This window comes from Aotus nancymaae, unplaced genomic scaffold (assembly GCF_030222135.1).
Source record: "Aotus nancymaae isolate 86718 unplaced genomic scaffold, 86718_ANA_hifiasm-v0.15.2.pri h1tg000155l, whole genome shotgun sequence".
Classification (NCBI taxonomy): Eukaryota; Metazoa; Chordata; class Mammalia; order Primates; family Aotidae; genus Aotus; species Aotus nancymaae.
In genome coordinates, this window is record NW_026988570.1 from 233,718 (window position 1) to 305,806 (window position 72,089).

Genomic DNA, 72,089 nt, shown 5'->3' on the forward strand with positions numbered 1-72,089 from the left:
CAGCCTCCCAAAGTGCTGGGATTATAGGCATGAGCCACCACACCCGGCCTCAGTTCAAACTATTTTCTAATTTACTTCATGAATTCTTCTTTAACCTTTGGATTTTTAAGAGGTATGTTGTTTAATTTCCAAGTATTTGGAGGTGGTTTTTTTTTCGTTATCTATTATTGATTTCTTGTTCAATTCCATTATGGTTGGAGAATATACTTTGTATTATTTCAATACTGTTACATTTGTTAAAGTTTATTTTATAACCCAGTATATGGGTTATCTTGGGTGTATTTTCCATGTGCTTTGTATATTTGTGCATATGTATCTAGGATTATTATGACTTTGAGGTGAATTTACCTTTTTGTAATTATGTAACATCTGTATTTGTCTCTGCTAGTTTTTACTCTAAGGTCCACTTTGTTTGATATTAATACAGTTGGTTCAACTTTCTTTGGTTTAGTGTTTCTTAGTATGTATTTTACCAACCTTTACTTTTAACATACTTATATCATGTTTAAAGTGAGTTTCTTGCTAGGGGCGGTGGCCCACACCTGTAAACTCAGCACTTTGGGAGGCAGAGGTGGGAGGATCACTTGAGCTCAGGCATTCAAGACCAGCCTGGCTAACATGGTGAAACCCTGTCTCTACTAAAATTAAAAAAATTAGCCAGGCATGGTGGAGTGTGCCTGTAGTCCCAGCTACTCAAAAGGCTGAAAAAGGAGAATTCCTTGAACTTGAGAGGTGGAGGTGGCAGCGAGCCGAGATCATGCCACTGCACTCTAGCCTGAGCGACAAGAGCGAAACTCTGTCTCAAAAAATAAATAAAATAAAATGAGTTTCTTGTGGAGAGCATATAGCTGGACCATATTTATCCATTCCGAAAATCTCTTTGTTTTATTTGGTAAATTTATCCCACTTACATTCAATGTACCTATTAATATGTTTGATTTTAACTTTGTCTTTAAAATTTTTTTTATTCATTCTCTTTTTTGCTCTCTTATTTTTTCTTTTCTGCTTTAATATTTTGGGATATTCCATATTTAATTTATTTATTGTGTCTTTGAATATTCATTGAGTTTTTTAGTTTTTATATTTTGCAGTTCTAAAAATTCCATTTGATTCTTCTTTGTGTCTTTTTTTTTTTACTGAGATGCTCTACTTTTTTCATTTGTTTCAAGGGCGTTTAGTGTAACATTTTTATAAAAGCTGTTTCAAAGTCTGTTAGATAATTCCAACATATAAGTCATCACAGCTTTGGCATCTGTTGTCTTTTCCCAGGCAATTTGAGATTTTCTTGGTTCTTTGTATGCCAAATAAGTTTGAATTGTATTCTGGAGATTCTGAATAATCATATACTATAAAGCCTCTGGATCTTATTTAAGTCTTATGCAGAATCTTTATGTTTTTGTTTTTACAGGTATAGACCTGGTTAGGTTCAGGCCTCGATTTCTAACCGACTGTGATTCCAGTGCCTGTTCAACTGAATGCCTTTGCAATGCTATTTAGAATCTTAGATGTTTTTGTGGTTTGTGAGGATTTGGCCAGGCAGGACATGGATGAATCATGTCTATTCAGCTCCCAAAAGTCTTTAGCATGCCAATTAGGATCAGATCCATGCATGTACAACTCAATGGTAAGCCCAGGGGTTCAGAAATATATGCTGTCATTTTTCGTTTTTTCTTTTTCTTTCTTTTTTTTTTTTTGAGACAGAGTCTCGCTCTGTTGCCAGGCTGGAGTGCAGTGGCATGATCTCAGCTCACTGCAACCTCTGCCTTCTGGGTTCAAGTGATTCTCCTGCCTCAGCTGCCCAAGTAGCTGGGACTACAGGCGTGCGCCACCACGCCCAGCTAATTTTTGTATTTTTAGTAGACAGGGTTTCACCATGTTGGCCAGGATGGTCTCAATCTCTTGACCTCATGATCCACCTGTTTGGGCCTCCCAAAATGCTGGGATTACAGGCATGAACCACAGCGCCCACCTATGATGTCACTTTTCTAAGCCCCTTCTTCATTACGGTCTCCTAGAAATTTTCCACATACCTGGAGCTTCTGTTTTTTGGTAGTCCAACCAGAAAGCTTGAGCTTCAGTTACCCCAACTTCTGCACACATTTGCAGTTGTACTTATGTCTGGGCTAAGTGGCAGAAGGACCACGGAAAAAAGAAAATTAAAAATGTAATACTATTTCAGTGACACTTTGAATTCTCATCATCGCCAATCTGCCTGCTTCAGTTACTTTCTAGAAGGCCAGGCACGATGGCTCATGCCTGTAATGCCAACACTTTGGGAGGCCAAGACGGGTGGATCTCTTGAGGTCAGGAGTTCAAGACCAGCCTGGCCAACATGGCGAAATCCTGTCTCTACTAAAAATACAAAAAATAGGCATGGTGCCAGGTGCCTGTAATCGCAGCTACTTGGGAGGCTGAGGCAGGAGAATCATTTGAACCCAGGAGGCAGAGGTTGCAGTGAGCTGAGATCGCACCATTGCACTCCAGCCTGGGTGACAGGGTGAGATTCCATCTCAAAAATAATAATAATAATAAAATAATAAAATAATTACTTTCTAAAATCTTCAAACAATTTCACGAATTCTATCTAGGTATGCCTATATTCAGGGGACATAATGTGCTTTTACTATGTTACCCAAAACGAGAAATCCTATCATACATATATATATATATATTTAAACCACCAAAAACATTACTAATATTGTTTTATTCACTAAATATTTACTTAGAATGACTACTTTCTTCTTTCTCCATTTTTTTCTTAGAATTCAAACCTTTCACCTGAGATTTTCTGTTATCAAATTAATTGTAATTTCTAAACTTATTCTTTAGAATCTCCTAAATAATTTGCTCATAGTGACCGCTCTGTTTTTGTTTTCCTAAAAATATCTTATAGTTCACCTCTATTTTTGAGTAATATTGTTTCAAGATATAGAATTCTAGTTCAGAAGTTTTATTTTCTTTCAATTTATTGAAGATATAATTTTATTATCTTCTGGATTCCCTTGTTGTTGCTGTGAAGACAACTGGCAGTCTAATTGTCATTATTCTCAAGGTAAACTTTTAAAACTTTTCTATGGCTATTTTACATATTTTCTTTGCTTTTCTGTAGTTTTAGTATGGTGTGTCTTAGTGTGGATTTCTTTTAATTATCCTGCCTAGTATTTGTTTAATGTCTTGATCTGTAAATTGATGTGTTTCAACAATTTGGAAAAGTTTCAACCTTTTCTTTTCTTTTTTGAGACAGAGCCTCACTCTGTCACCCAGGCTGGAGAGCAATGACGTGATCTCAGCTCACTGAAACCTCTGCCTCCTGGGTTCAAGTGATTCTCCTGCCCCAGCCTCCCAAGTAGCTGGGATTACACACACGTGCCACCACATTCAGCTAATTTTTGTATTTTAAGTACAGATGGGGTTTCACCATGTGGGCCAGGCTGGTCTTAAACTCCCGACCTTGTGATCCACCCGCCTCAGCCTCCCAAAGTACTGGGATTAAAGACATGAGCCACCATGTCTGGCTTCTTTGCTTTTTTTTAAGACAGAGTCTTGCTCTGTCACCCAGGCTGGAGTGCAGTGGTGCAATCTTGGCTCACTGAAACCTCCACGTCTGTCTCCTAGGTTCAAGTGATTCTCCTTCCTCACTCAGCCTCCCAAGTAGCTGGATTACAGGTGCATTTTGTACTTTTAGTAGAGACGGGGTTTCACCATGTTGGTCAGGCTGGTCTTGAACTCCTGACCTCAAGACATCCACCCGCCTTGGCCTCCCAAAGTGCTGGGATTACAGGTGTAAGCTACCACACCTGGTGAGCCTTTTCTTTTCAAACATGTCCTCTTCCTTATTTTTTCTTCTCTTCTTATGGTTATTATTAGTTATATGTTAGACATTTAAATCTATTATTCATGTTTTTATAATAATCTCTTTTGTAACTTCCCTTTTTTGGGGTGACAGTCTCTCTATGGTGTACTTTAGATAATTTCTTCTGACTTATCTTCCAGTTCACTAATTTTCTTTTCAACTGTGTCTACTCTATTAAAGCCATCTTATTACTCGAAGTCTAATCAGATAATCAGAATCACTAGAAGATAAATAGATAGATGACAGATAATACGTAGCTAAGTTTACAGGGATTTGACCTTCTGCAATTGTGGGAACTGTTTAAAACAGTCTGTAAAGCTTTTGTCTGATACTGGAGCTTCAGATCTGCAAGGTGGGACCAGGCACAGTGGCCAATGCCTGTAATCCCAGTACTTTGGGAGGATGAGGTAGGAGGATTGCTGAGGCCAGGAGTTTGAAACCAGTCTGGGCAACACAGTGAGACCCAATGGGAGTGCAGTGAGCTGTAATTGTGCCACTGATAGAGCAAGACCTTGTCTAAAAAATTTAAAAATTGGCAAGGCACATATTCAGGAAGGGAAGTTGGATGTAAAGTGGAGGAGAATGAGGACAAACTAGAATCCCTGAGCATAAACCAGAATCTGCATGAGTCTCTTAGTCTGCTCTAATGATGTAGGTGTTGTACAGTAGAATCTTGGGCCCTTTATCATGGAACTAAACACATGCTTGGCCCAGAATTTAGAAAATCTGAAGGAGGATCTGGGGTGAGGTATATCAGGTCTTATTGCTGTCCCATATCAACAAGGTAAACCAGTAAACAACAATGTGCATGAATTGCAATAGCATCTGCTGCCCCTTCACTAACCTCCTGAATGTAAAAAGCAATATGGCTGCTATTTTACTTCCACCTTCCAAATTTTATACAAAATCTATCTTATGGTCCGCCCTAACTAGAAATATGCAGGATAAGAATCCCGGAAAACATGGTTCAGCCTAGCTAAGATGACATGTTACAAAATCACCAAGTATACGACTTTTTTTTTTTTGAGACAGACTCTTGCTCTGTTGCAGGCTAGAGTGTAGTGGCACCATCTTGGCTCACTGCAACCTCTGCCTCCTGGGTTCAAGCATTCCCATGCCTCAGCCTCCTGAGTAGCTGGGACTACAGGCTTGTACCACCATGCCTGGCTACTTTTTTGTGTGTTAGTAGAGATGGGGTTTCACCATGTTGGCCAGGATGGTCTCAATCTCCTGACCCTGTGATCCACCCACCTTAGTCTCCCAAAGTGCTGGGATTACCGGCGTGAGCCACCGCACCTGGCTCAAGTATACACTTTTTAACTAGGTGCCTGTAAGTATCTCTTTAACCCATACTTAGTTTTCAGAGAAAAGCAATAGCAATGTCATGCCTCTGCCTAACATGATGCAACTATCCCCCATTCAACCAAAAACATGCTACCCATTTTCCCAAAAAAGGATAAAAAGTCCCTTTTCCACTTTTGGGTGATGTTCAGTCTTCTTCAAATTCTTCTTTTAGCTCAGTCACATGACTCCTTTTATATCCTATAACTTTAATAGAGGTATAAAGATAACTACTATTAACTTATTTCGTGTTAGATGGTAGGGGAATAGTAGAAGGGAAAATTTTAAATATATATGTATGTGTGTGTGTGCCTGTGTATATTTCCACACACATATTTCCACAAATTTGTGTCAAGAATGATATATTCATAACTATTGCAATCATTTTTGCTATGGTCTTGTAGTAACGAAGCAGCATCATTTGTCTGGGGTAATTCCTGAGGTTCATCATCGCATGCCAAGGAAATTAAGGATGCAGACACACAACAGGTGAGTTTAAGAGCAGAAGTTTAATAGGTGAAAGGAAAATAAAAGCTCCTTCATGCAAAGGAAGGGGTCCCAAATAGGTTTCCAGGTTCAGGGTGAGATGTAGTTGATTTTATAGATGAGCTTGAGGAGGCAGTGTCTCCTTTACTTAGGGTGTAAGGGATTGGTTGGACCAGGTGTTCCATTTACACAGTGCAGGAAGAAGCTAGCAACCCCACCCTAATTGTTTTCTTTTTCTGTTTCTTTTTTTGAGATGGAGTTTTGCTCTTGTTGCCCAGGTTGGAGTGTAATGGTGCAATCTTGGCTCACTGCAACCTCCGCCTCCTGGGTTCAAGTGATTCTCCTGCCTCAGCATCCCGAGTAGCTGGGATAACAGGCATGCACCATGATGCTCAGGTAAATTTGTATCTTTAGTAGAGATGGGGTTTCTCCATGTTGGTCAGGCTGTTCTCGAACTCCCGATCTCAGGTGATCTGCCTGCCTTGGCCTCCCAAAGTGCTGGGATTACAGTGAGCCACTACACCTGACCACCTTACCCTAATATTTTATTAGGCAGTTGGGTTCTTTACCTGGCTAGTGCCATGTTGCCTGTTCCCTGACTGTACACATTGTGACAAAGAAAAGGAAGATGGAGTCTCCATGTTGGATATGCCTGGCTCATAGGTAGTCCTTTTCTATTGACACAGCTCCCGGCATTTGCCTGCGCAAGCTTCTACCTTGCTTTTCTACGTCTGCAGCTTGATTTTTCAGGCTGTTCTTTGTTAGAAATGATTTTAGGGCTGCTTTTTTTATTAAAAGGGAAACCTTACCGAGGACTCTCTTACCCTCACTAACAGCCTAAATAATTTCTTTTTAGCTTCTGTATCAGCTGCAGCTGATATGTGTACAACTGCCTTCTGCTCCTACCTTTGCCATGTTCTCTTTGCTCTCCCAAGCTGGTCTTGACTCCTTGCTGGGTGTGAAGCAGGAGAATAGGGTCTGGAGGCAGGGAACTTAAGGCCAATTCGTGCTGGTAACAAGGAAAAACACCAACGTCTGGGGCTGGGAATCTGAAGCCAATTCACGCTGACTTTCCAAAGCTGGATCAAAAGGAAAACACCTGGGTCTGGGGGAAGAGACCCTAAGACCAATTAATGCAAATATCCTGAAGCTGAGCCAAAAGGAAAATCCCATCTCCTCACACCAGAGTAGCAAAAGATCAAAGGCTGTTCTCCCTACAACTCTCCTGCTTCCGCCGTATCTCACATGGAAAGGGGAAGTGCCCTGGATTGGCCGAGGGCCAAGCAGGGACCATCGCTTCATCTGCATAGGGCACCAATTCACCTCAGCCTTTAATTAGCCACAGACCAAATCCTTCATCTAGAAAAGGGGTACCCAATAGGAACCTCAAAAGGAGTACTTAAAACCCAGAAAACTTTGCAACTGGGCCCTTGGAGCTGCTTGCTCGGGCCCATTCCCACCCTGTGGAGTGCTTTCTTGCTTTAATACATTCCTGCTTTTGCTGTTTCGTTCCTGTGTTTCATTCCTCTGTTATTTTGTTTGTACGTTTTGTCCAATTCTTTGTTGAAAAATGCCAGGGACCAGGACAACTTACACTCAAGTGCCTCTTTCCGATAACAGGTGAATAACCCAAACCTTCATTCCTGAAGGGCTTGGGGCACTTTTAGTGCTGCCTGTGGTGGTGGTGTTTTCTATTAACTTTAATCATAGAACATAGGATTACCTAGTCCCCTGCCCAGGAAATCACCTGGATTCTAGACATACTTTTCCTTAACCTCATTGTGCAGTCAGAGTAACTTGATAGTTAGGATTAATCACCCCTGCCAATACAGAAAGCCCCTTCTTCACCTGTTAATTCACCGGCATGAGGAGCCTAAGGTGGCCAAATGGCAGTCTCAGCCTCAAGTTTAATGGACTCATTGGCATGCCTCTTCTTGGAAACATTCCTGCTTTTGGGATCGACTCTATACCGGTGGTTCTCAATTGAGGAAGATTTTGCTCCCCCTGGAGGACATTTGGCAATGTCTGGAGACATTTTGGGTTGCCACAACTGGGGAACAGCTGCTACTGACATCTAGCGGTAGAAGCCAGAGATGCTACCAAGCTTCCTACAATGCGAAAGACTATCCCTCATAAAAGAGAATTATCCAGGCCAAAAAGACAATAATGTTGAGGTTGAAAAAGTCTGCTCTAAACCAGCAGAGCCCAGAGTTGTGGAGATAGGAAGCAAACATTTTTCTAGGGCATCACTAGGAATAATACAGAGAGGATCTACTCCCATTTGCAAGCCTTGATTCCCAGACTCCATGAATCTTGGCTGTGGGAGAAACAGCACCACGTATTGGTGATTGATGATTTATAGCACATACCCACAAGGTATTGTACCTAGCTCATACTGGAACTGAGTTATCACAGGCCATTTCACCATTTTAACATGGCAGCTGCTTTATTTTATTTTGGTAAAAGAAATTCGCCCAGGCTGGAGTGCAATGGGGCCATCTCGGCTCACTGCAACCTCCGCCTCTTGGGTTTAAGTGATTCTCCTGCCTCAGCCTCCCTAGTAGCTGGGATTACAGGCGCCTGGCACCATGCCTGGCTAATTTTTGTATTTTTAGTAGAGATGGGGGTTTCACCATGTTGGTCAGGCCGGTCTTGAACTCCTGACTTCAGATGATCCACCCACCTCGGCCTCCCAAAGTGCTGGGATTACAGGAATGAGCAACTGCGTCCAGGCAGCCACTTTAAAGTATATAATTCAGCGGCATTAGTTATATTCACACTGTTGTGCAACCATCACCATTATGTGTTTCCAAACTTTTCCATCACCTCAAACAGAAATTCTGTAACTTTTAAGCAACAATTCCCTGTCTCACCCTCTCTCAGTCCCTGGTAACCTCTAATCTACTGTCAGTCTCTATAAAATTACCTATTCTAGCTATTTCATATAACTGAAATCATACAATATTTGTCCTTCTGTGCCTGGCATATTTAACTTAGCATACTGTTTTCAAAGTTCAGCCAGGATACAAAATTCAGTTCTGATAGCAAGTATCAGAGCATCATTCCTTTTTATGGATATATAATATCCCATGTGTATATCACATTTTATTTATCCATTTATCAGTGGATGGACACTTGGTTTGTTTCTATCTTTTGGCTATTGTAAATAATGCTGCAACGAACATGAATGTACACATATATATTTCAGTCCCTGTTTTTGACTCTTTTGGGTATATACCTAGGAGTGAAATTGCTGGGTTGTATGATAATTTTATGTTTAGGCCATCTACTTTATGATAATGGGGAATATCACTTATCTATTGCTATACAGGATAGGAAATTTTCCTAAAACTTTGTGGTTAAAACAATAAACATTGATCCTTCCTTCCTCCTTTCCCTTTATTTCTTTCTTTTTCTTTCTTTCTTTTGAGTTTCGCTCTTGTTGCCCAGGTGCAATGGCAGGATCTTGGCTCAGTGCAAACTCTGCCTCCCAGGTTCAAGTGATTCTCATGCCTCAGCGTCTCAAGTAGCTGGGACTACAGGTGCATGCCACCATGCCTGGCTAATTTTGTATTTTTAGTAGAGATGGGGTTTCACCATGTTGGCCAGGCTGGTTTTGAACTCCTGACCTCAGGTGATCCATCTGCCTCAGCCTCCCAAAGTGCTGGGATTACAGGTGTGAGCCTGACCCAACACTGATCTTCTTATATCCTCTATGAGTCATGAATCTGTGAGCAGCTTAGCTGGCTGGTTCTGTCCCACGGTTTCTCATGGGGTTACTGTCAAGATGTCTTCCAGCTTGCTTAGTGCTGGAAGATCTGCTTCCAAGGTACCTCACTCACATGGCTGGCTCTCCACAGGTTGCCTGAGTGATTCATGAAATGGTGACTGACTTCTTTCCAGGCAGATGATTCAAGAGAGTAAGGCAGAAACTACAATGTCTTCTTATGACCTTATGACTTCAGAAATCATGCATCATCACTTTTGCCACATTATATTTGTTAGAAATAAATCAGCAAATCCTATCCACATTAATGAAGAGGGGCCTAAGCCTCCACATTTTTCAAGGAGCAGTGTTAAGGAATTTTTGAACACATTTCAATATGACCACACCATCCACTGATTTTTTAAAATTTCAGTATTTTTTATTTCTAGAAGTTCTACTCAGTTACTTCTCCCCAATTCCTCTACAGCACTTTTCATAGTTTATTTTTTATTAGTTAGATGTTACTATATAGTAAACTACCTAAAAATGTACTGGCTTAAAACAAGAACCATCTATTCAGCTCACAATTATGTAGGTTAGTAATTTGGACTGGGATCATCTGAGAGTCTTCAGTTCTCTGCAGGACTCCATCATATGTGTGCTCAGCTGTATGTTGCCTAGGAGGCTTTGCTTTTAGGGTTTTACTGGCTGTTTTTATTCTCCTCCATTATCCTTATCCTCCACATTTCTGTCCCTTATCATCAGCAGCATAGGCTGAGCTTATTGTCCTGAAGAAGGGAGGCATATAAGAGAGAGAGGAGACACATACAAAGCCTCTTGGGGCCTTGGTTTGGTATTGGCAGGCCACGTCTGCATACTACTAGCTAAAAGGTCATTCTACCAGGCAAAGTCAACTCAGATTAAAGAGGAGGTGAAATAGGTCCTACCTTTTTGTAGGAGGAGCTGCAAAGTCACATTGCAAAGGACATGGACACATGGAAGGTTGGAGAATTTGGGGCCATTTTGGCATCAATCTAACACAAACATATGTAGCCTTTTATATAGTCTTTGTCTGAAAATGCTAGTGTCGGATGCCTTTACAGGTCAGACATTTTAGCTGCTTTTTACCTACCAATCTAATTTTCATTTGTGTCTGGTTATTTTTTGCTGTATGCTGGACATTTTATATAAAAAAGTGTGTGTGGTAACAATTTGAGTTCCACAATAATGCTTCCCGATAGAGGGAGTAATTCTAGTTTTTATCTCCTTAATTCATTTTTTCCTGTCAATTTTTAACAACGATTCATGTTCCATAGGTGATTGCCTATACTATAAACAACAGGAGAAAGTAGAATTTCCCTGGGGAAGATGTCTGGCTTCAAATAGTTCCCTTCACTAGTCTGTAGAGGGACCCTGATTCATGCCAAGAATCAAACAGTCCCTTCACTTACAGAAGCAAGTCAGGTTCCCTATCACTGGCCCAACCTAGGGTTTGAGCCTTCATTTCTACTATTCCCTTAAATGGCATTATATTGAGCAAAACTGAGCAATTCCCTGTTCTGCAACAGTGTGCTCTATTTACCTGCCTTCATACAATTCTCTCTACTTGGAATGCCCATTTACCCCTAACTTCATCTTTTCCTACAGAAATTTTCTCAAGACCTAGCTCAAATATTCCCTTGTCAATAAGCCTTCCCAACTGGATGCATTTTTTCCTTCTCTTCTGAATCCTCTTAGTATTTCATACTTTTTATTTATTTTTATTTTTTCCTGTCAAAGTTATAGAAAGTATTTGGTACTTTTTAATGGACTTTTCTGCCTTGAGGTTACTTGTGTATTCATTTTAATCCCCTTCAACTGTAGAGACCCTACAAATTACATTTTCTGATTACACATCTGTTTATTCGTTTTAAAAATGTGGAGGGCAGTAGAACATCTCTTACGAGGACGTTGTGAGGATTAAGTTGGCTAACATTTGAAACTCTATTTCCAAGGAATAGTAGTGGAGTGCTCAAATAAATGTTAGCTGTTACTACCATCCCTTAGAAATATTGTGATTTCGCTAGAAGAGTTTTCACCAAGGTGAAAGCAGAATCCTAAGAATTCATTTTAAAAATTCTGGGCTGGGCACGGTGGCTCACGCTGGTAATCCCAGCACTTTGGGAGGCCGAGGCGGTCAGATCACTTGAGTTCACGAATTCAAGACCAGCCTGGCCAACATGGTGAAACCTCGTCTCTAACAAAAATACAAAATTAGCCGGGCATGGTGGCGGGCACCTGTAATCCCAGCTACCCAGGAGGCAGAGAGAGGAGACTTGTTTGAACCCGGGAGGCGGAGGTTGCAGTGAGCCGAGATCGCGCCACTGCACTCCAGCATGGGCGACAAGGGCTAGACTCCGTCTAAAAAGAAAAAAAAGAATAAAGTAAATAAAATTTTAGCATCAGAGGTAAAGGACGAAAAACTCACTGAAAGGCAACCACGGAGGCGCCTGTGCAGAGCCGGGGGGCGGGGCGGGGAGAGAACGGGCGTTCCCAGAGTCGCGGAGGGCGGTGCGGCGCATGCGCGGGGCGGAGGGCGCTGCGCGGGGCGGAGCCTGTGGCCCTGGCGCGGCTATGGGTACATATCTTCGCATTCGGGTTATTGCTCTGTAGTTTCCTGGCTCGCGAAAGGGAGGACCCTGTTTGAGTCATGGATTTTGAGAATCTTTTCTCAAAACCCCCCAACCCGGCCCTCGGCAAAACGGCCACGGATTCTGACGAAAGGTGATCCCACATCTTTTTTCATCCTTTGAATGCAGGGGCCCAGCCGGACTCCGCCTCTTAGTTCCTTCTGGAATGGAGCCCGTCCGGGGCTACATCCGGGCCGCATCGCGAGGGCCCGTGGGGAGCACGTGGGCCGGCCGGGCGCCACCGCCGGACCTGTAGAGGTCGTGCGGGGTTCCGGGGGTCAGAAGCTGGACACGGGGCTCAGGCGTAGGCCGGCACGCCGGGGCTGCCGAGAGCCTGGGCGGGGGGAGCGGGGTGGGGGCGAGGAGGCTCCAGGATGCGCCCCTTTCTCTGCACTGCTGCGGGTTAGGAGCCCACTTCTGCGTTCCCATAGTGTCTGTCTTTACCATTGTTGCCTGTTTCCACGAGACCGTAGACTCTCAAAGGATGCTGATTTGACCTTTTTCACTGACAAATGCTAGGCTTTTTTTCTGTAGGAAGGACGAAACCACAAGTTTATTAAAAGGTAAAGAGTAAGTAGTGAATACTCAGCCGTTAGTCCACTGATTTGCATGGAAAGACCCTAAAGTCCACAATAAAGCAACAAACACCATTTGGACTTAATATTTTCATTAGGTTGGAAAATTAAGCGAGACTCTTGGTCAAATGGCTCTAATTTGTAGATTTCATTTTTGGAGCAGTGTATAGTATTACATCCAGATATTCACTTTTTATTCTTTGAATTTGAAATGCTAAAAACCATCTTCTCTCTTAAATCTGCTTCTTTTGATTTCCCTCGACTGAGATCTGTTTGCAATTGTGGTTGATTTTGCCTCTCGATATTGGTCAGCTGTTCACTGTATCTCAAATTTTACCTTAATTGATCATCCAGAGCTTTACCTCATGCTTTACATGAAATAATTCAGTCCTCAAAACAAACTTAAAGAGAAGATGATGCTCTCCTCATTTTACAGATAGGAAAGCTGGGGCACGGAGAGGCTAAATAACCTGCCGAGATTGCACAGTGTAAGTGGAAAAGCTATGTCCAGGACCCATGATTTTATCACCAAGCTTCAAAATGACTGAAATAAGGCCTATAAATGTTGGAAAGAGACAAAGACACTAATTACTTGCAGATGATATAATTTACTAAGAAAAATAACAGGAACTAATTGATACATTATAAAATACATTAGAATTTATTACAAAAAAAAGATAATAGTCACATGTAAAAATCCCAACGGCAGCTATCTGTTTGAAAGTATATTGGAAGTCCATTCTCCAAAACTTGACTGCAATACATAAAAGACACTTGGAATTTTGCCAAAATGATGGGTGAAGGATGGTATGGAAGTATGGTGAGTTGTCCATATTATTTGCCCATTTTTCTCTCTGTTAGTCTTTTTGAAATTCTAGGATCTCTTATCTGCAAATACTTTACTCTCAATTGTCATCTCTCTTGGCCTATGGCATTTTTCATTGTATAAAGGAATGGGGATATCGTGGTTTTGTTTTATACAGTCAAATGAATCAGTCTTTTCTCATATGGTTTCTGGTTTTTTTCCAAGTAATTTGTGATGGGACTACTTCTGATTCACTCAGAAAATCGTTGGAGCACCTGCTACGGCCTTGGGGATGTAGCAGTAAATGAACAAGATATGAAAATTCCTGTACTAATGAATTTACATTATTGGGGGAAGGGGAGACAAACTACATAAATATAACATATTTTAGGTAGTATTAAATGCCCTGAGAAAATGAATGAAGGTAAGGGAAAGTACTGGTGGGATGGTAGGGAGGATGTAGATATTTTAAGAAGGTAGATAAGGAAAACCTCACTGATAACATTGGTAAGTTTAAAAAAATCTGCGCAGGGACCTGAAGGAGGTGAGGGGGTTTCATGTCTAGAGGGGTGGAGAGGATTCTGTGTAAAGGTCTTCACGGGGAATGAGCTTTGTGTGATTGGGTTAGGGGAGCAAAGTGAACAGAATGACAGCTGGGGTGGAGTAAGAGGGACTTGGAAGTCTGCGAGGTATTGGGGTAGGGTTGGGGGAGGCCAATCATGGAGGAACTGGTAGGTGCCAAAATAAGGACTTTGGCTTTTACTCTGAATGAGACAAGATACCGTTGGAGAGTTTTTCAGCAGAGTGACATTTGACATATTTTAGCAGAGTCATTCTGGTTGTGTTGAGAGTAGAATGTAGGGGTGCCAGAGCAGCTTGTTGTATTAGTGGAAGAAGTGGTCAAACGTGGGTATGTTGAAGATAGAACAAACTGGATTTCCTCAGAGATTGGATGGGGGATGTGAGAGAGGAGTCAAGAATGACTTTAAGGTTTTGGAAGGGATGTTGAGAGAGGCGTTGCTGTTTTAGACAGCAAGAGGATTAGGCTTCAGATGGAAGAGCAAGAGTTCAGTATTGGATATATTAAGATTACATATGTCTAGAAGATGTTCAGGTGGTTATGTTGAGTAGGAAGTTAGCTCTGTTCTGTTTTAAGAGGAGGATTTGGATTGGAGACTTAGATATTGAAATGAACTATGTATAGATGATACTCAAAATGATGATACAGACAAAGAAGAGAAGTGTGAGAACTGACTTTTAAAGTTGTGAAGACAAGGAACCAACAAAGGTGACTGAGAAGTAGCAGCTGTGAGGACAGAAGAAACTAGGAGAGCTCACTATCTCTGAAGCTAAGTAAAGAACATGTTTTACAGAGAACCGAGGTGTCAACTCTGTCCTATCCCACTCATAGGTCTAATATGGGCGCTGAGTATTGTAGACCTTAGTAGTGAAAGTAGACGTCCATTTAGAATGGGCAGTGTAGAATAATAGTGTGGTTTTAGGGCACATACTTGGAAGCCCTGCCTGCCTGCCTGCTGGGGCTCAGATCTCAGCTCCAGCACTATTAGCTCTGTGACAGTTACATAACCTTTCTGTGATTGTTTTCTCATCTGTAAAATGGGTTTTTAGTATGTATGTCATAACGTTGTGATAAGTCTTACACGTATGGAGCAGCCTCTGACACAGAGTAAGCATCATTCAAGTGTTGGCTGCTGCTATTATTGATATTAAGGTCATTATTGTCATTATTACTCTGCCTAAGGAGAGGTTGCCTCCTACTCCTTGAGATGGTTCATTACTGGATACTATAGCAATAAAGGTTCACAAGTATTTGGGGTTTTTGGCCCTTGTAATGGTGGCTTCTGTAGGAGGCTCACAAGTTGGTACCTCGTCTGATGGATGTAACTCAGGAGCTGTGAGTCAGTGTAAACTGTTGAATTGGACAAAGCTGTGAAGCCTGAGCTCCTGTAACTTTGAAAGAAGAGCCGTAGATCTCAGCACTGTTCACATTCTCCTTGTGCTATCAGTGCTTTCCCTTTGTAACATGTTCTCTTAAGATGGGACACATTGCCCAATTCCTTACCTTTATCTGGCGTATAACTCATATTTTAATTCACAGCTTTTCCCAATCTTGTGTTCAGCAGTAACCACTTACTAAGACACTATTTTCTTCAGCTCCCTGTATCTCAAGCATCAGCCATTATTCAAATACACCTATACATTTTATTGGTTCACCAGTTTCTTATATTTCCCATCATTCTTGGGTTCATTTTTAGTTTTGCTGGAATATCCTCAAGTAATTATCTCAGACTATTATATATATGCATGATCAACTTCTCAGTCCTGTAAGTCTGAAAACAGGTTTTCCTTTTGATTTTTACACTTAAATATGTTTGTCTCGCTCCTAATCTCAAAAGGTACTCTGCATTCTGCCTAAAATACCCTTTTCCTTCACATTCCTCTTTCTTCTTTGTTGGCTAACTCATAAGTTTTTGTTTGTTTGTTTGTTTGTTTTTTGAGATAGAGCTTTGCTCTTGTTGCCCAGGCTGGAGTGCAGTGGCATGATCTTGGCTTACCGTAACCTGCACCTTCTGGGTCAAGCAGTTCTCCTGCCCCAGCTTCCCAAGTAGCTGGGATTACAGGCATGCACCACCACGTCCGGCTGATTTTGTATTTTTAGTAGAAATGGGGTTTTTCCGTGTTGGCCAGGCTGGTTTCAAACTCCCAACCTCAGGTGATCCGCCCACCTCAGCCTCCCAAAGTGTTGAGATTACAGGCGTGAGCCACCACACCTGGCCTAACTCATAAGTATCTTTTAGGCTTCACATGCCTCTGGTCCACAAGTCTAGGTTGTGTTCTGTGTATATGCCCCTATACTTACCATACCATATTGAAATAGCTTTATTTTTTTCTTCCAAGCATATAGAAAGCTCTCAGAAGATAATGATAGGGTCTGTATTTTTCATTATTGTAGTCCAGGGCCTAAGGCCCAGAGCCTTGTATATAGTGGGTACTCAGTAGTTGTGGAATTAATGGAATGATAGATGAATGATTTATATAGCTGCTAATACTTGAATATTAAGATTGTATAATCTAAAATTTAGTTTTACAGATTATTCATAAACATATGTTGACATTTATTGCTCATCATAATTTTGTACATTATCTGGAGTATTTGGAGTAGAATTTGAATTTGTAATTTCTTTGAGGGTAAGTTGAAGACAAGCCAAAGCAGTGAATTGTAATGCTGTGGTATGAACTCTTCAGGTTGAAAAAACCCTTTTGTATTATTTGATATTTTTGCTACAGAATCGTTGATGAAATAGATGTTGCAAGAGTTGAAGAAACACAAGAAGAGAAATCTAAACAGGAGTGCAAGCAAATTTCCAAAAAAGTAAGATTAATTTGACAACTGTTTAAGTTGAAAATACAGATTTTTTTCTCAGTTTCACATGGAACAACAAAAAACATAGGAATGGCTATGAGAAATTAATGAAGGATCCTACTTGTCTCATTTTAACCAGCATTTGGGGCCCAGTTACTTATATCAAAGAAACCTAGTTATACTTTTTAAAGAAATTATTATTCAATAACTTTATTGTCATTTAACATGAACTATTTTTAATAATTGCCTTTATTTTGTTTTTGTTATTTCTGAAGTGGATTGTAAACAGTTTCAAAAACCTCTTTCGCCAAGTGCAGTGGTTCATGCCTATAATCCCAGCACTTTGGGAGGCCAAGGCAGGCAGATCACCTGAGGTTGGGAGTTCGAGACCAGCCTGACCAACATGGAGAAACCCCATCTCTGTGAAAAATAGAAAATTAGCTGCGCGTGGTGGCATGCCTGTAATCCCAGCTACTTGGGAGGCTGAGGCAGGAGAATTGCTTGAACCCGGGAAACGGAGGTTGTGGTGAGCTTAGATTATGCCATTGCACTCAAGCCTGGGCAACAAGAGCAAAACTCACTCACTCACTCACACACTCTCTCTCTCTCTCTGTCTCAACACACACACACACACACACACACACACACACACACAGAGCTTTTTTCAACTTAACATATTTGAGGGTTCTGATTTGCTAACTTAACTAATCTTAGTGATTTATAGCTTAAAGCCTGTATTGGTTCATTAGGGCTTCCATAACAAAGTACCACAGACTAGGTTGCTTAAACAACAGAACTTTATTGTCTAAGGTTCTGGAGGCTGGAAGTCCCGGCACAAGCTGTTGGCAGGGTTGGTTCCTTCTGAGGGCTGTGGGGAAGAGTCTATTCATTCCTCTCCCCTAGTTCCTGATGGAGTGCTGGCAATCTTTGGTGATGTTGGCTTGCAAAAATATCATCTTGATCTCTGCCTTCATATTCACATGGTGTTCTCCCTGTGTGCCTGTGTCCGAATTTCCCTTTTTTTTTTTTTTTTTTGAGACAGAGTCTTCCTCTGCCACCCAGGCTGGAGTGTAGTGGCACAATCTTGGCTCACTACAACCTTCATCTTTTGGGCTCAAGCAATTCTTAGCCCCCCAAGTAGCTGGGATTACAGGTGTGCGCCATCACACCTGGCTAATTTTTGTATTTTTTTTTTGTAGAGACAAAAAATACATGGATTTCGCCATGTTGCCCAGGCCGGTCTTGAACTCCTGGGGTCAAATGATCTGCCTGCTTCAGTCTCCCTAAGTGCTGGGATTACAGGCATGAGCCACCACGCCCAGCCTCCTTAGCCTTATAAAAGAGTACAGGACAGAAGATAAAGCAGGTACAGTATCTTCTTCTTCTTGGAAGCCTCTCAGCTACATGAGTAAGCAACTTATTTTGCCTTTTGGGGCCTGTGTAGCTTCCAAAGATGAGAGCCAAGGTTGACAACAGGAAATTACAACTTGAACTTCCTGCAAGTTTTTTATGCTACTTTAGTCACATAGGCCTCACTCTTTTATGCCCACTTTTAGCTCCCCCAGTCTTTGTATTACATATTATAGCCTTCTACAGCAGACAGGCAAAAACAACATTCTATAGTTGTCTTATGTAGTTTCCACAAAACGGTACTGTGAGAAGATGGACTCCTAGGTTATTCCCAACCAGGCTTGGCTTCAGCGCAGGCTCTTCACTCACAAGTCCGTAAAAGGTGAATAAGTTATCAAGTAAATATCACAGCTAATTAATTAATTGATTAATTTATTTTTGAGACAGAGTCTCACTTTCTCGCCCAGGCTGCAGTAAAGTGGTAAAATCTTGGCTCGCTGCAACCTCCACCTCCCAGGTTCAAGCAATTCTTCTGCCTCAGCCTCCCAAGTAGCTGGGATTACAGGTGCCTGCCACCCACCTTGCCTGGCTACTTTGTGTATTTTTATTAGAGATGGGGTTTTGCCATGTTGGCTAGGCTGGTCTCAAACTCCTGATTTCTTTTTCTTTTTTCTTTTTTTTTCTTTTCTTTTTTTTTTAAAGACGGGGTTTCACCATGTTGGTCAGGCTGGTCTTGAACTCCCGACCTCAGGTGATCCGCCCGCCTTGGCCTCCCAGAGTGCTGGGATTACAGGCAGGAGCCACCGCGCCTGGCCCTCAAACTCCTGATTTCAAGTCATCAGCCTGCTTTGGCCTCCCAAGGTGCTGGGATTACAGGTGTGAGCCACAATGCCTGGCCACAGCTTATTTAAAAGAGAATACCCAGATAAACACTTTGCAAGTTAAGAAAGAGCATTACCTCAGAGATATTGATGGTTTGATTTCAGACCACCACAATAAAGCAAATATTGCAGTAAAGCTAGGCACATAATTTTTTTGGTTTCCCAGTGCATATAAAAGTTACATTTATACTATATCATAGTCTGTTAGGTGTGCAATACCACTTTATCTTAGAAAACAGTATATATCTTAATTAAAAATTCTTTGTTGCTAAAAAATGTTAATGATCAGCAAGTCATCGTCTTTTTGCTGGTAGAGGGTCTTGCCTCAATGTTGTTGGCTGCTGAGGGTGGTGATTGGTAAACATTAAGGTGGCTCTGGCAATTTCTTAAAATAGGCCAGCAGAGATCTAAGATGGCTGATCACTAGCAGCTCGGGCTCGTAGTTCCCAGTGAAAGCGCAGAGAACGAGAGGACGCCACACTTTCAGATGAATATTTGTTGCTCACGGACCAGGAGATTCCCAGCAGAGGAGCCCCACATGTCACCAGGGCGACTCTTGTGGCCGGTGCGACGGTTTTTGGTGCAGAGTCCGGAGATTCCCAGGCAGAAAAGCAACATCAATGTTAACACCGCTGTTTTGGCTGGCGCAGTGGATTGCTCAGATTTCGGCGCTGGGAATCAACAAGTTGGACGTCTGCTCAGAGACCTAGTTAGAAAGTCGGTAATTACAGAGACAACAGACGGATAAATATATAATGAGGGAAGAAATCAGCGTAAAAAGGCAGAGAATACTCAAAATCAGAATGCCTCTCCCTCTACCGGGGATCGCAATTCCTCATCAGTAACGGAACAAAGCTTAATAGATTACGAGTGTGTTCCAATAACAGAAGCAGGTTTCAAAACGTGGGTGATAAGAAACTTCTGTGAATTAAAAGAACTTGTTCTAACCCAATGCAAAGAAACTAAGAACCTTGAAAAAAGGTTTGACGAAATGTTAACGAGAATGGACAATTTAGAGAGGAATATAAGTGAATTGATGGAGCTGAAAAACACAACACGAGAACTTCGCGAAGCATGCACAAGTTTAAACAGTCGAATTGATCAAGTAGAAGAAAATATATCAGAAGTCGAGGACCAGCTCAGTGAAATGAGACGAGAAAACAAGATTGGAGAAAAAAGGATGAAAAGGAATGAGCAAAGTCTTCAGGAAATATGGGACTATGTGAAAAGACCTAATTTACATTTGATAGGTGTACCTGAATGTGATGAAGAGAATGAATCCAAGTTGGAAAATACTCTTCAGGATACCATTCAGGAAAACTTTCCCAACCTGGCAAGGCAGGGTAATATTCAACTCCAGGTAATACAGAGAACACCACAAAGATATTCTTCAAGAAGACCAACCCCAAGGCACATAATCGCCAGATTTATTAGGGTTGAAATGAAGGAGAAAATACTAAGGACAGCCAGAGAGAAAGGTCAGGTTACCCATAAAGGGAAACCTATCAGACTTACAGCAGATCTCTCAGCAGAAACCCTACAAGCCAGAAAAGAGTGGGGACCAATATTTAACATCCTTAAAGAAAAGAACTTTCAACCCAGAATTTCCTATCCAGCCAAACTAAGCTTTATAATTGAAGGAAAAATTAAATACAAACAAGTACTTAGAGAGTTCACCACCACCAGGCCTGCTTTACAAGAGCTTCTGAAAGAAGCACTATACATATAAAGGAACAACCAATATCAGCCTTTCCAAAAATATATCAAAAAGCAAAGAGCATTAACGCAATGAAAAATTTACACTAACTAATGGGCAAAACAGCCAGCTAGCATCAAATGCCAGTATTAAAGTTATATATATTCTAATCAGATAAAAAGCCAAAACCCATTGGTATGCTGCATCCAGACCCATCTCACATGCAACGATACACAAAGACTCAAAACAAAGAGAAGGAGGAAGATTTATCAACCAACCAGAGAGTAAAAATAAACAAATAAATAAAAAGCAGGAGATGCAATTCTCGCCTCTGATAAAGTAGACTTTAAAACAACAAAGAGCAAAAGAGGCAAAGAAGGACATTACATAATGGCAAAAGGATCAATGTAACAAGAAGAGCTAACGATGTTATAGATCAACGAGACAGAAAATTAACAAGGACATCCAGGACTTGAACTCAGACCCGGAACAAGTAAACTTAATAAACATTTATAGAACTCTCCACGTCAAATACATAAAACATACATTACCACCTCACACCTATTCCATAAGTGACTACATAATTGGAAGTAAATCACTCCTCAGTAATCGCATAGCATTTCATAGGTTTAAATGAAATATTGGTTGGCTGCTCATTTGTTATTTTCTTCCCTTATTCCTTCCTGTTTACATCAAGTATAATTATTGGTATAAAAGAGGTTTTTAATACCCATTACTAAACTGCATTCTAGCCTGGGCAAGAAAGCAATACTCCCATTCTCTCTCTCTCTTTCTCTTCCTTTTTCCTCCTCTTCTTTATTTTTCTTTCTTTCTTTAAAAAAAAAAAAAAAGGCCAGTAGTAAAGTTTGTCACCTCAATTGACTTCTCCTTTTAGAAAAGATTTCTCTGTAGCATGTGATGCAGTTTGATAGCATTTTACCCACAGGAGAACTTCTTTCAAAATTGGAGTCAATTCTCTCAACCTCTACCACTGCTTTATCAATTAGGTTTATATAATATTCTAAATCTGTTGTCATTTCAACAATATTCATAGCATCTTCACTAGAAATAGATTGCATCTTAAGAAACCACTTTGCTCACTCATAGGAAGCAACACCTCATCTCTTTGAGTTTGATCATGAAGTTGCAACAATTCAGTCATGTCTTCAGTCTCTACTTCTAATTCTAGGTCTTGTGCAGTTTCCACCACACCTGCAACTGCTTCCTCTAGTAGTCTTGAACACCTCAGAGTCATCCCTGATGACTGAAATTAACTTCTTTCAAACTCCTGTTAATGTTGACATTTGACCTTCTGCCATGAATCATGAGTGTTCTTGATGGCATCTAAAATAGTGAATCATTTCTAGAAGGTTTTCAATTTACTCTGCCCCGATCCATCAGAGAAATAACTTTCTATGGCGACTATAACCTTAAAAAGTGTATTTCTTTCTGAAATAAAACTTGAAAGTCAATTATTCCTTGATCCGTGAGCTGCAGAATGGATGTTGTATTTGTGGACATGAAAATCATTAATCTCCATCTGAGCTCCCGGGTGCATTGTCAGTGAAAGTATTATTTCAAAAGATATTTTTTCTGAGCAATAGGTCTCAACAGTGGGCTTAAAATATTCAGTAAACCATGCTGTAAACAGATATACTGCCATCTAGGCTTTGTTGTTCCATGTATAGAACACAGGCAGAGTATATTTAGTGTAATTTTTAAGGGCCCTAAAATTTTTAGATTGGCAAATAAGCATTGGTTTCAACTTAAAGTCACCAGCTGCATTAGCTCCTAACTAGAGTTAACCTTTTTGAAGCCTTTTAAAGTATTTTTTTGTTTGTATAAATTTAGGGGTGCAAGTACAATTTCGTTACATGCATAGATTGTAGTGGTGAAGTCAGGGTATTCTTTGAAGCTTTGAAGTGAGGTATTGACTTCTCCTCTCTAGTTATGAAAGTCTTAGGTGGCATCTTCCAATATAAAGCTGTTTCATTTACACTGAAAATCTGTTTAGTGTAGCCACCTTCATCAGTGATCTTAGCTAGATCTGGATAATTTGCAGCATTTACATCAGCACTTGTTGCTTCATGCACTTTTTTTGTTTGTTTGTTTGAGACGGAGTCTTGCTCTGTCACCCAGGCTGGAGTGCAGGCGTTGGTGCCATCTTGGTTCACTGCGTCCTCTGCCTCTTGGGTTCAAGCGGTTCTGCCTCAGCCTCCTGAGTAGCTAGGACTACAGGTGTGCAACATCACTCCTGGCTAATTTTTGCATTTTTAATAGAGACAAGGTTTCACCATGGTGGCCAGGCTGGTCTTGAACTTCTGGCCTCAAGTGATCTGCCTCCCTCGGCCTCCCAAAGTGCTGGGATTACAAGCTTGAGCCACCACACCCAGCCCATCACATACTTTTATGTGATGGAGACATTGTCTATCCTTAAACCTCAAGAACCAACCTTTGCTAACGCCAGAGTTTTCTTCTGCTGCTTCCTCACGTTTTTCCACCTTTATAGAATTGAAGAGAGTTAGGGCCTTGCCCTGGATTAGGCTTTGGCTTAAGGGAATGTTGTGACTGGTTTGATCTTCTATCCAGACCAATACAACTTCTTGTGTATCAGCAATAAGGCTGTTTTGTGTTCATAGTGTGTTCACTGGAGTAGCACTTTTAATTTCCTTCAAGAACCTTCCCTTTGCATTCACAAGTTGGCTATTTGGCTTATGAGGCCTAGCTTTCAGCCTGTCTCAGCTTTTGACATGCCTTTCTCACTAAGCTTAATCATTTCTAGCTTTTGATTTCAAGAGAGAGCGATGACTCTTCCTTTCACTTGAACACTTAGAAGCTACTGTAGGGTTATTAATTAGTCTAATTTCAGTATCTTAGTGTCTCAGGGAATAGGGAAGCCTGAGGAGAGAGGGAGGGAGGGAGGAGAATGGCTAGTTGGTGGAGTAGTCAGAATACATGCAACATTTATCGATTAAGTTTGCCATCTTATGTGAGCATGGTCATGGCACCCCTCAAAAATTGGAATAGTAACTTCAAAGACCACTGATCACAGATCACTATAACAGATATTATAAAAAAGTTTGAAATATTGTGAGAATTACCAAAATGAGATGCAGAGTGAGCACATGCTTTTTGAAAAATGGTGCCAATAGACTTGTTTGATGCAGGGTTGCCACAAACCTTCAGTTTGTAAAGGAAATGCATTATTTGTGATGTGCAATAAAATAGACATTAAAGTAAGGTATACCTATAAGTTTCTTTGTAAGTAAGTCATATCTTATATACGTTTTGTTCTATTTATTGCTAAGTGTTTAAATTAAACTTGTGAATAATTTTTTCTTAAGTATCATATTCTAGCTGTTGTTTCTCATTTGGTTGGCATACGCTCATATGTAGGGATGCATGGAAGACAGAGTTTTGAGTTCTTGTTAACATTTCTGAAAATATCTTGAATTTATCCTCATTGTTGATAGATTGGCTGAAATAGAATTAAGTTTGAGGTTACTGCTCCAGTGTCTTCTATCCAGCATTACAAAGGTCAAGGCTTACTAATTTCATTCTAGTATCTTTGTAAGTATCCTGTTTTCTCTGGAAGCTTTAAGGTTCTTCTCTTCATTCTTGGTGTTCTTAATTCTATGAGATTGAGAATCTTTTTTTCATTCATTCTGCTTAGTGCTGTTATGGTGAGATTATTTACTCACATCCTTTGTAAGTGAGACATAATCATCTCTTCTTTTTTATCTCTTTTTTCTTTATATCCCAGTGTATTTCCTCTGTTTCTATTTATCATTATTTCGTAAATTACAATTGAACTAAGATCTTATTCTTGTTTTGATAGCTTTCTAACATTGTTTTTGAATATATTTTGCATATCTATGTCTTTTTAAATTTTTGAGTTCTTCTCAAATGATAGTTGCTTCTTCTGGATCTGTTTTTCAGTGATTTTCTTGCTTCTTTGTTATGTTCTGTAGATCAGGGATCAAATAAGCATTTTCTATAAAGGACAAGGCAATCAATATTTTAGGTTTTTAAGCCAAGAAGCAAAACTGAGGGTGTTATGTAGGTACTTATATAATGAAGGAGAGAAAACAAGTTTCTACAACCTTTGACTGATAGAATTCAGTACATAATAATAATTGTTTTTTAATACAAGTCTACTAATGAGAAAAATGGGATTCTTCTTTGTGAGGTAATTATTTGCTTAATTGGGATTCAAAGTTGTTCCTTATCAATATTGATTGCTAAGATTCATCTGTTTAAGCTGATATATAATAATAATTCATCTCTGAAAATGACTTTTTACTACATATAGATACTACCAAATACTGATAACAGTTCACCAGAATATGATTTTAATTGAGCATATTCATTGCCTGGAAGGCATTTATGGAACTTTATTGATTCTTCTCTTAGATTTGTCTTTTAGTATGTTGTTACATTGCAGATGAATTATTGCCAATTGAAGATTAGGTGGAAGCTCCTCAGTTGCATAGTTAAATGAATTTTGAAGCACTTGCACTAGTCTGAAAAAACACTTCTGGAACTGTTTGTGCAAAATATATCTGCTGCAAATTAATGTGCATATGGAGATCTTGTTCCTGTTTTAACTTTGAACAGCACAGTGATACCAAGCAGTATCATTAACACCTGTGAATTCATTAAACGCCAAGGAAAACCACTGGAAATTATTTGCCTGATTTTAAATTGTCTGATAACGCTCCAGTTTCCTCATGTCTTTGAGCAGCTGTTTTTGCCAAAAGGCCGCTTATCTTAAGAACTTTATTTTCTCTGGACAGATTTCTTTAACTGCTGTAATCAACCTCAGCTTTCTTTGATTGGCTACAAATGAAACTTACTTTGATTATAGCTTTGTTTTTGTTTTATTTTTGGAAAGAAAGAAATTTGTGGATATAATGTATTTTAAATTTTCTAATTAAAAATAATTTTAATCAGAAGAGAGCTGGATTAAAATTTTCTAATTTTTCTCTTACTCTCGTGAGTTGGGAATATTGTGATGAATGCTTAATACTGTAATGTCAACATACATTGTGTTCTTTTAGCTCTACTGTAGTATTGTCACATAATAACCACAGTGCTTTGCCATCTGACTTGACAGTAAAATAATCCACAGTTCACTGTGCCTCTAAATACTTGATATTTGAATGCTTTTCATGTTTTGATGTGGTAGGTATGCACTGGTAATAAAAAAAAAAACATAAAATGGCATGAGGTACTCAATGAGGCACTCAAAATGTTGTCAATTTATAACTGTCAGGGCAATTTGTAGTGCACTGAGCATCTCTATGAAGTGATGAGAATGCCATGAAGTTCTCTTGCAGCTACTCAACTCTGCTGTTGTAGCAAGGAAGCACTCCACATAATATGTAAGTGAATGAGTATGCCTGTGTTCCAATAAAACTGTATTTATGGACTCTGAAGTTTGAATTTTATATAATTTTCAAGTGTCATAAAATGCTCTTTTGATTTTGTTTGTTTGTTTCAACCATGAAAACATAGGTAAAGTTCATTCTTAGCTTGTGGGTGGTTACAAACACAGGTGGCAGTGTGGATTTTGCCTTTGGGTTGTAGTTCGCTGACTCCAGCTCTAGATTTTTGTCACATGCCTTTGTATTCTTTTGTTGTCCATTCATTTAAGAAAGGCCCGGAGAGTTAATAGATGTCCTCTGCTGATGTGTTGGTAAATTTGTGTCTCTAAAGGCCTTTCCTCTAAATGGGAAGCCTGACTGGGTGGTAAGTGAGTGGGCTCTGTGGATAGGAGGTTTCCCAGCAGTGTAACAGTTCTCAGTCCACTTTGTGCCATGTACCCCCTTTAGCAGTCTGATGAAGCCTATGGACCTCTTTTCAGAGTTTTTTAAGTGTATAAAATAAAATATGTTTGATTACAGAGGAAATTGATTTGATTGAAATATAGTTTATCAAAATATTAAAAACAAGTGCTATAGAGTAATATGTTCTTTATTAATATACTGAATAATAAGACCTAGCAGAGGAGCAAGTCTGATTATTCTAATTTTGCAGTGGCCATGAACATAAAGATATTTTGAGATCTGCAACAACTATAATATGATATCTGAAAATATCTGTGATTTGTATTAGTGACACTCACAGATACGGCTGATACTGCTATGTTTTCTTCTCCTATGTTCAAAACAGAAGAACATATTTGAACATACTTCCTTTGTTCAAATACCAAATGTTAGTTTGGAGGTTGATGAAAATACGTGGTTTTCTTCTCATTCAAGTTCACTGAATTTTCTGAATTCAATCCATAGGCCCTTGAGGGGGGTCTCTGGACAGCAGGGTGAGAATTCATTCGTGTTTTATTGTGAGTAGGATGGAGTATTTTTCTGGTAGGGGTTGCTCCCAAATGCCAGCATGTAGAAGATTTAGTACCTCCATGTGGGTGGTCTTAGTACCCACATATGAAGACTTAGCTTTTACCTGACATTCTCTTCTGTTTCTTCGGATGACAGCCTTCTCTTTTTTCCTAGGGAAAAGTACCTGAGTAATTGTGTTCTGGAGAGGGATAGGGCAGAGAGAATTTGTTGTAACAGCTTTGTCTGTTTTATGTAGAATTTGAATTCTCATTTATAGCCCCATTTCTCACACTGTACCTAAGCCCAAACTTTAGAGCATAACTTCCTTTTTGTCTGCCAGAAATTTGTTGACTTTCAGTTCCTGATGAATGCACTTCATGCCCCCCATACACACACACATACACACAAACGTAACACACACACGCAGAGCAAGAGACATTGTTACCTGTACTTTTATATTTGGGGGGGTTTCTGGAGGCCATACTAGTTCAGTAAACCATCTTGAATCAAAAAAAGTTATTTAGACTCTGTTACAAAAGGAGAATGGGGTTATAATCATGTTTGTATACTTTGTAAATTATACAATAAACAAACTGAAGCAATGAGTTTATAGCTAAGTGAAGAAAAGTATTTCAGTAATTTGTATTTTATGTATTTCAATGCCGTCTGAAAATAATCATTAGTAATATTGATCCCTACTGTATAATAAAACAGCACAATTGATGATTGTCCTGGCTTTATTAATGTTGCCAGATTGTTTCATGTCTTCATTTAATACAAGTCAGACGTATTACTTGTCATAAAAGGAATCTGCTTCAATACTGTCGGCCTATGTGTTTTGTGCAGGCAGAGGGAACTTAATCACTCATTTGGATCATTTTAATATTTTGATTGAGATGCACTGAAGAAAATCTCATGTCTATGTATTTGATTAAGCCAAACTTCATAGGAGCTGCTGCATACTAAATAATTGTTTTGGTTCCTCCATGCCAACTAAACAAAATTAAAGGCTAAAACCAAAGTAAACATAATCCATCACAGATTCTGTGTATATCTATCGTCTATCACAGCCAGCCAACTTTTTCATAAAGGATCAGATAGTGAATCTTTTCAGCTTTATGGGCCATGTTGTCTCTATCACAACTAAGACAATATGTAAATGAATAAATGTGACTGGTGTTCCAGTAAAACTGTATTTACAAAAACAGGTGGTGAAGCTGAAAGTTTGCCAACCCCTTATCTATCAGTCTAGAGTTATATTTACAAGTTTATTCTATGGTGTTAGTGGGAAAAAGGTACTCTTTCTTAAGACTTGGAGACAAGAAGCTTGGTGGCCTGAAGATAATAGATTGGTTGGTAGTCTTGTCTGTGTAGTGTAGATATGGTACAATTGAGGCCAATGTCAGATCAAGAAACTTCCTCAGCTCGTTTGGATTCTTTAAGCAGGGAGCACGTTCATTTTCTAGGCTTATAATCAGTTCTCTGGTGGAGCAACTCCTAACTTTGAAGTTAACCATCAAAAGTAAACCATTGCTGGGCCTGGTGGCTCACACTTGTAATCCCAGCACTTTGGGAGGTTGAGGTGGGCAGATCACTTGAGGTCAGGAGTTCGAGACCAGCCTGGCCAAAATAGTGAAACCGCATCTCTACCAAAAATACAAAAATTAGCTGGGTGTGGTGGCACACACCTGGAGTCCCAGCTACTCGAGAGGCTGAGACAAGGGAATTGCTTGAACCTGAGAAGCAGAGGTTGCAGTGAGCTGAGATTGTGCCACTACACTCTAGCCTGGGCAATAGAGACCGTCAAAAAAAAAAAAAAGTAAACTGTTAAAAGCAAACTGTTAATATATTAATATATTAGGTGGCCCAATTTAACAGTTTACTTTTTTTTTTTTTGGTTGATTCTTCTGTTTGTTGTATTTTTTGTTTGTTTTGAGTTTGCTTCTTAGTTACGTGAAAGCAAATAAGGGACCAGGCCCCAAAGTATGCTGTGAAACAATCATTTGCCCACTGTAATGATAGGCATGCCATTTCTTCCTGACATCAGAATAGGAGCCCTGATCATTTTTTTTAAAATAAACTTTTTGATTAAAATGTGTCCTACATACTAATTATAATTATACAGTTCGATATACCTGTGTCACCAAGTGTAGACACATGCGTAACCAATACTTGAAAATTTTTATGCAGAAATTGCTTTAAGTCATCTGCTATGATCAGTTTGGGCTCCTCTAGGATTAGCTCCCATACCTGGGTTCCTGTTCCTGTGGGTGCCAGAATTCTTCACCATTGCCTTGGGCACTTGCAATAACGGAATTAGGAAACTGTTTCCAAAAGTAAAGTTAACTCGATTACAGAGAACAGGGTAGTTCTTTATTTCTTGTCATCATTGCTGCTACCACTGCTGTGAGTTATAGAAGAAAGACTAGGCTTTGGTAGCTGAAATATATCTTAAGTGTAAGTGAGTTTTCATATGGGCCATTACAGTTTACTTGATGTTTTACAAAATAATAAATTATCAAAGACATTTAAAAGTACTGTCAATGCAAAGGCAGAAATGTAATGTGTGAACTAAATAATCCTCTCATATCAAATAATTAAGATTTAGGGGTTTAGACTTTTAATTCAGTCAAAGGCATACAGTGTACAAATTTAGAATCTTCCCTCAAATCATCTTTAATGATAGATATGTCATAGTGGTTGGTTAGTTTGTTTTTAATTCCAGAAGTTTTCAAATATGAGTGGAGAGAATAGTTTATGAACTCCATGTACCTATTACCCAACTTCAGCAACGATCAGTTTGTAGCCAATCTTGTTTCTTCTGTATAGCCAGATTGTTTTGAATCATGCTAGGTTTTTTAAATTGAAGTTTTAATTTTTACTTAGTTCAGACACTTTGGAAACTCTACAATATCACCAAAAAGTTCACTGCATAGAAAATCAAGAAGTAAGGACTATGATGTATATAGTGATAAGGATATCTGCAATCAGGAACCAGAAGACAATTTTGCCAAAGAGCTTCAGCAATACATACAAGCCAGAGAAATGGCAAATGCTGCTCAACCTGAAGAACCTATGAAGAAAGAAGGAGTAAAAGATACCCCACAGGGTAAGAGTCGAACTATTTTATCATTTAAAGTTTATCTGGAGAAGCAGTCACAGTTGTCCGTATGTGGACAGAGGATTTTTCCTTGCACTTTATCTCATGATAAGAATATGGTTTTCATGGATATTTACACCAGACATGAGCTTACATGGTCTGAGACCCCACGTGAGACCTGGCCCCTTAGTGCATTAAATGCTCGGTTTGTAGAAGGAGCTGGAAGATGGAGGTGAGTTATCAAAGGCCATGTCTATTTCTAAAGGGAGAATGCTGAAGTCCTTTCCTCCGCATGTATGAAGGATAGGATATGCCTGTTTTTATTGCTGTCATTTAAAGAGGCATTGACTGGAATGGTTGTTTGTCAGACTGTGACTCAGAAATATATTCTTTTAGATTACTAAAATGAGATTTAGCCATAAATATGAGGGCAAATGGCAATTATAAATGAAATTTTTGGCCAGGTGCGGTGGCTTACGCTTGTAATCCCAGTACTTTGGGATGCCAAGGCGGGTGGATCACTTGAGGTTAGGAGTTTGAGGCCAGCATGGCCAACATGGTAAAACCTTGAAAATTAACAGGGCATGGTGGCACACCTCTGTGATCCCAGCTACTCAAGAGGCTGAGGCATGAGAATCACTTGAGCCTGGGAGGTGGAGGTTACAGTGAGCCGAGATCGTACACTGCACTCCAACCTGGGCAACAGAGCGAGACTCTGTCACAAAAAAAAAAAAAAAAAAAATTAAATTTTTAATGCTGTCATTTTTTTTTTTGTTTTCTCTTTTTAAAATGGATATCTATTGCTTGAACCCAGGAGTTCGAGGCTCTAGTAAACTATGATCATGCCGTTGGTGGATGGATGGATAAATGCATGGATGGATAGATAGATAGAGAAATAAAAACTTAATCTATTTAAAATGTTTTCAGTGAAAAATCTGACAGTAATATATGAGGTCATTTTAAACACTTAAAGCTTTTACTGTTCCAGTTCCTAATTAGATCTACCATACTCTAAACACTTCACAATGATCTACCTTAGAGCTTGTAAGACTGATTTTATTATCTTGCTTTTTTCTTGACAATACCTTATATATTTTTAAAAAGAATGAATAGAGAATCCAGATTGTATTAACATAATTCTCTTTTTGGTCCCTTAGTCCCAGAGCTTCTAGAAAGACCGGTCAGTATCATGCCAGTTTTCACTTATTGAGCCTTAGATAACTTTCCTAAATTATTGTAAATCATACTTCTTTTTGCTGTTTGAGTCTCACTCTGTTGCCCAGGCTGGAGTGCAGCAGTGCAGTCATAGCTCATGGTAACCTTGAACTTCTCGGTTCAAGCAATCCTCCTGCCTTAACCTGTAGTCCCAGAGTAGCTGGACTACAGGCACGCACCACCACACCCAGCTAAGTTTTTGTAGAGACAAGAGCTCGCTAAGTTGCCTAGACTGGCCTTGAACTACTAGCCTTGAGCAGTCCGCCTGCCTCAGCTTCCCAAAGAGCTGGGATTACAGACGTGAGCCACTGCACCTGGCCCTGTACTTCTTAAAAGTAAACTACTATTATAACTTTATGTCATTTTTTAAATTAACTTTTTATTTTTAGCTGCTAAACAAAAAAATAAAAATCATAAAGCTGGTCACAAAAATGGCAAACAGAAGAAAATGAAGCGAAAATGGCCTGGCACTGGAAACAAAGGATCAAATTCACAGGAAGAGGTATAAGAACATGTGCTTCTAGGAATACCTGACCCCTGCATGCTTTTGGACTTTATCTTATACTTCAGTGACAAGAAGTGCTGTGTGATATGGAGAGGTGGAAACATCCCACAGAATAAGGATTTTTGGATGAAGGTGTCCTTTTACTATCACTGGGTCCTCCATGTTCTTCCTTTTTATTGCAGCTTTGTTTTTCTCACTAATTAGCTGCCAGCAGCACTTTTAAGCCTTAGTGTTCTCACTGTTGTTCGTGAATATATGCACACAAACTCTGATTTTTTTGAGGCAGAGTCTGGCTCTGTCACCCAGGCTGGAGTGCAGTGGCACTATCTCAGGTCACTACAACCTCTACCTCCCAGGTTCAAGCGATTCTCCTGCCTCAGCCTCCTGAGTAGCTGGGACTACAGGTGCATGCCACCACGCCTGGCTAATTTTTGTATTTTTAGTAGAGATGGGGTTTCACCATGGCAGGCTGGTCTCGAACTCCTGACCTCAGATGATTCACCCATCTGGGCCTCCCAAAGTGCTGAGATTACAGGTGTGAGCCACCGTACCCGGCTGTTCCTTGATTTTTTTTGTGTGTTGTACTGTCAATGACTAGAAAAATGGGAAGCCCAGAGAAGATCAAATAGTCAAGAGGCATTTCAAAGGCCATTGAGTCTTAACAAATTTTTTACTACCAAAGTCCCTCATCCTGACTCCTTCTGCAAATTAAAAATGAATATTTCTGAGCATTGGCCTTACCAAATCTCCCCACTCCTACCTTTTTGTATTTTGATTTTGGTTTTTAGAAGTTCCTTTTCCTTGTTCTGTAGATGTAATCAGGGTAGAATAATAAGTACCTCTTCTGGATTCCACTTTTCTGAGGGCTTTTAACTGGATGGCAACTTTTTTGTATTAGGCTTGGTCACAGGGGACAAGGGTAAGGGAGGTAAAATATTAGAAATACCAAATATTCTAGATTGAAAAACATTTGTATATGATGTAACCCTGCCTCCATATTTTATGAATGAGGAATCTGAAGCCCTGTGGTTAAAGTAATTACCCATAGTCACACAGGGCCAAGCCAGGACTAGGATTTTTTTTCCCAACCCCCTGTCAGTATTCTCTTTGATTTGATTTACATGACTCAAATGATTATTTAGCCAAAGCTGGTAGCCCTCCTACACAAGGAACAAATTCTAAACATATATAGTAGAATTTAATAACATTATAAAATAAAACAAAAGATTTAAACTGGCAGATATTTATAAGACATAAATTTGATGGTGCTAAGTGCAAATTTGACATTATTGTAAATGACTATACAGTCAGTTTCTTTGTTTGTACATACTGTACTCCTAAAATATATTCAAAAATTTTGTATACAGAAAGCTGTAAGCACAAGTTAACATGTAAAAAGTACCTGTGTTCCTGAAGAGCTTAAATGTATTATAAAATTTCCTTTCTTTTTTTACATAAAAATCTTTTATACTTTTATCACCATCTTTGAGGGTATATTTCTAGTTGTGTAGTGACTGTTAATTTGAGCTTGTAAGTGTACTCAACTCACCCAGTGAGCATCTCATTGAAACTATAGATTCCACTGCTTTTTTGGTTCACTCTCTGATTTCCAGCTTTGTCTCTATTGCTCTAAAGATCTTTGTTCTTAGACTTTGCTTTTTAATTATAATACTACCACTTTCATTTAAAAAAAAAGTTTTTTTTTTTTTTGAGATGGAGTCTTGTTCTGTCGCCCAGGCTGGAGTGCAGTGGCATGATCTCAGCTCACTGCAGTCTACACTGGGTTCAAGCAGTTCTTCTGCCTTAGCCTCCTGATGCCCAGCTAATTTTTATATTTTAGTAGAGACGGGATTTCACCATGTTGGCCAGGCTGGTCTTGAACTACTGACCTCAAGTGATCCGCCCACCTCAGCCTCCCAAAGTGCTAGGATTACAGGCATGAGCCACCCCGTCTAGCCCATTTAAAAATGTTTTTCAATCATTTTTACAAAATAAGGGCTATCTATGATAAAATATTCAAATCATACAAACACGAATATTCAATGATGGAATGCTGTTGAAATTGAACAAAACATTTATTTTTAACCTGGTGTACAGAAATCCAAATTTTACATATGAAGGCCAGTTTAGAAGAGTCACCCTTTAAGGCTTTGAAGTTGGTTTAAATAATTTTGTGCATCAGAATAAAATATTTAATTTTCTTTTTCTTACATTTATTTTTTTGTTTTTGTTTTTAAAGGATGGTAAACCTAAAGAGAAGCAGCAGCATTTGAGTCAGGCATTCATCAACCAACATACAGTGGAACGCAAGGGAAAACAAATTTGTAAATATTTTCTTGAAAGAAAATGTATTAAGGTATAAAAATGTGTAAGCAAAAATCTAAAATGTAAAACTGCTCTTTCTGTTTTATACCCTTTTAATTCGTACCTTTAGGTTTTTAAAACTGTTTTCTTCTGGAAAAAAATTCAGTTAGAAAATTTCAGTTAAGTATTCTTTTATGTTTAAAAAATAGCTGGACGCAGTGGCTCACACCTGTAATCCAGCACTTTGGAAGGCTGAGGTGGGCGGATCACCTGAGCTCAGGAGTTCAAGACCAGCCTGGCCAACATGGTGAAACTCCATCTCTACAAAAATACAAAAGTTAGCCGGGCATGGTGGTGCATGCCTGTAGTCCCAGCTACTTGGGAGGCTGAGGCAGGAGAATTGCTTGAACCTGGGAAGTGAAGGCTGCAGTGAGCTGTGATTGTGCCACTGCACTCCAGCCTGGGCTATAGAGCAAGACTGTGTCTCAAAAAAAAAAAAAAAAAAAAAAAAAAAAAAAAGGTAGATAATTTAAAAAAATGCTTTGTGTTTAAAAATGTTTGGGACTTAAAATTTTAAGCAGATACATGTGATGTAGTTAATTTATTGAGAATTAGAATGTGCTACCTCTAAGACTTTGGTTCTTTCTGGAATCATTTGCTTAAAGTTTAGTAGGAATTAAATTGTAATGAGTTGACTATTAGAAATAATGGCTTTTCCTTGCTCCTTCTTTTGGCCTAGGGAGACCAGTGTAAATTTGATCATGATGCAGAGATAGAGAAGAAAAAGGAAATGTGTAAGTTTTATGTACAAGGATATTGTACCAGAGGTGAAAACTGTCTGTATTTGCATAATATCCTTTATCACAAGATATAGTGACTTTACTCTTTATAAATATTTACAGGAACATTTTAAATGTGCAAAATTTTTAATGAAACCAGTGTTTTAGCTATACTAAAAGGATACTATCCAAGCCCAACTTAGTATCAAAGTGATTAAATTGTACATGGATTTTTCATAAGCAAGAAAAGAGGAATTCTTTAAAATGATGATTCTTTCTGCTCAACCTGGGTAGTATAGAGGGTCCATGAGACCTCTTAAAGTCTTCAAGTCTTTCCCAGAAAGCGTGTCACAATTTCTACTGTGATATTGACTAATTGAATCCATATTCAAATAAGCTACTTCATAAAAAGGCAGGGATTACATAATTTGGGAGTACCTGTTTTCTGTGTATTCTGTACTATATAGAAATTAATTGTCTCTTAATTTGCAGAATAACCTTAGTTCTTCAGTGCAAATGGCACAGACAAGTTGAAAATACATGGAACATAAACATTTTAGGTTAATAGCGCCTTTAGTCATCACAGATTTTTTTTTCTTCAGGCATTGAATATAAGGAATATCAAATTGTAAGTTGAGGATTTTTTTCCTAGAAAACAATATTCAAGTTATATAAATTTATTCTGTTGTAAACAAGTCTAATGTACAAAGGATCCAGATTTGTAAGACATGTCATTGTTGACTTTGATTCCTCCACCCCCAAAGGAATGCTTTAAAAATAATCACATTTATCAAGGTATTTAAAATATTTATCTCTTTCATATATGAAACATGCCTGTACTCCATTAGAAGAATGGACATGAAGGAAAAAAGTGACCTGTGATAGCCAATACACTTGATTTATTTATGTAGGCTTTCTAAAATTAGACTTTTTTTTTTTTTTTTAAGACAGAGTCTAGCTCTGTCGCCCAGGCTGGAGTACAGTGGCGTGATCTTGGCTCACTGCAACCTCTACCTCCCTGGCTCAAGCAATTTCCCTGCCTCAGCCTCCCGTGTAGCTGGGATTACAGGTGCATGTCACCACACCCAGCCAATGTGTTTGTATTTTTAGTAGAGATGGGATTTCACCACGTTGGCCAGACTGGTCTTGAATTCCTGACCTCACACAATCCACCCACCTCAGCCTCCCACAGTGCTGGGATTACAGGTGTGAGCCACCACGCCAGGCCTAAAATTAGATTTTTAAATGTAATTCAGTTAATAATTTATCATCTTGTGCTTTAAATAGAGAAATCCAGTTTCTACTAGTAGGAAAGGTCTTTTTTTTTTTTTTTTTTTTTTTTTTTTTGAGACATTGTCTCACGCTGTATCCCAGGCTGGAGTGCAGTGGCACAATCTCGGTTCACTGCAGCATCTGCCTCCCAGGTTCAAATGATTCTGGTGCCTCAACCTCCTGAGTAGCTGGGATTACAGGTGTGCCTGTGCCACCATGCCTGGCTAATTCTTTTGTATTTTTAGTAGAGGCGCGGTTTCACCGTGTCGGGTGGGTTGGTCTCTAACTCCCGGCTTCAAGTGATCCACCCACCTCAGCCTCCTAAAGTGCTGCAATTACAGGTGTGAGCCACCGTGCCCGGCCACAGAGGCTTTTATTTAGGAAAAATAAAGTCTCATTAAATTAGTAACATTATTTCAGTTGGATTAAAATTGTTCTCTTCCTTAACACTTGTGTTACATGAATATCCTTGTAAGTTTTACCATACAGGAACAAAATGTTATCAGGGAGACTATTGCAAGTTTTCTCATGCTCCATTGACTCCTGAAACACAAGAATTGTTGGCTAAAGTGAGTATAATTTTTAATCTTTTTTTTTCTTTTTTAAGGAATATATTTGAACTAAGGATGAGCATTTGAAGATAATTAAGGAGAGTACTTCATAGATTAGCATATGGGATATATTAGGACTGATAATTTAAGGATTCAGTTTAAATATTTTTCATTTGTATATGTTTCCTTGCAGCTGAAAGGAAGATGTATATTCATTGCTGATTTAAGTTGGAATGTTCGTAAAATCTTCAGTGTGATTAGCCATTTTAATAGCTAAGCTAAGCTAAATAAAACAAATCAAATAAGAGAAATAGTATTCCTGTTATGAAGAGTCTTGGAAGGAAAGTTACAAGTTATGGGTTTATAAACATTCTAGAATTACGTCAAAGAATAGTTAAGTAATTTCAAAATGTTTTCTTCAGATATTCTTTCAGTCTGTGAGAAAAGGTTATTGAAAAATTACAGTCATTTGTATTCTTTTATTTCTCATGTTAGTTGGAGCTAGTCTCTTAAAAATTCAATCTGAGTATACATGAAAATAAAAGTCTTTTGAAAGCAACCATACGATCTTGTGGCAAAATGTTCCATTGAGCATATGTAAATATTATGAAGCCAAAAGTTCTTGTTTATAGATATTTTTAGGTTGAAAATATGAATGAAGTTTAATGTGGAATTAGAAGTTGTACCAAATATTTAGTTGTTTATTTGTATGAAATAGATATGGAAAAGTGATATATATAAAATAAGTTTTACAGTTCCTGTAGTAGTAAGAATAATTTGAAAATTATAATAGTATGACAGTATACGTGAATTAGACATGAATGCATAAAAATTATTATGTGATTTTCTTTTCATATTAGGTTTTGGATACTGAAAAGACGTCATGTAAATAAAATAGACATAAAAGGTAAAATTAGAATTTACCACATTTTTTTCCTTTGAACATCTCCAGAAGTTGGCATGTCAGCCTCAATAGGGCTTTTTCCATTTTCTCAAATAGAAGTATTTTTCTTCTTTCTCTGGCACTAAAAAATAATTATAAAATATTTGATATATTTATATACCTATATGGATCTACATCAGCCTGCTTCCTTGTGTGGGCTTGTCTGTCATGTATATTTTTATTCTCCTCTTGTGTCTCTTTGTAGATTTACCAAATATGTACAATTCACAAAACAATATATTTAGTTTTGCTTATGTTTGGATTTTATTTAGACTGTATCATACTCTCTGTATTAATTGATGCCATGGCTGTTTTCACTCAACATTATTCATTCGTGTAGATGCATGCAGCTGTCATTCATTTTTACTCCTATATAACATTTCATTCTATGTTTCTGTTATTTAGTCATTCTACTATTAATATTTAGGTTATTTTCAATTTTTAAAAATACAAAGTCTTGTTGTAAATATCCATGTACATACCTCTTGGTATGAATGTGCACAGGTTATCCACAGTATGTGACAAGGAGTAGAATTATATCATCATAAAATTTAATATAATATCAGTTTTTTCAAGTAGTTGTATCAGTTTATACTCCTGCAAACTGTGTAGAACTCCTATTATTCTACATTTGCCCATACTTCATGCTATCAATACTCGAATTTTTTTTAACCAGTTTAGTGGATTTAAAATACAATTTCTTAACTTAATTTGCATGAAGTACAGCATCTTTTCTTATGCTTACTGGCTTTTGAGTTTCATCTTTGGTGAAATGCCTGTTAATGTCTTTTGCTCATGTTTTTATTGGTCTAACTGTCCTTTATAGATTGATTTCTTATGTATTTATATAATTCTTTATGAGTTATGTGTGGCAGGCCTTCTCCCATTTTGTTGGAAGTCTACAATTTTTTTTTTTTTGAGGCATCTCAGTGAGTAGAATGACTTATTTTGGTAATCTGTTTGTTTCTGGTTAGTTTTATGTTTTGTGTCTCATTTAAGAAATTCTTTATCATGAGGCTGTAAAGTAATTTAATTTTTTTTTTTAAGTTTTGGAGCTTTGTGTTATACATTTATATTTTCATCCTTTGGGAATTGTGTTAATAGTTGGTACAGTAATGGTGCATAGCAAAAACAACCACAAGGCTCTCAGTAGTGAATAACACACAAAAAAACTTACTTTTTATGCATATATAGATTGACTGGGAGTTGGCTGATCTTGTCTGTTCTTGGTTGGGTTGGCTCTGTTTCATATGGCAGATTTGCTGGGACAGTTCTGCCCCATTCTTGTCTAATTCTCCTGGGACCAGTGGGCTAGCTGGGGCCCGTTCTTCTCATGATGTTGGCAGAAACTCAAGAGGGCAAAGCCATGTTTACAGCACATTTACTTATAACCCATTGGCTAAAGTAAGTCATGTGGCCAAGCCCAAAGTCAAGGAGAAGGAAACTATACTCTACCTTTTGTACTTTATGTGTGGGAGGAACTGCTAGAATGAATGAAAAAAGAGTATAGCTATAACTCCAGGGAGAAAGGAAAAAATAATACTAATTGACTTTTTAAAAATGGTATCAGATGGAGGCCTTATATTATTATTATTATTTTTTTCTTCCCATTTTCCTATACGGATAACCAATCTCCCAAGCATTATTTAATTAAAAAGACTGCCCTTTCCCCACTAACCTGTAATGTCCCCGTTGGTATATATCAAGTTTCCATCAAGTGAAGAACTGAAGGTCTGTCTCCGGGGATGTCAGTTCTTCTCCATTTGTCTTTTTCTCCAGTATGTATTAATTGCCAGAGCAACACTTGTTACTATCAGTCATCTTGATTATAGCTTTTCCAGTAGTAATTTTCTTTTCTCTAATGACTATGAACATCTTTTCATGTGCTTATTGGCCATTAGTCAGTTTAGATATCTGCCCATTTTAAAATTAGATTGTTTTCTTATTACTGAGGTTTAGGAGTTTTTTATATATATTGGATACAGATCCTTTATTAGATATATGATTTGCAAATACCTTGTCCCAATCTGTAACTTGTCTTTTTATTTTATTAATGGTATCTTTTGAAGCATGAAAATTTTCATTTCGATATAGTATGGTTTATCAGTTTTGTCTTTTATGGATCATGCTTTCCGTGTTGTGTCTAAGAATTCATTGCCTGACACAAAGTCACAAGATTTGCTCTTAAGTTTTCTTCTAAAAATTTCTAGTTTTAGCTCTTGTGTTTATGTCTATGATTCATTTTGAGTTAGTTTTTAGGAATTGTGTGAGTTAAGGGTGAAACTTTTTTTGCATGTAGGTACCCAATTGTCTCAGTACCTTTTTTTTTTTGAGACAGAGTCTGTTTCCAGGCTGGAGTGCAGTGACACAGTCTTGGCTCACTGCCAACCTCTGCCTCCCAGAGGTTCAAGTGATTCTCATGACTCAGCATCCCTAGTAGCTGGGACTACAGTCGTGCACCACCATGCCTGACTAATTTTTGTATTTTTAGTAGAGACGGAATTTCACCATGTTAGCCGGGCTCGTCTTGAACTCCTGACCTCAGGTGATCTGCCCACGTTGGCCTCCCAAAGTGCTGGGATTACAGAGGTGAGCCACCATGCCTGGTCACCAGCACCATTTTTTTAAAAAACTCCCATTTTCCTGACTTGCCTTCACGCCTTTGTCAAAAATCAACTGACTATAAATGTATGGATTTATTTCTGCACTAAGTTGTGTTCCTTTGATGTCTATATGTGTGTCCTTATATACTATCACAGTGTCTTGATAGCTTTGTACTAAGTTTTGAAATAAGGAAGTGTAAGCTATCTAGCTTTCTTCTACTTTTCAAAGATTGTTTTGGCTACTCTGGATCTTTTGCTTTTCCATATAAGTTTTAGGATCAGCTTGTAAATTTCTGCAAAAAACCTGTGCTGACATTTTGATAGGGATTGCATAGAATCTGTGGAGAATTGCACATAGAATTCTGATCTATGAGTATGAAATGTCTCTCCATTTATTTAGATCTTCATTTTCTCTCAGTTTTATAATTTTCATTGTACAAATGTATAGTGTACACTTTTTTGTTAATTTATTCCTACATATTGTGCTTGATGCTGTTGAATGGAATTGTCACTTAAACTTTATTTTTAGATTGATCGCTGGTAGTATGTAGAAATAGAATTTATTTTTGGTTTTGATCTTGTTTCCCAAGACTTTGAATTCATTTATTAGCTCTAGTAGGTTTTATTTTGTGTGTGTGCGTGTGTGTGTATTCCTTAGGAATTTGTATGTATAGGATTATGTTATCTGAGAATAAAGACAGTTTTACCTCTTCTTTTCTAACCTAGATGCTTTTTATGTCTTTTTGTGCCTAATTTCACTGACTGGAACCTCCTATACAAGGTTAAATAGAAGCGAGAGCAGATAATGTTGCCTTTGTCCTGGTATTTGGCAGAAACATTCAGTCTTTTACCATTACATATGATTTTAGCTGTAGGTTTTTATCGATACTCTAGTTCAAGGAAGTTCTCACATTTCTAGTTTTTTGATCACTTTTATCATGGATGAATCTTGGGTTTTATCAGATGATTTCTCTGCATCTGTTGAGATGACCATATAATTTTTCCCCTTATTCTATTCACATAATATATTAGTTGTAAAACAAATCTTGCATTCTTGAGATAAACCCCACTTGGTAATTTATTATTAGATTTCATTTGCTAATATTTTATTAAGGAATTTTGCATCTTTTTCATTATGAGGGGTATTCACGTGTAGCTTTCTTTTCTTGTGCGGTCTTTTTCTGGCTTTCGTATTACGGTAGTACTGGCGTCCTAAAATGAGTTGAAAGGTGTTCCCGCTTCCTCTATTTTCTGGAAGAATTCATGCAAAATTGTTGTTATTTCTCCTTTAATTCACCAGTCAGACAACTGGACCTAAGCTTTTTTTTTTTTTTTTTTTTTTTTTTTTTTTTTTTAAATTAGAAGATTTTACAAAACAGATTCAATTTCTGTCCTTGTTATAAGTTTATTCAGATTTTTTTTTTAAATCATCTTTGGTAATTTGTATCTTTCTATTAATTTTGCTGTTTCATCTAAGTTGTCTATTTTGTTGGCCTAAATTTGTTTATAGTATCGTCTTATAATCCTTTTGAATTCTGTATTATAAAAAGATTTTCTTTTTTTTTTTTTTTGAGATGGAGTCTCGCTCTTTTATCTAGGCTGGGGTGCAGTGGCACAGTCTCAGCTCACTGCAACCAGCATCTCCTGGGTTCAAGCGATTCTCCTGCCTCAGCTTCCTGAGTAGCTGGGATGACAGGTGCATGCCACCACACTCGGCTAATTTTTGTATTTTTAGTAGAGATGGGGTTTCACCATGTTGGCCAGGTTGTTCTTGAACTCCTGACCTCAGGTGATCCATGTACCTCAGCCTCCCAAAGTGCTGGGACTATAGGCATGAGTCACCATGCTCTCTGTTGCCTAGGTTGGAGTGCAGTGGCACAATCTTGGCTGTATTCCAATCTCAGACAAAACAGACTTTAACAAAGATTTTTAAAGACCTATAAAGTGACTTAAATAACCACACAATAATAGTGGGAGACAACACTCCACCCACAGTATTAGATCATTGAGGCAGAAAAGTAACCAGGATGTTTGGGACCTGAACTCTATACTTAACCAAATGGACCTAATAGACGTCTACAGAACTTTCCACCCAAAAACAGCAGAATATACATTCTGCTCGTATGCACATGACATATACTCTAAAAATGACCATACAACCAGGCATGAAATAATCCTCAGCAAATTTTTTTAAAAAACCCAAATCATCCCACTCACACTCTCAGATCATTATGCAAGAAAAATAAAAATCAATACTGAGAAAATCACTCAAAACAATTAACATGTTCCTGAATTTCTGGGTAAATAATGAAATTAAGGTAGAAATCAACAAATTCTTTAATGAGAAAAAAGATATAAAATGTCAGAATCTCTGGGACACAGCCAGAGCGGTGTTAAGAGGAAAGTTTATAGCACTAAATGCCCGCATCAAAAAGTTAGAACTCAAATTAACAACATAACATCACACTTAGAGGAACCAGAGAAACAAGAGCAAACCAGCCCAAGGCTAGGAGAAGACAAGACATGCGAAGTGACTTAGATAGCCACCGAAATCAGTGCTGAACTGAAGGAAATTGAGGTGTGTCAGAACCCTGGATGGGAAAGAAAAAAAAAGGGAAATTGAGGTGTGAAAAACCATTAAGTAAGAAATGAATCTAGGAGCTGGTTCTTTGAAAGAATTAATAAGATAGATAGAGTGCTACCTAGATGAATAAAGGAAAAAAGAGAAGATCCAAATAAACACAATCAGAAATGACAAAGGGGACGTCACCACTGATCCCACAAAAATCCAAAAACCCCCAGCGACTATCATGAACACCTCTATACATACAAGCTAGAAAATCTAGAAGAAATTGATAAATTCCTGGAAACATACAACTTCCCAAGATTGAATCAGGAACAGATTGAATCCCTGAACAGACCAATAATGAGTTCCAAAATTGAATGAGTAGTAAAAAGCCTATCAACTAGAGAAAGACCAGGACCAGACACTTTCACAGCTGAATTCTACCAGATGTAAAAGGAAAAGCTGGTACATTCATACTGAAACTTTTCCAAAAATTGAGGAGGAAGGGCTCCTCCCAAACTCATTTTATGAGGCCAGCATCATCCCTATACCAAAATTTGGCAGAGACAAACACACATACTTACACACACACACACACACACACACACAAACAAATTCAGGCTGATATCCTTGATGAACATAGATGCAAAAATCCTCCACAAAAAATTAGCAAACAAAATCCAGCAGCACATCAAAAAGCTAATTCACCATGATCAAGAAGACTATTCTTGGGATGCAAATTTGGTTCAACATAAACAAATCAATAATTGTGATTCACCACATAAAACTGAAAAACCACCTATCAATAGATGCAGAAAGGGCTTTTGATAAAATTCAACATTCCTTCATGTTAAAAACCCTCAACCAATTAATCATTGAAGGAGCATACCTCAAAATAGAGCCATTTATGAACAACTCACAGCCACCATCATACTGAATGGGCAGAAGCTGTAATCATTCCCCTTTAAAACTGTATTAAGACAAGGATACCCTCTCTCACCACTCCTGTTCAATGTAATACTGGAAGTCCTAGTCAGAGCAATCAGGTAAGAGAAGTAAAAGGCATCCAAATAGGAAGAGAGAAAGTCAAACTATTTGTTCACAGATGATATGGTTCTATACCTAAAAAACCCTGTTGTCTCCACCTAGAGGTTCCTGGATCTAATAAATAGCTTCAGCAAAGTTTCAGGATATAAAATCAATGTACAAAGATTGCTGATTTTTATAGGTGTAGCATTTTGATTTTGTAGGTGTACCATTCCTATATACCAACAACAGCCAAGCAGAGAGCCAAATCAAAAATGCAGTCCCATTCACAATAACCACAACAAAAATATAGCTAACCAAAGAGGACTCTACAACAAGAATTACAAAACACAGCTCAAAGAAATCAGAGATGACAAACAAATGGAAAAACATTCCATGGTCATGGATGAGAAGCATCAGTATTATTAAAATGGCCATACTACCAAAAGCAATTTATAGATTCAATGCTATTCCTATCAAACTCCCAATAACATTCTTTATAGAACTAGAAAAATATATTTTAAAATTCATATGGAACAAAAAAAGAGCCCAAATAGCTAAGGCAGTCTGAGCAAAAAGAACAAAGCTTGAGTCAAGTATGGTGGCTCACACCTGTAAACCCAATAATTTTGGTGTCTGAGGCAGGCAAATCACTTGAGCCCAGCAGTTCGAGACCAGCCTGAGCAACATGGTGAAACCCTACCTCTACAAAAAATAGAAAAATTGACTGGGTATGGTGGTGCATGCCTGTAGTCCCAGCTACTTGGGAAGCTGAGGTCAGAGGATTTTTTTGTGCCTGTTTTCTGCAGTGGCTGTATCATTTTACATCCCCACCAATAATGCACAAAGCCTCCTTCAATTTCTCCACATCCTTGTCAACACTTACTCTGTTTGTTGTATATGTGTTTTGTTTTGAGACAGAGTTGTTCTCTCACCCAGGCTTGAGTGCAGTGGCTTGATCTCAGCTCACTGCAACCTCTGCCTCCTGGGTTCAAGTGATTTTCCTGCCTCACTCTCCTGAGTAGCTGGGATTACAGGTGTACCACCACACCCAGCTAATTTTTGTATTTTAGTAGAGATGGGGTTTCACCATGTTGACCAGACTGGTCTCGAGCTCCTGATCTCAAGTGATCGACCCATCTTGGCTTCCCAAAGTGCTGGGATTACAGGGATGAGCCACCACGCCTGGCCTGTTGTGTGTGTGTTTTTAAAGAATAGTCATCTTAATGGATGTGAGGTAGCATCTCATGGTTTTGATATACAGTTAGTGATATTGAGCGTCTATGTGTTTATTGGCCATTCATATAATCGTTGGAGAAATATCTATTCAAGTCTTTGCCCATTTTTGAATTGGGTTACTTCCTTTTTTGTTGTTGAGTTTTAAGAGTTCTCTGTAGATTCTGGGTGTTAATCACTAATGAGATACATGATTTGCAAGTATTTTCTCCCATTCTGTAGGTTGTCTTTTTATTCTGTTGATAGTGTTCTTTGATGTCCCAATAATTTTTAATTTTCATGAAGTCCAATTTTAATCTATTTTTTCATTTATTATCTGTGCCTTTGATGTCATATCCAAGAAATTATGTTCAAATCCAGTGTTGTGAAGACTTTCCCTTATGTTTTCCTCTAGGAGCTTTATAGGTTTAGCTCTTACATTTAGGTTTTTGATTTATTTTGTGTATGTTGTCTAAGACAGTGGTCCAACTTCATTATTCTTCATGAGGAGATCCAGTTTTCCTAGCATCATTTGTTGAAAGACTGTCCTTCCTTCATTGAATGGTCTTGGTACTTTTGTCAGCAGTTATTTACCATAGATGTGAGGGTTTATTTCTAGCCTCTCTATTTTGTTCCATTGCTCTATATGTCTATGTTTTAAGCTTTTAGCATTCCGTTTTGATTACTATCACTTCGTATTAACTTGAACTCAGGAAATGTGAGTCCCTCAAATTGGTTCTTTTTCAAAAAATGTCTAGGCTATTTGTCCCTTGATATTCCATATGAATTTTAAGACAGATTATTCTATTTCTGGAAAGAAACATCAATTTGAAGTTAATAGAGATTGCATTGAATATGTAGCTTGCTTTGAGTGTAATAAATCTTAACAATATTATCTTCCAGTCCATTAACTTGGGGTGTCTTTTCTTTTTTTTTTTTTTTTGAGACGGAGTTTTGCTCTTGTTACTCAGGCTGGAGTGCAATGGCACAATCTCAGCTCACGCAACCTCCACCTCCTGGGTTCAGGTGGTTCTCCTGCCTCAGCCTCCTGAGTAGCTGGGATTACAGCCACGTGCCACCGTGCCCAGCTAATTTTTTTGTATTTTTAGTAGAGACGGGGTTTCACCATGTTGACTGACCTCGTGATCCACCCGCCTTGGCCTCCCAAAGTGCTGGGATTACAGGCGTGAGCCACCGCACCCGGCTGGGGTGTCTTTTCATTTATTTATGTGCCTTTGATTTTTTTTCAGCAATGTTTTATAGTTTTTATTATACAAGTTTCACTTCCTTGGTTAAATTAATTCCTAAGTACATTTGGCCCTTGAACAACAGAGAAATTAGAGTTACTGGCCCTTTGTGCAGTCAAAAATCTGCATATAACTTTTCACTCCTCAAAATCATAACTACTAATAGCCTGCTATTGACGGGAAGCCTTACCACTAACATAAACAGATGATTAACACATAAATAGATTCTTATCTCTACATATATTTTTCCAAATTGTAGCAAATCTTCAAAAAATGTTTCATTGTATGTATTAAAAAACATCTATATGTAAGTGGATTTGTACAGTTCAAACTTGTGTTGTTCAAGAGTCAACTGCATTTTACTCTTTTTGACTATTGTAAATTGAATTGTTTTAATTTCCTTTTTAGATTGTTCATTGTTAGTGTGTAGAAATACACCTGATTTTTGTGTGTTGAGGTTTTCTGCATAGAAGATCATTGGGGGAGATACTTTTTTAAACATGATAAAATACACCTTAATAAGAAAGCACCATACTCAATAGGGCAAACAGTAGAGGCATTTCCACTGGAAGAGTTTATGTTCCATTGAGATTGCCTGGTTTCTAAACCTTGAGTAGAGTTCCCCTCTGAAAACATCTGTCTTTGGGGAAAGGTTCATTTAAGAATGTCCTTGATGAAGCAGTAACAATTATTAATGTTATTAAACCTCAATTCATACAGTCTTTTCAGCATTATGCCTAGCAGAATGGGAAGATATATAAAGTACTTCTGCAACTGTACTCCTAAGGAAAAGTGTGTGTGCTGTTACCTGAGTTGCAAGCTGAATGAGTTGTTTTTCATGACTGCTATTTTTACTTGAAAGAACAACTGAGAGCTGAGTGTGCTGGTATGAGCCTATAATCCCAGCTGCTTGGGAGGTAGAGGCAGGAGTTTGAATTCAGGTCCAGCCTGGGTAACACAATAAGACCCTGTCTCTACCAAAAATGAAACAAAACACAAGAAACCAGACACACATACAAACCCAAACTCAAACAAACAATCAAAACTGAGGGACAATTTTTTTTCAGATATAGATGTTTGACAGCAACTTTTTCACAAATGAACAGAGTGACCCTGAACTTTGAGGACAACTGAAAATATTTGTTGTTAATGATAAAATTCAAGCTTTTAAGCAAAAATTATAATTTTAGAACATTCGACCTGTCCCTGTGACCTTGAAAGCTTTCCTGTACCTAAAGACTTTTTTGGCAAGATTCATTAAAGAATGTGATTTTTTAAAACACTGTACTATGTAATGAAACGTGGAAGATCTCCATAGATTAGTGAACTGATACTTTCCAAATAAAACAATTATACATGCATAAAGCATCTATCCAACATACAAAGACCAATGGATTTTAACCTAACAGTATAAAAAGTTCATTGATGTGGTTTCAGATTCTGTACTGCAACTTGAAAATTTGTTTCCATTTGCTTTTAATATTCATTCACTCATCACTTTATTTTTGGCTTTTATTTTCTCTTCTTTTTTTTTTTGAGACGGAGTCTCGCTTTGTTGTCTAGGCTTGAGTGAAGTGGCATGATCTCTGCTCACTGCTACCTCTGCCTCCTGGGTTCAAGTGAGTCTCGTGTCTCAGCCTCCTGAATAGCTGGAATTACAGGCATGTGCCACCACGTCCAGCTATTTTTTTTTTTTTTTTTTGAGACAGAGTCTCACTCTGTTGCCAGGCACCAGGCTGGAGTGCAGTGGCACAATCTCGGCTCACTGCAACCTCCACCTCCCAGGTTCAGGCAATTCTCCTGCCTCAGCCTCCTCAGTAGCTGGGACTACAGGCGCACGCCACCATGCCCAGCTAATTTTTTTGTATTTTTATAGAGATGGGGTTTCACTATGTTGGTCAGGCTGGTCTCCAACTCCTGACCTCAAGTGATCTGGCTGCCTTGGCCTCCCAAAGTGCTGGGATTACAGGTGTGAGCCACCATGCCTGGCCTATTTTTAGCTTTTCTGAATAATTTTTAGGTTTGTTTCTTGTTTCTTGTAGTTTTGGAACTACAAGAAACGAACCTAATAATTTTTAGATTTGTTTCTTGTAGTTGGGTTTTGCTCTACAGGCTAAACCAAAAATCTTTTTCTTTTGATAAGTGGATTAAGACCATTCACATTTATTGAAATGACCAAATATTTGGATTAGTTTATGTCTTTTATTGTTACTGTTTCTTTCTCTATAATGTGTTTTCTTTATTTTCTATTAAATTTTTCTTTTTTCATCTCATTTTTTGTTCTTTTTCTGCTTTTGCCCGATAATATTTATCATGTTTCCATTCAAATTTATTCTTTCTTGTAGTCTTCATTTGTAATATAATTTTTTTCTTGTTTATCATTTCTGAGGTAGTCAACTCTTGTCTCATTATTTATTTTTTTTTGTTCAGTTCTAATCTTAGTTTTTGAATTTCAATTCAGAATGTTACTTAATTTTCCCAAAGAGGGGTATTTAATTCAGTGTGGATTTTTGCTTAATTGTTTTCTTCAGCTGTATGTTTTTGTTTTTGTTTTGGAAGAGGGGAGCAGGGAGTAGGGAATAAGGGCGGATAAGTTGGTAATTTCCATGAGCTGATGTGCTTTTGTTTTCTGTTTTCTTCTGTAGGTAGCATTGTACAGATGACGAGTATTTACGCCCATGCCTGTTCAAGACTGTTCAAGACTGGTGATTTGGAATAGTTTACAACATTCCTCAGTCAGAGTGCCCTCTTGTGTGATTGGGATGATATGCAGCTTCCATAATGGATGGGACAGAGAGCTGGGATTTAATGTACAAGTGAAGCGCTTGGTCTTCACTGAGACATTCCAGCCATTGGAATAGGAGAGGAGCATGTATGGCAGAGATGCTGGCTGGTGGGTAAATGTCATAGTAAATTGTAGAAACCTCTTCTGATTGATTGAATTTCCTTAGTAAAATAGGAAGCAAGGTTAGGCTGAGTGAGGGTGGGTGAAGAGGTAGAGGAGTTTGAGGAGAGATTGGTAGATGGACCGTAAAAACAGTTAGTTCTCTTTATGTCATTAAATACTTTCACAACATAGTTTCAATGGTTGTTCACAGTTTCATTTTATGGCTTAAATTACGGTTCTATGATTTTTTAAAAACCAGTTTCCTATTGTTAGACATTTATTTCCAGTTTCTTACCATTATAAATAAAGGGAAACAATATCTCTTACTATACCACTTCTAGATTTGGAGTTCCTAATGTTTCTATTGTTAAAATATAAGCATATTTATCTTTCTCATTGGTTTATAACTGTAGTCAGATTAAATACTTGTGTGCAGTATCAACTTTAGGAGTGTGATGGTATCATTAACACAAGATTCAAATGCAAAATGTTCCAAGTACAAATAATGAGATTCTAAATATGCAGTTTTATATAGTAGTATTTATTATTAGATAAATACCATGAAATGGAAACTGTTGTCATTATATTGTTTTATTGCTGGGAAAAGCAATAGTATTACCAACTTGCTGGACATACAGAGTACACCAAAGCTAGTGATACATCTTAGCAAAGTCCTGTTTGAAAATAGGAATTAAAGTTATTTTCATTGCCATCTAATCCCACTAAAGCAAGAAAGGGAATTGCATATACTCCAAGCAAAGGTTTGTCAGACAAGACCAAAGAAAGCAGGAAACAAGGATAAATCCTAGGCCCTTAGAAGCAGGAAACTGAGGGGCGGAGAGCAAGTCATCTCTCAGTGCCCTTTTGCTGTCTACCCAGGTTGATTGGTTTACTTCCCAGCTGTGGCTAGGGAGGAGGGCAAGGCACTTCTTATTTAAGTCTCATAACAACCTTATAAGGTGGATAATGCAATTCATTGCATAAAAAGCGAATAAATAGGAATACTTAATTTTTAAATTTTCATGAGTCTTGTCAGTATTTGTAATTAATCTTATACTACAATCTAGCAGTTTATTTCCTAATATTACTTCATGTATAGTTTGATACTTATGAAGTATGAATTTTATATATAAAGTTTATATATAAGGGGGAAAAAAACAATTCTTATATTCCTGAGGCAGTACCCATCTCACTTGTAAACTTAAAAGACCAAGCAGAGGTTTGAGAGACTCAGAAGTCAAATAGAGAATGTTAAAAACCTCTTATTTTTAAAATAATTGTTTTAAGAGACAAGCATACCTATGTCAGTGAAATATCTTAACTTGTGTTGAATCAAGTTAGGAGAGAGAGATTCTCATGAAATTGTCCTGTGTTGTCAAAGCAGCCATAGGGTTATGAGAGCACCTTCCAGCCAATCGCCGGCTTCCATTCTCCCATTTCCTCTGTACAGTTTGCTCTGGTTTCTCAGAGCAGATTTCCAAGTATACTGCTTCAGCCGTGCCCCCACTGAACCAAAAGCCATTTGTCTGCCTGGTTTCCAAAGTGCTCTATCACCTGGCCATTGCAGCCATACCAGGCCAAGCTTCATACTTCCCTCTGCTCCCCTCTGCTCTCCTTGGTTTCCTCCTGTGAAGTAAATCTCACTGACCCTTGATGCAGCTTCAAGCATATATAACATACATAAAATCATAATCGGTCTGAAAAATTCAGACCAGGAGAAATAAAGCAAGAAGGCTGTATGGGAAAAATCTGCACAGATTTATTTGGCCAGCATGGTTATCATGGCTCTATTAAATTTATCCTTGACTTTCTTTAAAGCCAAAGCATAAAGGATAAAGTGATGAACTACTTACCTCTCATTAGCAGAAGGGAGGTGGGAGGCAAAACCTCTCTTAATAATTTCATAAAAACAATATTTATGTGGGTCTTCATTATGGAAATCACTGAATAAAATGGGAAGAATTCTCATTTCTAAAATTTTGTGTGACAGGTTTCATATGGATCTTTTTATGGTTGGTTACTAAAAGCCACATAATAATGGAACTCAATTTTTATCAGTTGGTGAGATAATATAGGTCAAGTATGCAGCCTTTTGGTGTTTTGACTTTGTCCAATTGTAGAACTTGAGGAATTCAGACCCAGAGATGTTAAATGACTGACCCCTGTTTTAATAGGTTTCCTGACTTCCAGCATAATTGTCTCCGTTCACTGACTAGTTTCTTGTAAGCATAACCATTGAAGGGGTTACATGCAAGGATTTCTTCAGGTCAGGTGCAATGGCTCACACCTTTCATCACAGCACTTTGGGAGGCCAAGGCAAGAGGTTCGCTTGAGTCCAGAAGTTTTGAGACCAGTCTTGGCAACATAGCAAGATCTCATCTTCCCCCAAATCTTTAAAATTAGCCAAGCATGGAGGTGCACACCTGGAATCCCAGCTACTTGGAAGTCTGAGGCAGGAGGATCACATGAGCCCATGAATTTGAGATTGCAGTGAGCAATCTATTTTTAGTCTCTATTACAATCTTATAAAAGGGATTATTATAATAAGAATAGCTGCAATGCTACTTACAGATGTCGAAATCATGTCTGTAAGAAGGCATTACCACCCCAGGTCTCTGTAGCTTCTATTGTTGATTGTGTACCCTCACATATGTTTGCTCCCCTTCCTAACAGAATTCCAATTTTGGTAAGATCCCCCTCACCTAAGTGAGTGACTTGTGCTTTATGGAGGGTGAGCCCCTAGATCCAACTCGAAGGGTTGTATCAACAGGAGTCTAATGTTGTATTTCTCAACCTTGACTTCACATTGGAATTACGTGGGAAGCTTTAAACAAAAATACTGATTCCAAGAGCCCACTTTCAGAAATTCTAATGTTTTACTTTTTAAAATTTTTTTGACTTGGAATATGGACATGAAATTTTTAGTAGCTCCCAGGTGCTTCTAAAGCACAGCCAAGGTTGAAAACCACTGGTCTCAACAAATAATGGAAGTGCCATTCTTCTTGCCAATAGTTGATATAAGCTTGAAATATGGATACGTGTCCTCTGGTGCACTTCTGGAAAAGTGATCTTTTCTCTTGAAGTACACAAGGAGGAAGTTGAACATTGCCATGTCTAAATATGACACCAGAACAGAGGCAGCTATCTTAAGATTTCAAGGGGTGCTAGCTGAAGATGACAGAGAGGAAAGTTGGAGAAAAGCTGAATTCTTGATAACAAATGAGCCATGAACTTAACCAGTCTTTCAGGAGAGATACCCTACTTTCAGATTTCATGTCATGCCAACTGAAATGATATATTTTCATTATTGTTGAAGCCATTTTGATTTGGGTTCTATGCTATGCTACCTGCAGCCATAGGCAAACTAATAAATGTGAACCAACAAGCAAATCTACGTTCTTCCCAAAGTCCATGTTTCTCCCCCTCACCAACCTCTTCACCAAAAACTGCATTCATTATATTCAGCTCCTGCAAAGAGCACACATATTAAAAAATAGGTTTAAGGAAGTGTTATACACCCAATGTATGCATCCCCCAAAATTCATGTGTCGAAATCCTAACTCCCCAAGTGATGGTATTAGGAGGTAGGGCTTTTGGGAGGTGATTGGGTTATGAGGGTGGAGCCCTCATGAGTGGGATTAGTGCCCTTATAAAAGAGGTCCTGGGGAGCTGTCTCTTTTCCACCATGTGAGGACACAGCAAGAAAATGGCTGTCTACAAACCAGGAAGCAGGCCCTCACCAGACACTGAATCTGCCAGCACCTTGACCTTGACCTCCCCTAGTCTCCAGAACTTGAGGAATAAGTGTTCTTTAAGCCACCTAGTCTATGGTATTTTTGTTATAATAGCCCAAATGGACCAAGAAGTGAAAGGAAATTAAGATGGGGAGGGCTATTTTCATAACAAGGAGCAGAAAACTAGGAAGAATAGATACATTTAGAGGGGTTAAGAGGAAAGGGGAGAATGTATATGTTTGGGTAGGGAAGGACAAGATGCCCAACTCACCTTAAAAGTGCTGTTGATTCCTGTGAAATTTGTAACACTCATTTACATTATTTAAAAATAAATGAAGAAATTCTAACTTGTCTAGGCATGAAAAAAACTAAAAACAGACATGTTTTTAGTTACTATATATGTAATTCAGAGCTACACATTATTTAACATCTCTGAAATTGGAATATATTTTACAATTGATACTCACATTTTAATTAGCAGGTTCTTGTTTTCTTAGAGGTACATAAAAAATGGTGAATCTTATTGACTCAGTGACATTTAGATTCTATTAAATATAATTTTTAACTGAAGTTATACATGTACATAGTTAAATAAAAGTTTACTGTGAAATAAAGTTATGGAGTTTATTATGGATTAATGGATTATAAAAGCATAATGAAGATTTTTCAATGAAAACAAGTGGTTCCCTTCCCCCTCCTCTCGTGGATAATAATAGGCAGAATTCTAAGATGGCTCCCAGGATTCCTCTTCCCTGATGTACGTGACCTACATAATCCCTCCTCTTGAATGTGGGCATTATTATGAATATGATGGATTTCATTCCCATGATTAATTTACATTATATGGCAAATATGAAGATTGGACATTTGATGCAATTAAGGTCTCAAATCAGTTGCTTTTGAGTCTAAAAAAAGTGGGGAAATTATCATGGGTAGACCTCAATGAATCAGGTGAGCCCTTTAAAGAGGCTGGGCCCTTTCTGAAGTCAAAGATAGGAAGCATCAGAGAGTTTCTGCTATTAGCCTTGAAGAAGTAAAAACTGCCATGTATCTAAGACTTGTGGACAGCCGCTAGTAGCTGTGAGCAACCCGCAGATAACAAGAAGTGGAGATTTCCAACCACAAACCACTTAATTGTGGTCATCCAACCACAAGCCACTTAATTCTACCAGCAGCAACCTGAATGAGTTTGGAAGAGGTGCTTCAGGCTTGTTTTGTATCTTCCCACTGTAGGCCTCAGATCAGCCATTTCTCAGATTCCTTTTAGTTGAGAATAGTATTTGCAAACCAGTTTTTTGTATCTGGATGCTAGATGTGCTCATTACTACTGAATGTTGCTGCTTCTAGTGCTTTCTTAAGACACAGCTAGGGAATGTGTGTATAAATTTACACATATTTATTTTTCTACTTATATTAGAAACCATGATTTCACAGCAGCATCTCTAATTCCAGTCCAATTTTCTACCTTTCCAATTTTTTTTTTTTTTTTTTGAGATGGAGTCTCACTTTGTTGCCTAGGCTGGAATGCAGTAGCGTGATCTCTGCTCACTGCAACCTCTTCCTGGGTTCAACAATTCTGCCTCAGCCTCCTGAGTAGCGGGGATTACAGGCATGTGCCACCATGCCTGACTAATTTTTGTATTTTCAGTAGAGACGGGGTTTCGCCATATTGGCCAAGCTGGTCTTGAACTCCTGAGCTCAGGTCATCCACCTGTCTTGGCCTCCCAAAGTGCTGGCATTACAGGTGTGAGCCACCGTGCCCGGCCTATTACCTTTCTTTATTTTTTTATTTTTATTTATTATTATTTTTTATTGCATTTTAGGTTTTGGGGTTCCTTTATTTTTAACAACCTTCTTCAACAGTGAGAATTGTGGATCCCAATATCTTTAATATATGTATTCATTTAATTGATTATGATCTCCATCACCATTGCAGCTACCCAATCTCTGAGTGAATGCTCAGACTGATACTCTTCTGGGCTTCAGGCATGCTGAGCCATGCCCTTGGCACCACATTCTCCACCTCATGTAAAGACACTGCTCTCACTCTGCTTGGGCTCCAACACCTCATGTCAGATTGCCATCACCAATCTGCATTTCTCCCCATCCCTTTCAGAATTCAGTGCCCTATGTCTTGCACAAATTCCCTCCTCACCCTCCCCAGGCTCAGACACCCTGTACCAGGCTGCCAGCATCACCACACAAACATCTCTCATTCCACTTGGTGCTTCGGTTGCACTTGGTATAGATTCCACTTTCAATCCTACTTCTCCCTCATCCTCCAACACCCCAGGCCAGACTGACCTGTGCAGATGTCCTATTTCAGCTCTGACACCCTTTTTTGGGCTACTTTTCTAAGCAGATGGCCTCCTCACTCTGCTTGGGTTCTAACACTATGTCAGGCAGCCATCTGTGAGGACACTCCTCTTCCCTATGTGGGGTTCCTGCATCCTGGTTCAGATCGCCATCTTTGTTTTGTGACTTCAATTTTTGTCTGACTCCATTATCCTCTCCTTGCTCAGGCTCTGGTGATAGCCCACGCTTACTTACCCTCTCATTTTGACATTCTTAATGTAGTCATGTTCTGACACCCTGCACAGGACCACTGTGCCTCTGTCTCCTCTTTCTCACTCTGGAGATACCATGCTCTGTGGGTCCATTAAATTATTTCTTTATTCCCTAAGTTTATGGTATATTTCTTTAAGACTTCTAATTGTCAAAGTAAGCCTATGAGGTAGATGATGTCATTGACATTTCACACCAAAAAGCTAAAATGGTTGAGTTTTTCCCAGGATAATTCAGCAAATGATTGAGCTAGGATTTGAACCCAAGTCTTTCAAATGGAGAAATTCTGAAGCACTCTTCTTACCAGAATACCTCCAGAGAAGCAGCTAGAGGTGCAGATAAAGGGGTTAGGTAGCCTGTTTCCACAGAAAAAGCACCATGTTTTTGTTACTGTCTTGTGTTTGAATCCCATTTTCTTCATTTTTAAGTGGTGTGGTATTTGGCAGTTAATCTCCCTGAAACTTAGTTTCTTCATCAGGAAGATGGAGCTAAAAATAAAATCTGTCATGCCTACATTATGATTTTGATTTGAGATTCCAATGAGATAATGGTTATAAATACACCAAAAATTTTAAGGAAGAATACAATGCCAGTTGTCAAATATGCATTTTTAAGGGAACCAAAAAGGATCTTGGGGAGGGGGTGGATTGTCCAAATCAAATGCCACATCATCACCTTTTTCTGAAATGAGCCATTCATTCAAGATAGGTCTAGAGGGTTAATTTGGGCCCTTTAGACTAGAAATATATTTATGTTATTACAAATATTGTGATCCCCAAATGTCAGAGGAATTTGAAGTTCTCACTTTTAAGATATGATTTGTTTCAAGAAGTTATGCCTGGAAGTAGAAGTTTTGGAGTCATCAGCATGTAAATGATATTAAAAACTATCAGACTATATAAGATTATCTGGAAAGTTAGTGGAGATGAAAAGAGAGAGAGTAGTAATACAGTACTGAACCATAGGGTACTCCATAATTAAGAGTCTGAGGAGATAAGGAGGACTCAGCAAAGAATACTAACAGAAATGGCCAGTGAAACAAGACTGAAGAAGTAGAGGGATCAAACTGAATCAAATAATAAAAACATAGACCTAAATCCAGACATAATAACTCAATTACATGTAAATGGTCTAAACTTCAAGAACCAAATTCAGTCCACTCTATTTTTTTTTTTTTTTTAAATGGCATGCAATGGCATGATCTCGGCTCACTGCAACCTCTGCTTCCAGGGTTCAAGCGATTCTCCTGCCTCCACTTCCCGAATAGCTGGGTTTACAGGTGCCTGCCACCACACCTGGCTAATTTTTTTTTATTTTTAGTAGAGACGGGGGTTTTGCCATGTTGGCCAGGCTGGTCTTGCACTCTTGACCTCAGGTGATCCTCCCACCTCAGCCTCCCAAAGTGCTGAGATTACAGTGTGAGCCTCCACACCCAGCTCATTTCACTTGTTTTTCACATGTTTTTTTATAAATAAAGTTTTATTGGAACACAGCTATGCCCATTTGTTTACATGTTGTCTATGGCTGCTTTCCCACTACAACAGACTTTAATAATTGTTACACAGGATGTATGGCTTGCAAAGCCCAAAATGTTTCCTTTCTGCCTTTACAGAAAAAGATTATCAGAATTGATTTTTTTAAAAAAACGACCTAACTATATGCTGTCTACAATAAAGTCACTTTGGTGAAAAGTAAAAGGATGGGGAAAAAAATACAACATGTAAACATCAAACAAAAGAAAGATGAAGAGGCTATATTAATAATAAAATAAGACTTCAAAGATAATTTCAAAAGCTAGAGTCACTGCATAATGACAAAAGGGGTGACTTGTTATGACATTACAATCCAAAATGTGTACACAAATAACAACAGTGAATGAGAATATGAAGCAAAAACTGACAGAAGAGGAGAAATAGACAAATTTACAATTATATTTGGTAACTTCAACACTCCTTTCTCAGTAATCCATACAACCAACAGAACAAGTATATAGAAGAACTAAGCAACACTATCAGTTAACTTGGTCTAATTGACAGTTATTGAATATTCCTCAAACAAAAGTAGAATAAACTTTTTTTTTTTTTTTTTGAGCTGGAGTCTCTCTCTGTCACCCAGGCTGGAATGATCTCCACTCACTACAACCTCCACCTCCCGGGTTCAAGCAATTCTCTTGCTTCAGCTACCCGAGTTGCTGAGATTACAGGCACCTGTCACCACTCCTAGCTAATTCTTGTATTTTTAGTAGAGATAGGGTTTTACCATGTTGGACAGGCTGGTCTTGAACTCCAGACCTCAGGTGATCCACCTGCCTCTGCCTCCCAAAGTGCTGGGATTACAGGCATAAGCCACCATGCCTGAATGAATACACATTCTTTTCAGATGCTCATGGAACATTGACCAAGATAAACCATATCTTGGGTCATAAACCTTAACAAATTTAAAAGTATTGAAATAATTCAGTGTATTCTCCATCCATAATGGAATTAGATTAAAAATCAGTAAGAAGGCTGAGCACAGTGGCTCATGGCTGTAATCCCAGGACCTTGGGAGACCAAGGCAAAAGGATCACTTAAGCCCAGGAGTTTGCAAGCAGCCTGGGAAACAGAGTGGGAAGCAGCCTGGGAAACAGAGTGGGACCCCATCTTTACAATTTTTTTTTTTCTAATCTGCCAGGCATGGTTGTGTACACCTGTGGTTGCAACTACTTGGGAGGCTGAGGTGGGAGGATCACTTGAGCCTGGGAGTTTGAGGCTGAAGTGAGTCGTGACTGTGCCACTGCACTCCAGCTTAGGGAACAGAGTGAGATCTTGTCTCAAAAAAGAAAGTCAATAAGAAATATAATAGAAGACAAGGCATAGGGGTTCATACCTGTAATCTTGGGATCACTTGAGCCTGGGAGTTTAAGACCAGCATGGCCAACATGGCAAAACCCTGTCTCTACAAAAATTATAAAAATTAGCTGTGATTGTGCACACCTGTAGTTCCAGCTACTTGGGAGGCTGAGGCACAAGAATCACTTGAACCCAGGAGGTGGAAGCTGCAGCAAGCTGAGATCATGCAACTGCACTCCAGCCTAGGCAATAAAATGAGACTTTGAAAAAAAAGGAAAGAAAAAAGAAGAAAAGAAGGAAAGAAAGAAAGCAAGAAAGAAAAAGAAATAGAAAAGGAAGAAAGGAAGGGAGGGAGGGAAAGAAAGAAAAGAAAGAAACATCTCAAACATTGGAAATTTAAAAAAAAACAAGCTTCCATTCAGAGATCAAATAAGTCTCAAGGGAATTAGAAAATATTTGGAAACAAATGAAAATGAAAGTACAACTTATCAAAGTTTGTTGGATGAAGCTAACGCAGTTTTTAAAACAAAATTTATTGCACAATGCTTATATTGTAAAAGAAGAAATCTCAAATCAATAATCTAAAATAGGTTAGAGCTAGAAAAAGTATAGCAAAATAAATCCAAAGCAAAATGAATGAAGGAAAAAATGAAGACAACAGTAAAGATCAATGAAATTGTAAACAGAAAAATAATAGAGAAAATCAACAAAACCAAAAGCTTTGTAAGTCAAAATCAATGAAAAAAAAATCAGTGAAACCAAGTTATTTGTAAAGTTCAGTAAAATTGATAAACCTCTAAGCAAACTGATAAGAACAAAAGAGAGATAACAAAAAATACCAGTGTCAGGAATGAAAATGGGAATAATACCAGAAATCCTGCAAGAAATGAAAGGGATCAGAGAATACTACAAACAGCTATATGCACACAAAATTGAGATTATATAGATGAAATACACCAACTCCTCTAAACTCACAGATGACTAAAACCATATAAGAGGAAGTAGATAACCTGAATTAGTCCTTGTAACTATTGAAGATATTGAAGTCATAGTTTAAAGTTTTATACAAAAGAAATCTCCAGGTTCGAATAGTTTCACTGGCAAATTCTACCAAAATCTATAAAAGAAACACCACCAATTTTACACTATCTCAACACTGGGAAGATGTCAATTCTCTCCAAATTAATTTAGACACAACTCCCATAGAAATCCCCAAAGAATATTTTATATATATATATAGACAAGTTAATCTAAAATTTATATGGAAAGGCAAAGGAACTAGAATAGTCAAAACATTTTTTAAGAAAATAAAATTTGAAGACTCATACTACCTGATTTTAAGAATTACTATAAGCTATGGTAATGAAGATAGTGTGATACCGGTGAAGTGATAGACAAACATATCAACTTAATGGATTAGAAATTCCAGAAATAGATTCACACAAATACGAGCAACTGTTTTTCAATTGGTGTATTTAGACTATTATTTACATTTAATGCAATTATTGATATGTCAAGCTTTAAATTTGCCATTTTACTGTTTTGTTATCTTTGTTTTTTGTTCTTTTTTTCTTTTCCTGCTTTCCAGGAGGTTACGCGAACATTTTTTAGAATTCCATTTTTATTTATCTATAGTATTTTTTTTTTTTTTTTTTTTTGAGACGGAGTTTCACTCTTATTACCCAGGCTGGAGTGCAATGGTGTGATCTCGGCTCACCGCAACCTCCGCCTCCCTGGTTCAGGCAATTCTCCTGCCTCAACCTCCTGAGTAGCTGGGATTACAGGCACGCGCCACCATGCCCAGCTAATTTTTTGTATTTTTAGTAGAGACGGAGTTTCACCTTGTTGACCAGGATGGTCTCGATCTCTTGACCTCGTGATCCGCCCGCCTCGGCCTCCCAAAGTGCTGGAATTACAGGCGTGAGCCACTGCGCCCGGCCCTATCTATAGTATTTTTGAGTGTATCTCTTTGAATAGTTTAAGTGGTTACTCTCTCTATATATAAAACTTATGCATATATAACAGTCCAAATACACTTAATGTAATTGCTGGTAAGCTAGAATTTTGTATCTGTCATTTTGTTATTGATTTTCTGACTATCTTATGTCCTTTTTGTTTCTCTTTTCCTCTATGAATGGCTTCTTTTGTGTTAAATACATATTTTCTAGTCTATTAATTTCTTTTTTTTGAAAGAAAGAAAGAGAAAGAGAATGGGGGAGAGAGAACAAAAGTCTTGCTCTATTGCCCAGGCTGGAATGCAATCTAAATATAGGTATTAAAAACCTCTTTTGTGCCGATAATTGTGCTTAACAGCGGAGACAGGAAGGAATAAGGGAAGAAAATAACAAACAAACAGCCAACCAATATTTCATTTAAGTCTGTGAAATGCTATGCAAATGCTGAAGAGTGATTTACTTCCAATTATGTTGTTACTTTCAAAATAAGTGTAATGTGATACTGAGAAAAATGTATGTTCTGTGGACCTGGGGTGGAGAATTCTATAAATATTCACTGAGTTTACTTGTTCCAGGTCTGAGTTCAAACCATAGATGTTCCTGTTAATTTTCTATCTCGTTGATCCGTTGAATATTAACAATGTGGTGTCAAAGTCTCCTGTTATTGTGTGGGAGTCCAAGTCTCTTTATAAGTCATTAAGAGCTTGTCTTATGTATCTGGGTGTTCCTATATTGGGTGCATATATATTTGTGATCATTGACTCCTGTTGTTGCATTGATCCTTTTAGCATTATGTAATGTCCTTCTTTGTTTCTTTTAGTTTTTGTTACTCTTAAAGTCTATTTTGTCAGAGACGAAAGTTAACAACTCCTGTTTGTTTGTTTTTTTTTTTTTTGCTCTCCATTTGATTGGTAAGTCTTCCACCAACCCTTTGTTTTGAGTCCTTGTGTGTCCTTGCTTATGAGATGGATCTGGATACCACGTACCGATGGGTTTTGACTTTTTTTTTTTTTTGAAAGAAAGAAAGAAAAAAAAATGAAGAGGAGGAAGAAAAAGGAAGAGAAAGAGAGAGAGAGAATGGGAGTATTGCTTTCTTGCCCAGGCTAGAATGTAGTTTAGTAATGGGTATTGAAAACCTCTTTTATAGCAATAATTATACTTGATGTAGACAGGAAGGAATAAGGGAAGAAAATAACAAACAAGCAGCCAACCAATATTTCATTTAAACCTATGAAATGCTATGCGATTACTGAGGAGTCATTTACTTCCAATTATGTAGTCACTTTTGGAATAGGTGTGAGGTGGTAATGTATGTTTTATGTATTTGAAGTGGAGAGTTCTGTAAATGTTTATTAAGTTTACTTGTTCCAGGTCTGAGTTCAAGTCCTGAATGTCCTTGTTAATTTTCTGTCTCGTTGATCTATAACATCGTTAGCTCTTCTTGTTACATTGATCCTTTTGCCATTATGTAATGTCCTTCTTTGCCTCTTTTGCTTTTTGTTGCTTTAAAGTCTACTTTATCAGAGGCAAGAATTGCATCTCCTGCTTTTTGTTTATTTGTTTATTTTTACTCTCTGATTGGTTGATAAATCTTCCTCCTTCTCTTTGTTTTGAGTCTTTGTGTATCGTTGCATGTGAGATGGGTCTGGATGCAGCATACTGATGGGTTTTGGCTTTTTATCCAATTAGAATATATATATAGGTTTAATACTGGCATTTGATGCTAGCTGGCTGTTTTGCCCATTAGTTAGTGTAAATTTTTCATTGTGTTAATGCTCTTTGCTTTTTGATTTATTTTTGGAAAGGCTGATATTGGTTGTTCCTTTATATGTATAGTGCTTCTTTCAGAAGCTCTTGTAAAGCAGGCCTGGTGGTGGTGAAGTCTCTAAGTACTTGTTTGTTCGCAAAAGATTTAATTTTTCCTTCGATTATAAAGCTTAGTTTGGCTGGATAGAAAATTCTAGGTTGAAAGTTCTTTTCTTTAAGGATATTAAATATTGGTCCCCACTCTTTTCTGGCTTGTAGGGTTTTTGCTGAGAGATCTGCTGTAAGTCTGATAGGTTTCCCTTTATGGGTAACCTGACCTTTCTCTCTGGCTGCCGTTAGTATTTTCTCCTTCATTTCAACCCTAATAAATCTGGCAATTATGTGCCTTGGGGTTGGTCTTCTTGAAGAATATCTTTGTGGTGTTCTCTGTATTACCTGGAGTTGAATATTACCCTGCCTTGCCAGGTTGGGAAAGTTTTCCTGAATGATATCCTGAAGAGTATTTTCCAACTTGGATTCATTCTCTTCGTCACATTCAGGTATACCTATCAAACGTCAATTAGGTCTTTTCACATAGTCCCATATTTCCTGGAGACTTTGCTCATTCCTTTTCATCCTTTTTTCTCCATTCTTGTCTTCTCGTTTCATTTCACTGAGCTGGTCCTCGACTTCTGATACCCTTTCTTCTGCTTGATCAATTCGACTGTTTAAACTTGTGCATGCTTCGTGAAGTTCTCGTGTTGTGTTTTTCAGCTCCATCAATTCACTTATATTCTTCTCTAAATTGTCCATTCTCGTTAACATTTCGTCAAACCTTTTTTCAAGGTTCTTAGTTTCTTTGCATTGGGTTAGAACAAGTTCTTTTAATTCACAGAAGTTTCTTATCACCCACGTTTTGAAACCTGCTTCTGTTATTGGAACACACTCGTAATCTATTAAGCTTTGTTCCGTTACTGATGAGGAATTGCGATCCCCGTTAGAGAGAGAGGCATTCTGATTTTGAGTATTCTCTGCCTTTTTACGCTGGTTTCTTCCCTTCATTATATATTTATCTGTCTGTCGTCTTTGTAATTACCGACTTTCTAACTAGGTCTCTGAGCTGACATCCAACTTGTTGATTCCCAGAGCCGAAATCTGAGCAATCCACTGCGCCGGCCAAAATAGCGGTGTTAAGATTGATGGTGCTTTTCTGCCCGGGAATCTCCGGACTCTGCACCAAGAACTGGTGCGCTAAGGCGCCAGCAAAACCGCCACGCCGGCCACAAGAGTCACCCTGGCGACCCGTGGGACTCCTCTGCTGGGAATCTCCTAGTCCGTGAGCAAAAAATATTCATCTGAAAGTGTGGCGTCCTCTCGTTCTCTGCGCTTTCACTGGGAATTACGAGCCCGAGCTGCTAGTGATCAGCCATCTTGGATCTCTCTCCGGGTTTTGACTTTTTATTCAATTTGCCTGTCTGTGTCTTTGATTGGGGCATTTAATCCATTTAAATTTAGGATTAATATTGATATTTGTGAGTTTAATATTGTCATTTAATGCTAGCTGGCTATTTTGCCCATTAGTTGATATAGATTCTTCATTATGGAGATACTCTTTACCTTTTGGTAAGTTTTTGGGATGACTGATACTGGTTGTTCCTTTCTGTGTCTAATGTTTCTTTCAGAAGCTCTTGTAAAGCAGGCCTGGTGGTGATGAAATCTCTGAGTGCTTGCTTGTTCACGAAAATTTTTATTTTTCCTTCACTTGTGAAGCTTAGTTTGGCTGGATATGAGATTCTGGGTTGAAAATTCTTCTCTTTGAGGATATTGAATATTGACCCCCACTCTCTTCTAGTTTGTAAGGTTTCTGCTGAGAGATCTGCTGTGAGTCTGATAGGCTTCCCTTTATTGGTAACCTGACCTTTCTCTCTAGCTGCCCTTAGAATTTTCTCCTTTATTTCAACTCTGGTGAATCTAACGATTATGTGTCTTGGGGTTGCTCTACTTGAGGAATATCTTTGTGGTGTTCTCTGTATTATCTGGAGTTGAGTATTGTCCTGCCTTACTAGGTTAGGAAAGTTTTCCTGAATAATATCCTGAAGAATGTTTTCCAGCCTGGATTCATTCTCTTCATGACATTCAGGTACACCTATCAAACATAAATTAGGTCTTTTCGCATAGTCCCACATTTCTTGGAGACTTTGCTCATTCCTTTTGACTCTTTCTTCTCTAATCTTGTCTTCTTGTTTCATTTCATTAAGTTGGTCTTCGACCTCTGATATCCTTTCTTCTGCTTGATCAATTTGACTGTTTAAACCTGTGCATACTTTGTGGAGTTCTTGTATTGTATTCTTCAGTTCCATTAATTCACTTATATTCCTCTCCAAATTGTCTATTCTCATTAGGATTTTGTCAAACCTTTTTTCAATGTTCTTAGTTTCTTTACATTGGGCTAGAACATGTTCTTTTAACTCACAGAAGTTTCTTATTATCCACCTTCTGAAGCCTAATTCTGTTATTGGAACGCACTCGTTCTCCATCAGGCCTTGTTCCCTTGTTGATGAGGAACTGTGATCCCATGTAGAGGGAGAGGCATTCTGATTATGGGTATTCTCAGCCTTTTTACGCTGGTTTCTTCCCATCATTGTAAATTTATCCACCTGTCGTCTTTGTGATTACCGACTTTCAAATTAGGTCTCTGAGTGGACGTCCAACTTGTTGATTCCCAGTGCCGGAATCTGAGCAACCACTGCGCTGGCTAAAACAGTGGCGTTAAGATTCATGGTGTTTTTCTGCCTGGGAATCTCTGGTCTGGCTTCCTTCTTGAGTCCCTTTTTCAATCAGCTGAATAGGCAACTCTGTCTTCCCAGAGCTCCAAATATTGACAAAAAGAGGACCCAGTCCTGTTTACTCTGCACCAAGGACCTCCATGCCGAGGCACCAGCAAAACCGCCGCACCGGCCACAAGAATCGTGCTGGCGACCCGTGGGGCTCCTCTGCTGGGAATCTTCTGGTCCATGAGCAACAAAAATTCGTCTGAAAGTGTGACGTCCTCTCGTTCTCTGCGCTTTCACGGGGAGCTACAATCCTGAGCTTCTAGTGATTGGCCATTTGGATCTCTCTGTCTATTAATTTCTTTGATATTTCTTTACTATAGCCATTTGAGTTATTTTGTTAATGATTGCCCCAGGGATTATAATTAACAATTTAAAAAAATCTAGTTCAGATTGATACCAACTTAATTTCTATAGTAGACAAAGAAAACTTGTTCCAATATAGCTTTGTTCCCTTTTCCCTCTTTTGTACCATTTTATTTATATCAATTAAATTTGTTTACATTATAAACCCATCAACACAGTTGTATAATTATTGATTTATGCAGCTGTCAGGTAATCAGGTAAAATTTAAAAGTATTATAAACAAAAATATATTTGTATTGTCTTTTATATTTACTTACACAATTTCCTTTATTGGTGTTCTTTTATTTCTTGTCTGAATTCAAGTTACTCTCTCCCTCTAGTGTCCTTTCATATCAGCCTGAAGGACTCTCTTTAATATTTCTTGTGGGGTATGTGTGCTAACAATACATTTTCTCAATTTTTCTGTATTTGAGGATGTCTAAGTTTCTCTTTTCTTGAAGAATAGTATGGCTGATATAGAATTCTTGGTCAACAGTTTTTTTCTCTGATCTCCGAATATGTCATCCCACTGTCTTCTGGCTTCTATAGTTTCTGATGAGAAGCAACCTGTTACTCTTATTGAGGCTCCCTTATACTTGAGAGCTTTTTTCTTACTGGTTTAAAAATTCTTTTCGACTTTCAACAGTTTGACCAAGGTGGGTCTAAGTGTGGATCTTTTTGTCTTTATCCTGCTTGAAATTCTTTTAGCTTCTCGGATGTGCATATTAGTGTTTTTCATCAGATTTTGGGAGTTTCCTGCCTTATTTATTCAAATATCCTTTCTGTCTTTTCTTATTCTCTTCTTCTGAAATGCCCATTATGCATATATTGATGTGCTTCATGGCGACCTCACAAATATCTAAGGCTGAGATAGTTTTTCTTTATTTTTTTTCTTTTTTGTTCCTCAAGCTGGATAATATCAATTCCCTGATTCTTTCTTCTGCCTGCTCAAATCTTCTCTTAAGCCTTTTTGTGAATTTATTTCAGTTGAGCTTTTCAACATCAGTATTTCTATTTGGTTCTTTTAAAATAATTTCTATCTCTTTATTGGTATTTTCTATTTTATGAGACCACCTCATCTCATACTTTCCTTTAAACATGATTTTGTTTAGTTTTTTGAAAATATTTATAATAGCCGATTTAAAGGTTTTCTCTAATAACCTGATATGGTTTGGCTGTGTCCCCATTCAAATCTCATCTTAAATTGTACTCCCATAATTCTCACATATTATGGGAGGGACCTGGTAGGAGATCATTAGAATTATGGGGGTGGTTTCCCCAATACTGTTCTTGTGGTAGTGAATAAGATCTGATGGTTTTATCAGGGGTTTCTCCTTTTGCATCTTCCTCATATTCTCTTGCTGCTGCCATGTAAGAAGTACCTTTTGCCTCCAGCCATGATTCTGAGGCCTCCCCAGCCATGTGGAACTGTAAGTCCAATTAGTCCTCTTTTTCTTCCCAGTCTCAGGTATGTCTTTATCAGCGGCAAGAAAACAGATTAATACATAAGCTTTGAGCTTTCTTAGGGATAGTTTGTATCAACTGTTTATGTCTTTGCTCCCCCTTTTTTTGTAAGTCATAATATTTTACTGAAAATTGAACATTTTAAACAATATAATTTGTCAACTTTGTAAATTCATGCTACTCCATCCAGGGTTTGCTTGTTTCTGCTTATTGTCATTGCTATTTGTTTAGTGTTTTTCCTAGACTAATTCTGTAAAGTTTGTATATTTTTTTTAATTGTGTATGACCATTGACGTCAGCGCTCAGTTAGCTTAAAAGACAGCCCATGACTGGACAGAGATTTTCTCAAATACCTTGGACATGTGATTCTTCCAGTCTTCATAGAGGAGCTCTGTGTGTGAGTTGGAACATACCTTCAATATTCTGGCTGATAATTTACAATTCCATCTTAGGCTTTACTTCCTGCATGAGAAGTACCTCAGGCTGACCTGAAATGAGAACTTAGGACCCTTTCAGGTCTTTCTTGGGCATGTTCTCATCCCTGCACATGCATGGTCTTCTGGATTCCCAGGGGTGTGCCAGAGCTTTTCAAAGTCCCCTATAGATATTTCATTTCCCAGTTTTTCTTTTTTTGATCAGCCTCTTGTTCACTCTAACTGGTAACAACACCTCCAGTTGCAATATTAAACAATTGCTACTGATTGTTTTTGACAAATGGTAAGGCTGTTCACACAGAGTGAGCTCTTGAGTTTGGTCAAATTAAGACAAGCCCTAAGAAGGCAGCTTTTCAGTGAGCTGTGAGATCAAATAGTGAATTTTAGGGGGAGATGTAGTTTTTGAGAAGCTCCAAACTTGTTCTCACTCCAGTGACTAGTAGGTACTAGTTTTCATAACTGTTAAGGTTGCAGGGCTTTTAAGGCTTGTACTGTGGAGCTGGGGAGAGGAGAATGACATTAGAGAAGTTAAAATGCCACAGGCATTTCACCAAGATTCAGCTGTTTTGCTTGAATAAATTATCTTCAAATTGTTGCTAGCCTTCAGTTAATTTCCAGAGTCTGAAAAAATTGATTTTTGACTGTTTTGCTAGTGCTCTTATGTCTTTTATAGAGGAGTGTATTTTTGAAGATTCTTAACTCTGCTATTCCAGAAGTAGAAACCTTAGCTCACTTTTAAGTATGGTTTGACATCACAATACCTTAAAAAAAAAAACCCTGCACTTTAAAATAAATATCTTTCTGAATATATTTCATGTCTATGTATGTATATCTAAATAGAAATATATCTAAATAGAACTATATATGTATTTATGACTGGTATGAAAATTGAACATGTCATCTTCTAGTACTTTTATTTCAAAATCACCTTTCCTTGCCTGGCATGTGCAGGGACTCATCTTCCTGGGGAATGCAATTGCATTCAGAGGAGTGAGACAGTAAACAGTGAACAGAAAAAGTGCACATGACTCTTAGCGGGAAACTCCTAGTTATAAGAATTTGGGACCTTTACTCCATGCTCCAAATTTTTAAACTACCTTTTTAAGAGATTCCACAGAAATGGTAGTATTTACTATTCCCATAAGTCTTAAATAAATACAAGCTTTGTATCCCAGCTGTATCCTACATAAAAATACTTCAAATTTATTTGCCTGGATGTGTTGCTTGGCAGGTATATTTGTTACATAATAATATAAACTAGACTTTAATCTTGGACTTCCTGAACAAATTTGTGATTCAGCCCCATATCTGCTGACACACCAGCTCTTTTCAGCCTTCCATATGCCCACAGACTGTAAGCCAATTTAAACTTCCTCATGTAGCTGAACTTAGTTAGGTAAACCCGGAATCAACAGAAATGCTCCTTATTTCAGCCAAATGCACATAAAACAGTCATTTCAGTCCATGAAGGAGGAAAGCCTGGTTGCTGTGAATTCCTTATTATCTCAGAGACTGAATGCTTGTCCTTGTGTAGCTGTGAAGGATTCTATGTTTTTCCCAAGTTGGGAGATGATGTGAGCGGCCCCACAGGAAACAGAAACCTGCCCAACCTCCGCTGGCTCCTGCCACTCTGGATTGCCTGAAGTTCTGGAGGGCTGTGTTCTTTGGGATGTGTCCTACAGCTAAATCTGAACCAGGAAAAAAAAAAAAAGAAGGGAAAAAATACCCTTGACTTTTAAAATAGGATGTGCAGGCCTTCTGCCAAGTAGCTGGAACAGCAAGGCAGGGAACAGGGTACCCTGGAACAAATGGGAGACCTGGAAGATCTTCACCTGGGAAGACACCACTGGGGCCCATGGCCTTCGTTCTGTTAAATCTTGGCAAGGACTCTGTAGCTGTGATAAAGCTGTGATGTGGGAGCTACATGATGGTCCATGAAACAGGCCTTCCGCCACCCTCTCCCCCATGAATGAGCAAAGATCTGTTGTTCAGAATTCTCCAGGTCAAATCACAGGATTTGTAAAGGGGTTCAGGACAGCCATCAGTGGGCTCTGACTCCTGCCTGTGAGGCCTCACTCACATTTCCTCTGTTGTCAGAGGCAGCCTTAGTGAACCAGGCAAGGGTACATCTTACCTCCTACCCTCCTTTGATCTCAGCAACATTCACACTCTTTGCCTCAAGTTGTCCTCCCAGACATTCTGGAAGCCATAGAAGGGCATACTGCCTCATTCAAAGCTGTATTCTCTGCAGGGATCAAGCACATAAAAGGCACTTGCTCAATATTCATTAAATCGTTAAAATTTAAAACATTTGAATGGGTGCTGCTTTTCTCCATCCAACAATATGAAAAATGGTGACCTTTAAATGAAAAATAATAAATAGGATTTTAAAAAACATTTAAGGCTAGGCGCAGAGGCTCACACCTGTAATACCAGTACTTTGGGAGGCCTAAGCAGATGGATCACCTGAGGTCAGGAGTTCGAGACCAGCCTGGCCAACATGGTGAAACCCTGTCTCTACTAAAAATACAAAAATTAACCAGATGTGGTGGTGGGCACCTGTAATCCCAGCCACTTGTGAAGCTGAGGCAGGAGAATAGTTTGAATCTTACAGGTGGAGGTTGCAGTGAGCCGAGATCAAGCCACTGCACTCCAGACTAGGTGACAGAGCCAGACTCTGTCTCAAAAACAAAACAAAATAAAAACAAAAACAAAAATGTAAGCCTTGAAGTGGTAGAGGCAAATTCATGAAACAGCATAGATAGAGGTGATGTGTCCTTCTGCTCAGGTAATTCAAGAGTTCCCCAGACAAAGGCAGAAATGAAGGAGGAGAATAGCCAAGTATGCAGCTAGTGGTTCCCTATACATAAGCCAGGTGCATACATGCCACCCCTTATGTGACATTCCCATGAGTGTCTGAGGTGTCCTCCATGGCTCTGCACAGTTCTTCCTGAGCAAGCCATACTCCTTTGTTATTTCTATACTTGGGAATCTTAATTAGTTCTAGCCACCAACTACCTAATACACACTTCACAGCTGATCACTGCACTCCAGTGGATCAGGGATTGCAGTTGAAAGCACTGGTTGCTTGAGTTGGGAGTTGATGTCTCTCAGTCAAAGACCACCAGGAACCCACATATTGTCAATAAAGTCAGGTTTACTATTTTTGCAGCAAAAGAGATTGCATACAGGGGGTGTCTTTGTCTGTTTTCTGTTGCTAGAACAGATACCACAGACTGGGTAATTTATAAAGAAAATGTTTATTTAGCTGATGGTTCTGGAGGCTGGGAAGTTCAAGAGCATGGAACTGGCATCTTGTGAGTCCTTCTTGCTGCATTATACCATGGTGAAAGGCATCACATGGTGAGAGGGCAACAGCAGGAGAGCCAGAGAGAGCTCACTTCTATAATAAAGCCCTTCCCTCAATAATGAACCCCCTCCCGTGAGAGTGACATTAATCCATTTATGACAGCAGAAGCCTCATTAACCCATTAATCCATTCATGAGGGCAGCGCTAACATTAATTCATTCAGGAGGGCAAAGGGATTAATTTTCCAACACATGAACATTTGGGGGGCACATTCAAACAATAGCAGAGGGGAACTGGGGAACATCTTAGCAGGAGGGAGTTAGGGACAGAACGGGCATTTGAGACCACAGTAAGTCATAGGATGATCCTGGGAGGGATGAGTCAGACTTTGTAAACTACATTGTTGCTGGAAGAGTCAGTGATTTTGTCTGGCTGCGTGAGTGAGTGGGTGTTAGGAGAGTTAATGCTTAGATGGTTTGTGTCGTTCATCTTCTGAATGGGTGCCATTTATGGGTTAGTTTTAGAGCACCGTGTTGAAAAGCTGTGGTTTCTGTGTCAATTTTCAGTTCTCTCCAACAGCCTTGCTGCCAACAGAGCAATTTTTCACCCTGTCCCTGGAAAAGTGTGGCAAATGAGAGAAATGGACACCAGGAAGTGACTCTGCCCACTCTACAACTGTCTCCCACCATGGAGAGAAAGAGTTGCCTGCAGGGATGCTGAAGGAGACAAGACACTCTGGGCAATTTCTCAGATAGGGGGACCACCTTGACCTGGGAGGCATTTCTGTGGAATTCCTGTCCATTTGTCTTTTGACTCGCTTTTGATCTTGATTATACATTTTTTTCCTTCTGTTTGTCTAAGAGGAAAAGGAAATGTGGGTCATGCATTCTGAAGGTTCTCAGGGCAGAATCTGACTTTAATCAGCATGCAAATGGAACCCACATAGTCCTTCACTTGCTCTGTAATGTCACCCAAAGTTAATAAAAGCAGAGATTCCAATTAGTTAGCCTGACTCATTCACTGGTAGACTATAGAGGAGGGAGTCTTCCCTGGCTTACTGAGGGTGTATCTTAGAGCATTCAGGTTGCTATAACAAACTACCTTCAGCTGGGTGACTAATAAAAACAAAAAATTTTTTTCACAGTTCTGAAGGTTGGAAAGTCCAAGATCAAGATACCTGCAGATTTGGTGTCTAGTGAGGATCTGTTTCATGATCTGTAAATGGTGCCTTTTTACTGTGACTTCACATGATGAAAGGTAGCAACACACTCTTTGGGTTTCTTTCTTTCTTTTTTTTTTTTGAGACAGTCTTACTCTATCACCCAGGCTGGTGTACAGTGGTGCGATCTTAGCTCACTGCAACCTCTGCCTCCCAGGTTCAAGAGATTCTCCTGCCTTAGCCTTCCATGTTGCTGGGATTACAGATGTCTACCACCACACCTGGCTAATTTTTGTATTTTTAGTAGAGACAGTTTTTACCATGTTGACCAGCCTGGTCTTGAACGCCTGACCTCAAGTGATCTGCCCACCTTGGCCTCCCAAAGTACTAAGATTATAGGCATGAGCCACCGAACTT

At 38.5% G+C, this 72,089-nt stretch overlaps 1 protein-coding gene across 1 annotated transcript; it reads left to right on the top strand.

Moving 5' to 3' along the window:
• Positions 1–11,989: 11,989 nt before the first annotated feature.
• ZC3H8 (zinc finger CCCH-type containing 8) lies at positions 11,990–49,740 on the top strand. Its single transcript, XM_021673630.2, has 9 exons — positions 11,990–12,149; positions 16,745–16,829; positions 29,972–30,194; positions 31,790–31,902; positions 34,145–34,261; positions 34,949–35,060; positions 36,720–36,829; positions 37,672–37,718; positions 49,057–49,740. The coding sequence occupies exons 1-8, from the start codon at positions 12,076–12,078 to the stop codon at positions 37,702–37,704; spliced, it is 867 nt and encodes a 288-aa protein (XP_021529305.1). The 5' UTR covers positions 11,990–12,075; the 3' UTR covers positions 37,705–37,718; positions 49,057–49,740.
• The last annotated feature ends 22,349 nt before the right edge of the window (positions 49,741–72,089 follow it).

What these genes read in the sequence shown, in the direction of transcription:
- ZC3H8 (XM_021673630.2), top strand. Translation starts at nt 12,076, where the DNA reads ATGGATTTTGAGAATCTTTTCTCAAAACCCCCCAACCCGGCCCTCGGC. An exon ending in GATCAAATTCACAGGAAGAG is followed by an intron (nt 31,903 to 34,144) that starts GTATAAGAACAT and finishes TTGTTTTTAAAG; the next exon opens with GATGGTAAACCTAAAGAGAA. An exon ending in CACAAGAATTGTTGGCTAAA is followed by an intron (nt 36,830 to 37,671) that starts GTGAGTATAATT and finishes TTTTCATATTAG; the next exon opens with GTTTTGGATACTGAAAAGAC.